Below are 72,089 nucleotides of genomic sequence, written 5' to 3'. Positions count from 1 at the left end.
CCCCATTCCCCTGTTCCTCCAGCTCCTGACCACTACTGTTCTGCTCTCTCTGAGTCTGACTACTTTAGACATCCTGTATAAGTGGAATCATGCAACACAGGTCATTTTGTGTCTCATTTCATTTATCATGATGTACTCAAGTTTCATCTATGTTGTAGCATGTTTTATAATTTCTTTCCTTTTTAAGGTTGAATAATATTCTAGTGTAAGTATAGACCACATTTCATCTATCCATTCATTTGTTGATATTTGGGTTGCTTCCACCTTTTGATGGAAACATAGATATATAAATATTTCAGTATTTTGGGTATATACCAAAATATCAATTTTTTTACATAATTAGAAGTGGAATTCCTGAATCATATGACACAACTGTTTTTAAATTTTTGAGAAATATTTATCCTAGTTAATTTGAACAGCTATCCTCTAGACTACTTTGTCACAAGCCAGTTTCAAGGACTAGAGAAAGCAAGTGATCAGGAGCTGTGAGTGAAGTTTTGGGACTCTGGTGGTTCACCTAAACCCAGAAAAATCTGTCATCTTTGCTATAGTGCATTGCTCCTCAGGTTCCTAGCAATTGATCTGAAAGGAATGGCCAAGGCATTACCTGGTGGTTAGCTCCTGAACTGCAGCTTGGATATTCTTCCTGATGTGTTGCAGTCCTCTTTTTGTGAAAGGGTCAAATCTGTGATTATTTACTCACTTTTTATTAGTTCAATGTGCAGAAATAAAGAAGAAAGTTGTTAACAGACTGTATTGTGTGCGTGTGTGCTTTGTTGCTTCAGTCATGTCCAGCTCTTTGTGATCCCATAGACTGTAGCCTGCCAGGCTCCTCTGTCCATGGGATTATCCTGGCAAAACTCCTGGAGTGGGTTGCCATTTCCTCCTCCGGGGGATCTTCCCAGCTCAGAGACCAACCTGTAGCTTCTTCATTGCAGGTGATTTCTTTACCACTGAGGCACCAGGGAAGCCCCTGAAAATTATCTGTAGTATAAAAAACAGGGAATCAGATTTTGTTATCCGAGAGATTTCTATCCAAAATTGTTAGCTCTGCCATGAACTTTCTAGACACTTGTGAGCCTTGTTTTATTATATAAAATGGAGAGTGATATATTCTTTGACATTTTATTGTGGCAAGTTATCAACAGTGTAGTCACAGGGGCTGACAAGTAGCAGTTGATTAATAAACAAGAATAACCTCAATAGATGCAGAAAAAGCATTTGAGAAAATTCAGCATCCATTCCTGTTTAAGAACTTCTAGCAAATTAGGACCTAAAGAATTTCCTCAACTTAATAAAAAACCTCTACAACAACTACATCAAACATCATACTTGATGGTGAAAGAATGAATGCTTCCTCCCTAATTTCAGCACTAGGGGAAGAATTTCAGCTCTCACTGTTTGTATTTAGTGTTTTACTAGGGATACTAGCCAGTGTGAAAAGGCAAGAGAAAGAAACAAAAAAACACAATTTGAAAAGGAAGACACGAACCTATCTTTAGTCACAGACAGCATAATTATCTGAGTATAAAATCCAAAGGAATCTACAAAAAAAAAAAAAAAAAAACACTAGAAAAAGTAAGAAAGATAAAGTCAAATAAACACCTACCATATGCTCCAGGAATTCCACTTCCAGATATTCATCCAAGAGAAAAATGAAAGCACATGTCTATTAAAAATGTGACACACAAAAGCTGAAAGCAACTTTGTTTGTAGAGCCTCCAGCTAGAACTAATAGAAATGTTTGTTAACAGGTGAATAGATTAACAAATTGTTTTATATCTATGTAATGGAACTTTTCATCAATACAAAGGAATGAACCATTGGTACTTACAACCATGAAAGAATCTTGATTATGCTGAGAGAAAGAAGCTAGACAAAACAGTACACATGATTATATTTATTTAATATAAAATATGTAAACTAATTCATGATGGAAGTGCTGCATGAAAATTGGAGTAGGAGGTGGGGCGAGGATTGAGGGGAGATTACAAAGAGATGTGAGGAAACTTTTTTGGGTGATGCATTGTTCATTATCTTAATTGGAATAATAGCTTCACAAACGTGTATACATGTCAAATTTTATTAATGTGTTTATTTAAAATAAGTGCAATATAGTTTTGTGAATGTTGTGTATTTATAAAACAATTAAAAATCCAAGTTTGGCAAATGTCTTTCCTTAGTGTTGCATGAGTCTTCTAATGTGACCCCGGTTCCAAATATTTCTCCTGTATGTTCTCATTGGCCTATGTTTTTTTTTTAAATGTGTGGATAGCAACTTTCTGTGTCCTTTTGTTATACATTTATTTTCAACCCAGCATCATCCAAACTTATTTTTTGCTTTCTGTTTAATGTGTCTAATTTTTTCAGAATTCCTTCCTAGCATAGCTTTGAGGACATTTTTGACAACAGAGTTGGAAAATAAAGGAGAAAGGAAGGAATATGTGAACCCAAAAGAGAATCTGAGCCTGATTTATTACTTAAATCTGGATCAGGGAAATTATTTGTATGTTAACTTTGGACTGATGAAGATGCTTGATACAAATCTGTGGAGAGTGAACTCCAGGAATCAGGCTGAGCTAAGCTTCCATCTTTGTGTCTAGTGTGGGGCTTCCCCTGTGGCTTAGCAGTAAAGAATCTTCCTGCAATGCATGAGATGCAGGAGTTGTGGGTTCGATTGCTGGGTCAGGAAGATCCCTTGGAAGAAGGCATAACAACCCATTCCAGTATACTTGCCTGGAGAATCCCATGGACAGAGGAGCCTGGCAGGCTACAGTCCATAGGATTGCGAAGAATTGGACATGACTGAAGTGACTGAGCACCCATGCACGTGTGTCTAGGGATGCGTGGTTACAGGGTTTTACAGAAGATGTGTTCCACTCCAGAACTTCATTCTGATAGCCTCGAGGATTTTTTGTTTATTTTTGCAAAAATGAATATTCATAAAAAGCTAAAGAAGTGCTTGTTTTTGCTGCTGCTACTTCACAACAAAAGACCAGTTTAAAAAATTGTATTTCTCCCTGATCATTGATGACCATCTTGCTCTAGGACACTGATTACAAAAGAAATCTTATAAATCAGTATTGAACTGGCTGCAACAAAACCATCTGGGAGCTTTAAAATTTATGAACTTCTGGGAATTCGCTGGTGGTCCAGTGGTTAGGAGTTTGTTCTTTCACTGCTGAGGGCCATGGTTCCATCCCTGGGTGGGGAACTAGATCCTACAAGCTGTGCAGTGGGGTCAAGGAAAAAAATTACACATTTTTGGTCTCAATCCTGAAAAGTACAATTCATGAAGTCATAGTTGGGATTCCTGAGTCTGTTATTTTAAATCAGTCACACATTGATTCTATTATCAGCTGTTGTATGAATATCAGCTATGTCTTTAATAATTTGAAAAGCTGGGAAAGAAGAGAGTCTTAACTCGTGCTCCAGGCTTTTGACAGAAATCCGCATTTTTTGGGTTCCCAACCTGGTGGAGGAAAATTATTTGATTAAAGTTTGGCAACAAAATGTGGCAGATGGGTGCTAAGAGAATCAATCCTGAAGCTAGATTTTCGTTAAGAGTATGGGGTTAGTCTTGGCTGATTCAGATAGATTAGCCATCTTATCTTGAAATCAGGGAAATAGTAGAATAATATATTGATGTCAGATCATTCTATTAAGGATTTGATAAATTCAGTTATGATAGTTCTTTTGTTTTCATATTTTAATGGTTTTGAAATTCAAGGTTATTTGACTATTGATAGGATAGTGTGAATTTTTCCCCCTGAAATATTTTATTTAAAAGCTAGTATTTCTTACAAATAATATTATTTTAGGAATGATAAAATACTATATTTCAAGTAGTAGTGATTCCTCAATCAAAGACCCTTTATTCATTATTTTTGTTGGGTATAGCAAATACTTAGTGAGCAGGTAATAAATGTAAGTCACTGTTCTATAAATTGGGGTACAATGCTGAGAAATAGAGATGTATTCAATACTGACTTGACTTCTTATTACTTCCTCTGTAATCAGCCACAAAACCCTTTTCTGACAGTCAGTGGATTATAGGTTGGCCCACATGGATGCATGAGACTATAAAGCATTATCTTAAAGTGATTGAGAAAACTGATATCTTCTTAGCTACAGAAATACCTGGGATGCTTTGTTAAAGAATTTTCAAGTCAGGTAGTATCCCCAAAAAAAAACAGACCTGAGAGCTGTTGACAGCTGTTGATCAGATTTCCAAGCCCCACCTGAAGACTGACATGTGCCTCATGGATAAAGTCAAGGATAACATTTTTTTTTTTTCTGATTTGCAGAGGAGACCAGGATACATGCATCACTTTTCTGTCCTGTAACACCACAGGGTGCAGATTCGTAACACAGACACATTTTCTGTGTGAAACTAAATTTCACTGTGACTTCAACATTTCTTCATGTTAAGAGTCAAGAACGTTATTCAGGAGATACTCAACAGATGAGCTCTTCTTCAGGCTTAGTGACCGTAATACTCTTTCTGCTGGGTAAGCAAAATGCCTCTAAAAATTTGGATTCTTTCTTCTGTTCTATCAATAAAACCTTTAATCATAATTTTATCCCAGAGCTTTATGCCTAAGATCACACAGAACTCTTTTATTTTTCCCCAGGACAAACCCGTGGAGACTCAGTGACCCAGTTAGGTGGCCAAGCGACTCTTCCAGAAAAGGCTGCTGTGACCATCAATTGCACTTTTTCAGCCACCGGGTACCTCACTGTTTTTTGGTATGTTCAGCGTTCAAGAGAAGGTCCACAGCTTCTCCTGAAAGCCACGAAGGTCAAGGAGAAGGGAATCAACAGACAGTTTGAAGCCACATAACACAGAAAATCAAAATCCTTCCACTTGAAGAAAGCCTCAGTCCAAGAGTCAGACTCGGCTGTGTACTACTGTGCTCTGAGTGACACAGAAGGGAACTGCAGGGGGAGCTGAGCACACTCTGAGCAGCAACGGGGGCCTGGGTGCTGATCCACTCTGTGGCATAGTCTATGGTGTTTTGTCCCAGAGTCTCTGGTTGATACAAAACTCATACAAATGCCTAGGGCATGAGAACCAGAAGTGAATATTCCCCATACCCATCTCTCATTAGTGAGTTTAGCAAAAGATAGGAAAAGGAGTACAAGGCTGTATATTGTCACCCTGCTTATTTAACTTCTATGCAGAGTACATCATGAGAAACGCTGGACTGGAAGAAACACAAGCTGGAAACGAGATTGCCGGGAGAAATATCAATAACCTCAGATATGCAGATGACACCACCCTTATAGCATAAAGTGAAGAAGAACTAAAAAAACTCTTGATGAAAGTGAAAGTGGAGAGTGAAAAATTTGGCTTAAAGCTCAACATTCAGAAAACGAAGATCATGGCATCCGGTCTCATCACTTCATGGGAAATAGATGGGGAAACAGTGTCAGACTTTATTTTTTTGAGCTCCAAAATGACTGCAGATGGTGACTGCAGCCATGAAATTAAAAGACGCTTACTCCTTGGAAGGAAAGTTATGTCCAACCTAGATAACATATTCAAAAGCAGAGACATTACTTTGCCAAAAAAGGTCTGTCTAGTCAAGGCTATGGTTTTTCCTGTGGTCATGTATGGATGTGAGAGTTGGACTGTGAAGAAGGCTGAGCGCCGAAGAATTGATGCTTTTAAACTGTAGTGTTGGAGAAGAATCTTGAGAGTCCCTTGGACTGCAAGGAGGTCCAACCAGTCCATTCTGAAGGAGATCAGCCCTGGGATTTCTTTGGAAGGAATGATGCTAAAGCTGAAACTTCAGTACTTTGGCCACCTCATGAGAAGAGTTGACTCATTGGAAAAGCCTCTGATGCTGGGAGGGATTGGGGGCAGGAAGAGAAGGGGATGACAGAGGATGAGATGGCTGGATGGCATCACTGACTCGATGGACATGAGTCTGAGTGAACTCTGGGAGTTGGTGATGGACAGGGAGGCCTGGCGTGCTGCAATTCATGGGGTCGCAGAGTCGGATATGACTGAGCGACTGAACTGAACTGATGACACTAATAGTTCCTTGTCCAGGATTAAAATAATTTCAGGGTAAAATCATGTAAATAGTGAGACTTGGGGCCATATAAAAAGAAACAAGAAGCATTGGGATGTTGCTGTACCTTTATGGAAAAATTTAGAGACCAGAATCATCAATTACATTTGAATAATTAGGGTGGATGACGTGTTGTGTGTGTTTGTGTGTTCCATGGTCATTCAGGGAGTGAAGGTTGAAAATAGGAGGACTAAAATATATAAGCAGAGACTACCTATGTTCTCTACCAGTGCCTGTATAATAAGCAGTGATCACTTACCAAACCCAGCAGAAAATTGGAAGTTAGCCATTGATGAATTGAGCAATGGCACATGTAAGTAAGAAAGACAAAATAATTAAAAATTTAAAATATAATAATTTAAGTATTCACTTCAGGGAAATAAAATATTATTTAAGAAAGTAACATAACTATAGTCTTTATGATTCAACTAAATTTTCTTCTAGATAAGTTTTACCACCAATTTTTCCTTAAACTTTGTGTATTACTGAGGTTTTGCACTTTTGCTTATCAGTTAAGCTTTAAATTTTAGAAAAATTATTAAAGTTTATGAATGAGATGGAACTTCATTTCATTTAAAAGTCATTTATATGTTTTGTGTAAAATTTCTATTCACGTATCTTACGTAACCCTACGCTGTTATGGGGCTTCCCAGATGGTTCATTGGGAAGGAAATGAGGGTTCAATCTCTGAGTCCAGAAGAGCCACTGCAGAAGGAAATGGCAACCCACTCCAATATTCTTGCCTGGGAAATCCCCTGGATAGAGGATCCTGGTGGGCTGTAGTCCAAGGGGTACATGAGAGTTGGATATGACTTAGCAATTAAAACAATACCTGTGTTCAGTTCAGTTCAGTTCAGTTCAGTTCAGTCACTCAGTCATGTCAGACCCTTTGCGACCCCATGAATCGCAGCACACCAGGCCTCTCTGTCCATCACCAACTCCCGGAGTTCACTCAGACCCACGTCCATCGAGTCAGTGATGCGATCCAGCCATCTCATCCTCTGTCGTCCCCTTCTCCTCCTGCCCCCAATCCCTCCCAGCATCAGAGGCTTTTCCAATGAGTCAACTCTTCGCATGAGGTGGCTAAAGTATCTTTAGTTTCAGCTTTAGCATCATTCCTTCCAAAGAAATCCCAGGGCTGATCTCCTTCAGAATGGACTGGTTGGACCTCCTTGCAGTCCAAGGGACTCTCAAGACTCTTCTCCAACACTGCAGCTCAAAAGCATCAATTCTTTGGTGCTCAGCTTTCTTCACAGTCCAACTCTCACATCCACACATGACTACTGGAAAACCATAGCCTTGACTAGATGGACCTTTGTTGGCAAAATAATGTCTCTGCTTTTGAATATGCTATCTAGGTTGGACATAACTTTCCTTCCAAGGAGTAAGTGTATTTTAATTTCATGGCTGCAGTCACCATCTGCAGTGATTTTGGACCTCAAAAAAATAAAGTCTGACACTGTTTCCACTGTTTCCTCATCTATTTCCCATGAAGTGATGAGACCGGATGCCATGATCTTCATTTTCTGAATGTTGAGCTTTAAGCCAACTTTTTCACTCTCCTCTTTCACTTTCATTAAGAGGCTTTTTAGTTCCTCTTCACTTTCTGCCATAAGGGTGGTGTCATCTGCATATCTGAGGTTATTGATATTTCTCCCAGCACTCTTGATTCCAGCTTGTGCTTCTTCCAGCCCAGAGCTTCTCATGATGTACTCTGCATAGAAGTTAAATAAGCAGGGAGACAATAGAGAGCCTTGACGTACTCCTTGTCCTATTTGGAACCAGTCTGTTGTTCCATGTCCAGTTCTAACTGTTGATTCCTGACCTCTTCCTCAAAAGGCAGGTCAAATGGTCTGGTATTCCCATCTCTTTCAGAATTTTCCACAGTTTATTGTGATCCACACAGTCAAAGGCTTTGGCATAGTCAATAAAGCAGAGATAGATGTTTTTCTGGAACTCTCTTTCTTTTTCCATGATCCAGCAGATGTTGGCAATTTGATCTCTGGTTCCTCTGCCTTTTCTAAAACCAGCTTGAACATCAGGAAGTTCACATTTCACGTATTGCTGAAGCCTGGGTTGGAGAATTTTGAGCATTACTTTACTAGTGTGTGAAATGAGTGCAATTGTGCGGTAGTTTGAGCATTCTTTGGCATTGCCTTTCTTTGGGATTGGAATGAAAACTGACCTTTTCCAGTCGTGTGGCCACTGCTGAGTTTTCCAAATTTGCTGGCATATTGAGTGCATCACTTTCACAGCATCATCTTTCAGGATTTGGAAATCTCAACTGTAATTCTATCACCTCCACTAGCTTTGTTTGTAGTGATGCTTTCTAAGGCCCACTTGACTTCACATTCCAGGATGTCTGGCTCTAGGTGAGTGATCATACCATTGTGATTATCTGGGTTTTGAAGATATTTTTTGTACAGTTCTTCTGTGTATTCTTGCCATCTCTTCTTAATATCTTCTGCTTTTGTTAGGTCCATACTATTTCTGTCCTTTATTGAGCCCATTTTTGCATGAAATGTTCCCTTGGTATCTCTAATTTTCTTGAAAAGACCTCTAGTCTTTCCCATTCTGTTGTTTTCCTCTATTTCTTTGCATTGATCGCTGAGGAAGGCTTTCTTAGCTCTTCTTGCTATTCTTTGGAACTCTGCATTCATACATTTATATCTTTCCCTTTCTCCTTTGCTTTTTGCTTCTCTTCTTTTCACAACTTCTGGGGTCCAGCCGCCGTGGATCCAGGGAAATTCAAAAGGGAGACGGCTTCGGCGATCAGGATACAATAGCTTTAATTAAATATTAATTAGAGATAAAACAAGTAATAGAATGAGGATAGCTCAGTAGGAAAATTCAGAGGAGAAAAGAGGCTGAATAACTTGGTTTACATGGAAAGCTAGTAAAATTCCAAGGCAAGGAATTTACGTCACCTACGTAGGCCGCAGGCGTCCTCCCGTTCTCCTGAAGGAGGGGAAACACTAAGGCCTCCCCAGTCAGATCTTAGGAGCCCAGGCATAATTAGTAGGCTTAATGAGCTTCCACGTTCCAGATAATTCAGCCAGAAGGTGAGAGAACAACATGGGGCGAACAGTCTTTCGAGGAACTGATCCCATTTTTTTATTTTTCCAGGGTCTGTTTTTATACACTGAGATGTTATACAAAAGTCACTCAGGGTCAGCAGTCCTGACTTTTATTAAAGTCAGGTGCTTCATAAAAATGTATACCAAGGTCTTAGGGGTGTTATATCATCTTCTGGCCAGGGGGCCTGCTGACAATTTATGACCCTCTCCTTGTGACAGCGGTCAGTCAACCAGAACACTTATTTCTCCAGGGGTGATTATTCTTAAAACAGATGCCACCTTTCAAAGGTACCAGGTAAGGTTACATTCCTATAGGGTGGGGGTGTAGTGGGTTTTAATTAAGGAAAGAATTTGCTTAGCCTAAGGTCCAACTTGATTAATATCAAAGGTTAATACTTATTTCTTCTATATATTCATTAATGTGTATAAGGGCAGGGGATGTGGAGACTTAGCAGTAAACATTGGCTCAACAAATGAAAAACCCTTCACCAATACAATTTCTAATCAGCCCACTATACTTATACTAATAGTTTTCTAACTTTTCTAAGGGACCTGTTTTTAGAAGGTTTAAAGCATCTCGTGCCTCTTACGATTGGGAGGCTGTGAGCAATCACATGTGGCCAGACAAGACTGTCAGGCAGGCTAGAGAAACTTCAGAGGAGTTTGTAGGTTAAAACAGTCCTGTCATGCCTAGGAATTATTATTAACTGGAGCTCTAAGTTAACTCCTTTTCAGAGAAAGGTGGTAGGGGACAGCCCCCCGTAAAGTCAGAGGTGTAGGTGAGAGCACAAAGTAGTAAAGTAGGCAGACTCTGGTTTTGGGGGTAGATGCTCGAGAATTTCCAGGGGGACTCCTGAGGCTCGATCCCGCCTTTGTGTATGTCGAGCCTCCTTCCTCATGACCTTTGCCACAGGCAGAGGTCCTCACGCTGGCTCCTGGCACACAACTATTCGTAAGGCCTCCCTAGACCGCCATTTTGCTTTTTTGCATTTCTTTTCCATGGGGATGGTCTTGATCTCTGTCTCCTGTACAATGTCACAAACCTCAGTCCATAGTTCATCAGGCACTCTATCTATCAGATCTAGACCCTTAAATCTATTTCTCTCTTCCACTGTATAATCATAAGGGATTTGATTTAGGTCATACCTGAATGGTCTAGTGATTTTCCCTACTTTCTTCAATTTAATTCTGAATTTGTCTCCAAATAAGGAGTTCATGATCTGAGCCACAGTCAGCTACTGGTCTTGTTTTTGTTGACTGTATAGAGCTTCTCTATCTTTGGCTGCAAAGAATATAATCAGTCTGATTTCAGTGTTGACTATCTGGTGATGTCCATGTGTAGAGTCTTCTCTTGTGTTGTTGGAAGAGGGTGTTTGCTATGATCAGTGTGTTCTATTGGCAAAACTCTATTAGTCTTTGCCCTGCTTCATTCCGTATTCCAAGGCCAAATTTGCCTGTTACTCCAGGTGTTTCTTGACTTCCTACTTTTGCATTCCAGTCCCCTGTAAAGAAAAGGACATCTTTTGGGGGATTTAGTTCTAAAAGGTCTTGTAGGTCTTCATAGAACTGTTCCACTTCAGCTTCTTCAGCATTACTGGTTGGGGCATAGACTTGGATTACTGTGATATTGAATGGTTTGCCTTGGAAATGAATAGAGATCATTCTGTTGTTTTAGAGATTGCATCCAAGTACTGCATTTTGGACTCTTTTGTTGATCATGATGGCTACTCCATTTCTTCTGAGGGATTCCTGCCCACAGTAGTAGACATAATGATCATCTGAGTTAAGTTCACCGATTCCAGTCCATTTTAGTTAGCTGGTTCCTAGAATGTCAACGTTTACTTTTGCCATCTTTTGTTTGACCACTTCCAGTTTGTCTTGATTGATAGACCTGACATTTCAGGTTCCTATGCAATCTTGCTCTTTACAGCATCAGACCTTGCTTCTATCACCAGTCACATCCACAACTGGGTATTGTTTTTGCTTTGGCTCCATCCCTTCATTCTTTCTGGAGTTATTTCTCCACTGATCTCCAGTAGCATATTGGGCACCTACTGACCTGGGGAGTTCCTCTTTAAGTATTCTATCATTTTGCCTTTTCATACTGTTCATGGGGTTCTCAAGGCAAGAATGCTGAAGTGGTTTGCCATTCCCTTCTCCAGTGGGCCACATTCTGTCAGACCTCTCCACCATGACCCACCTGTCTTGGGTGGCCCCACGGGCATGGCTTAGTTTCATTGAGTTAGACAAGGCTGTAGTCCTAGTGCGATTAGATTGACTAGTTTTCTGTGATTATGGTCTTAGTGTGTCTGCCCTCTGATGCCCTATTGCAACACCTACCATATTACTTGGGTTTCTCTTAGCTTGGACGTGGGGTATCTCTTCACGGCTGCTCCAGCAAAGTGCAGCCACTGCCCCTTACCTTGGACTGTATGGGTGCAGGAGGGCCTAGAGGAGCTATTCCATGTTCAAGGTCAGGGGTGGGGGCGGTTGAGAGGAGATACCACTCGCCCAAGGTAAGGAGAAGCTGCTGCGCTTTTCTGGAGCAGCCGTGAAGAGATATACCTGTGGTAGAGTCATTTAAATATAGATTTGAAAGAGCATTCTCTGTTAAGAAAGTTGCCATAAAACTGTCATATATATCTCTTCAAAAAAGTTTAATACAATCTTTTTTACTTTGTTCATGTTTCTATGCAGAATTTTAAAAATAGTATGTAGTAAATTCATGAAAATTTTCTTTTATGGATTGTGAGTTATACATTTCATTCTCCACAATCTGTAGCACCTTAAATGATAACATTTTATCTCATATTTTCTTTAATTTCTCTCAGATTACTTTTGTCTTTAAATTTGCATGTGTGTGTGTGTGTGTGTGTGTAAGAGTTGAGATTGAGGTTAAGGCTATCTTTTCTCAGTTTTTGTTTATTTTGAGGCAGCTATCCAGGCTCAACATCTTGAATGGCTCATTTTTCTTCTGATTTTTAAATGTTTTATTTGTCTTTTTTCCTATCTCTTTCATTTTTCCTTATTAAGATTTTCAACCTCGGCATTCTTTTCTGTTCAATATTTATATTTCAACATTAGCAGTGCTTTTTGCCAGTTTCTTACTGGATACATAAGGAATACATGTCCAGTCAACTTCAAGCCTGTGCTAGAAATATAGAGAAAACAATGTGGCTGGGAGAGATGCCATTGGAGAAGGAGGGAGAGATGAATCCACCCCATCGCATCACAAGATGTGTATGAAGCATCATCTCAAGCAATGGAAACTATCTGCCTGTGTTCCCAACTCTGTCAGCTGGGGACCCAGGCAAAGTCACTAAAAACATATTCACAATTAGTCCACACAAGGATAGGAGGTGGACAATCAACACTGGAGAACAAGAATGATTTTGTGTCATCTGTCTTCTTGAAGAAGAGGATTTAGATAACGAGGACTGGGATTTGGAGTTTGAAAGAATCACACCTACTTGAAATGCCTTGAAATCTGCAGCTGCCTCAGTGTTTTGAACTCTGTCACTGCTTTGTAGGACATTTTTGAATTTTTTTTCTGTTGCCACATTAATTTTTGATGAAGTTTATAAAAATCTACTTTAGTAACTATCCTTGCTTCTGTTGAGGGTGTTGTTGAGAATAGATTACTGTATTTCAAACTTCTTGCCCATAATTTAAGCAGAACAGGTATGGACAGCTCTGTGGTCTAAGGCTCTTCCCTTCTCTCTCCTCTTCCTCTCCTGCTCCCTTTGCCTCTTTCCTCTCTTGTCTTCTCTCAGCTCTTCTGCTCTTGATTTTCCTGGACTGATTCTGTTTTCATCCTTCTCCAAAGTAAGCATTTCTAATCAACCATTTCTTTGAGCCATTGATGTTTAAAAATAATTTTATTGTGAAATATAACAAATGTTCACAAAAGTATGTAAAACTCACAATATGTATTATTTAGGTACATACAAATTTGAGACTGTGGTTTTTTGCTTATGAACTTTCTTTATGAATTTTAAAAGTTCTCTGTATTAGGGTTCCCCAGAGAAACAGAACCAATAGCATTAATTTAATGTGCATGTGTCTTCACCTCTAATAATCCTATTCTGAAGGCCTAGTTTGTTATACGAGGGGATAATATGTTAGCTTTTTAAAGGTAAGTGTTTATGTGATATATCTCTTGCCATTCTTTTGCTTTCAAAATCTTTGCACATTATATTTCAAGTTTGGAATAAATCCTCAGATATCCACACTGTCAAGTGTTCGTTGGCCTCCTATTTCACTGGGAAAATAGAAGCAATAAGAAAAATTTCACAAGCTTCTACACTTAGAACTTTTTAAGGTAATTCACAGATTTCCATTTCTTTCAGTTGGTTACTGCAAATTTATTTCCTGCCTTTGATTGTATCATGTTTTCTCAATTCTTTATGCATCTTGTAGGTTTGCTTTGTTGTGTGAGCTTTTGAAGCACCAGGTACCTCTCCCAGTATTTATGGTCTGGTCTTGACTAGAGGAGACCTTCCTCAGTCAGCAGTGTTAAATATGAGGCAAGATAGAGACCAGTCCCTTTGAGAGTGTACTCCTGAGGAAATTTGGACAAGGACCCATTGGTTTCCTGTCTTTTCATTTGGAGGAAACACCTCAGTTCCATCCTTTCTCCACCTTGCAGATCAGTACTAGTGGTAATACCACACCATTCTTTTTTCCTTTGCTGCTAGCTGTTCCAGTGACCAAGCCTTTCCAGTCGTTCAGTGCTAAGTATGACCCGAAGCAAGTAGAAACTGGCTCCATGGAGGGTGCTTTGAATTATCTGGCATAAGGCCCCCTTCACTTTATTCCCATCTGTGTGGGGTTAAAACCAGTTCTGCGCTGATTCCCAGTCTTGCAGGGCAGTGCTAATTGTGGAACCACACTCTCCCTTTCCTTGTTCATCACTATGCCAAGGGACCAGGCTCTGCTCCGTCCTGAATAGAGAGAGATAGAGACCTTTCCTACTCTGAAATGCTAGCAGTAAGGCCAGCTCCTTCTTCTCCCCCATAAGCTCTTTTCCCCTGTGGAGGAAGAACCTCAGTTCTGCTCTTCCAAGTTCACAGAGCAGGACTGGCAGCAAAAGAGACGTCCTACATTTTCCTTTGTTTCTCACTGTCCTGAGGGATTGCTGTCTGCCTGTCATACTGGGCATGAGGTAAGATAGAAAACCACACCACAGAGGGCGCCCTGAGAGGACTGAAGGTCGGGTGCAAGCTCCAGAATCACTGGGGCACAGGCTATCTCCTTGGTACTAGGCTGAGGCCATCTGGCTGAGGGACTGATGTGGGTGAAGTGAAGTTGCTCTTCTCTTCCCTGTAAATGTGACTGCCCTCAGCTTGTTCTTCCACGAGTGCGTTTACTTTTAGCTGGGTTCGGCATTGTCCTTCAAGGTATGTTGTTGCTAATATCATTGTTAAGTCCATGTCTGTGGAGGAAAGAGAGATAGGGCTTCCTCCTTTGCCATTATGCTGATAGTCCACATCATGTCTTTTAAATCTTTCAAAAATGTCAGGAAAGTGTTACCATATATATTTTCAGGTGAGAAAACTGAGGCTTAACTCTCCTATTCAATAAGTCAGAATTCATACCGGGGTTTTTAAACATATGTTTTATATACTAACCTACTCTGTTTACAGAGACTTATAGGGGCTTATATACAGTGTTATGTAAAAAATAGTGAGAAGGAAACCTAGCAAGAAGCCTAACCCAAGGTTCTGAGCAACCATAGCTCTGACCCCAGATGGCAGTATTTGCATTGGCCTTGCCTGTGGGTATGATTGAGTATGAAGCAGCAAAATCTGGTCTTTGGCTCAATAGGGTTGTAGTCTCTGATTGGCTAAGCGTAATCCCTGAGAATCTTTTGTTAATGTAAAAAAATAAAAGGTGTTGAATAGACAAGTCAGTTTTGGGGGACAGCCCCGTGCAGAAAATGGAGATGCATGTGAGACCCTCTCTGGTGGTTTTGTGGCTTCATTTTTGTTGTAAGTTAATGAAGAGTTTTAGCCAGGTTGACACAGTAAGTCCAGGGAATATTTTTAAAGGTTTGCAAAAAGGTGTATTGCATGTATTGCTTTGGGGTAGAAGGAGAGAAGAATTTGGGGCCATGTTATGGTTCAGCTGGGATTCTGGAAAGGAGTAAGAGACGCAAATTAGAAAGCAATAAAAATGGGTGAGTTATCTCTCAGATCTCTCTTTGCTTTTTAAACAGGCGTGAGTGGCAAAAACCAAGTGGAACAGAGTCCTCCATCCCTGGTGGTCCTGGAGGGAGAGAATTGCACATTTCAGTGCAATTATATAGTGAGCCCCTTTAACAACCTAAGGTGGTACACACAGGACACTGGGAGAGGTCTTGTTTCCCTGATAACCATGACTTACAGTGACAACAGAAAGTCAAATGGACGGTACACAGCAACTGTGGACGCAACTGCCAAGCACAGCTCCCTGCACCTCACAGCTGCCCAGCTTTGTGATCCAGCCTTCTACATCTGTGTGGTGGGTGCACAATGCTCCCCAGGCACTCGCACTCTGTACCCAAACCTGCACCTGGAGGTTGTCAAGGAGCATTTTTTGAAATGTTGTATGCAATTTCAAAGTGAGCTAGTGCTTCTCTTTCAGATATGGCTGAATTTGTATCTACTAACATAGAGGTATCCTCGCTCAACACAGAAAGTTAACTGCTCACCTGGTTATTCCCAAGGGTAAGACCATCACATTGCATTACTACACTGAAGTAGATGATGATTTTGATTAAAAGGGAGAGGTCAGCTCTGTGTGGGGTCCAGCAACTAGTAGAATGTCGATTGAGTATAAAAGCGAAATGTTGACAAAGCTGATGACAATATTTGGTAAGACCGCTAATGTCTTTTGCATTTGCTTTCTTTATCTCACAGGCATTATGCGCAGAAAATTACAATACCTTCCTTCTTGTATAATTTAATGTAGATTGGAAGAAGAATCCATACAAGACTTATGAAGCAGGGTCTGGATATAAGATAATTATCCTGAGCTACAGTGTCAATAACTAAATTCATATATATCAGCTCATTGAGAAGGTTTTGCACTGATCGGAGAGAAAACAATCTTACAAGATTTTTCCTGGAGAGGGTTGATTTTAGTTATTCAATTTTTATAACTTGTACATGGTAGATGCTCAAAAATTTTATGTAAGTAGAAAGAGAAGAGAAAAATCTAGGAGATAAAAAGTAGGTGTATCTCTCCAACTACTCTGCAACTACTCTGCACTTGATCTTGATGTGGTCCTCTCTCCATGTTACCTCTTCAGAGATCAGAAGACGCTGGGTGAGTGTGTGCACAGAGGCATGGATCTGATTTCTGATTTGCTGAGGAGTCTCTCAGCTTCTTGTGACAGCAGATTTATGAATATGCACTCAGATAAACAAGTTGCTTGACCTGTTAGTGTCTGAGAGCTCACAGATTCCAACCTGAGTTCTCATGAGTCTGGTGAATGGAAAAAATGGAGAAGTCTTTGGGAGTTTCATTCCTGGTTCTTTTTAGGCAGCTGTGCTGTGAATTGGCTGGTTTTAAAGCTATGAATAAAAAGAGCAGATCCTAGTAATCTCTATAAATCTGAAAGTTATAGAAAGGGCTAGTGTTATTGGGGTCACCTGGAGGGGGATTGTGAAAATGAAATATATTCTTTCAAAAAATAATCAGCCATTAATATATCTCCTTTGTCTGTGGTTCTCTGTTCAAACAGGGGTGAGCAGTCAATATACATTGGACCAGAGTCCTTCATTCCTGAGTATCCAGGAGAGAACATATGCCGATCTTAATTGTACTTATCAAAAGAAAACATTTTACAACTTTGTTTGGTTCAAGCAGGAGCCTGGGAAAGAACTTGTATCTTTGTCTTTAATTCAATCAAGCCAGAAAGAGGAGGCAGACAAAAATTTTAAAGAACTCCTGGGAAAAGAGAAGGTTTACAGTGTTTTGTGATTCTCAGTCTCCCACCCTGGAGACTCAGCTACCTACTTTTGGGCTTTGCATCGCAGTGCTCTCCAAGCACCTGCAGCCTGTCCCACAACTGCCAGCTGGGCCTCTTGACAGGGGTCTAGCCTTGGGGTGGGAATAAAGGTGTTTCCTTTATCCACAGAGGGAGTTTTCTTAAAATCTCTGTCTCCAAACAGAAATCAAGGATAATCTATCCCTCCCTTATGTGATGAATCTGAATTTATGTTGAATTACATTTCCTTTTGTTACTATTGAAAGTTCATTCCTCAGTGCAAATTGTACTCCTCCTGGGCCTGTTTGCCAAGATTTCTTTTCACTGTCTACCCTTCAGGTGAGAGGGCAGGCCCTTTTGTGCTCAGGCTCCAGTTCAGAAAACAAGTTTTCACCATGCTGTACCCTCACCAGTAGCCTCATACTCATTGGTTCATGGTCTTCATGATATTTTTTTATATCTGTGTACCATTTATACAATTATTTACTAATTTAATATTAAATTTACTTAATGACTGTGTAAAAAGTTATCCTTGTTTTAATAGATGTTATATATAAAACCATATATTTAATGTGCAGGTTATATTTTTTCTATTACAAATTAAAATAACACCTTATATGTAACATATTACAAATTAAAATAATACCTTATCTACAACAATTACAATTTTCTTTTATGTACTGCCTACCATGACCTCTTGCATCAATCATACATTAAGAAATACTGATTCAGTCCATGCCGTTCATTTCATAGGTGAAAGAATTAGGATTTACAGGATTTGAATGGCCACTTAAAGCATGACTTATAACAAAATGGAAGCTGGAAACAGAACTCAGACACTAACCTTTTGTCAGTTGCTTCTTCCACTAAAGATAAAAAATGGATCCAGAGTTTGAAGGAAGGAGTCTAGTATTTTAAATTTAAATTAAGCTAAAATTTTATTACTTAATTATGTATATTAATTTTAAATAAATTAGAAGATATAAACACATTTAAAAAGAGAACACTCCCATAATTTCATGGCATGAAGGTTATGACTATCACCAGTTTTCAGAATTTTGGGTGCATGTATTATACAGCTATATTTTTCTGTTAGAGGGACTATAATATACCCAGAATTTATAAACATATTTGTTTTTCTCAACATTGTAGATATTTCCATGTCAGAAAACATATATTAAAGGCATAATTTTAAATGATTGGCTAATTTCCATTATTTAGATGTATTTAAAAAACTAATCACTCTTTGGTATTTTTCCAATTATACAGTATTATAGACAAAATTTTTATGAACAAACATCATTTAAGTTGTAGTTTCAATGGAAGTGAAATTGCTTGGATAAGGGAAAAAACATGACATTAAATGTTTGGTTTCCATGAAGAAATTTTTCACCAAGCTATGGCTTCAACAGCAACCCATGAGGCTGCTGACTTTCCAATACTATACCAAGTCAGGATATTACTACCTTAAATTAGTTTTCATTTTACTAAGTGAAAAATTTCAGTTTTAATATCCTTTTATTTTAATCAGTAAGGTTTTTGTCATTACATATTTTGTAATAAAAAATAAGATTAGAAAACATCAGAGTACCTCACAAAGAATAAGAACTAATATATTTTCATAAAAGTGAAAAAGCTGGCTTAAAACCCAACATTCAAAAAATTAAGATCATGGCATCTGGTCTTCATGGCAGATGGAAAATAGATGGGGAAACAGTGATAGATTTTATGTTCTTGGGCTCCAAAAGCACTGCAGATGGTGACTGCAGCCATGAAATTAAAAGATGTTTCAAAGCTATCACAAACCTAGACAGCGTATTTAAAAGCAGAGACATTACTGACAAAGTTCCATCTAGTCAAAATTATGGTTCTTCCAGTAGTCATGGATGGATGTGAGAGTTGAACTATGAAGAAAGCTAAGTGCCAAAGAATTGATGCTTTTGAAGTGTGGTGTTGGAGAAGACTCTTGAGAGTCCCTTGGACAACAAGGAGATCAAACCAGTCAATCCTGAAGGAAATCAGTCCTGAATATTAATTGGAAGGTTGATGTTGAAATTGAAGCTCCAATACTTTGGCCACCTGATGTGAAGAACTGACTCATTGGAAAAGATCCTGATGCTGAAAAAAATTGAAGACAGGAGGAGAAGGGGGATGATGACAGAGGATGAGATGATTGGATGGCATCACTGACTCTATAGACATGAGTTTGAGCAAGTTTTGGAAGTTGGTGATGGACAGAGAAGACTGGCATGCTGCAGTCCACGGGGTTGCAAAGAGTTGGACACAACCGAGTGACTGAATTGAACTGATCTTTTCATAAAATAAGGAGAAGGTGATGTCACCCCACTCCTGTACTCTTGCCTGGAAAATCCCATAGATGGAGGAGCCTGGTGGGCTGCAGTCCATGGGGTCGCGAAGAGTCGGACACGACTGAGTGACCTCATTTTCACTTTACCTTTCACTTTCATAAAATAAGATGTATTAAACAAAATTTGGAAAACACTGTTCTGATCCAGGTTACCTTCTAACTTGTCTCTTTTCTCTCAAAGTGTATTACCCAGAGTTTTGATATTCAAAATATAGACCAGCAATATTAGAACTTGCGCAGAATCCCAGGATCAACTCCAAACCTACTGAATTTGAATCTTCATTTTAACAAATCCCCAGGTGATTCTACCACTTTGAAATTTGAGAAACTAAGCTAACTGGTCACAAAAGTGTTTTTTTAATTATAAATCAAAGTTGTTGCCACCTGCCTAAATGCTTCAATGGATTTCTATTGTCTCTAGAATAAAATACAAACTCTTGGCTATGCTATACATGATTCTGCACAACGTGAATCCCACCTGACCCTTCAATCTTAGTTCATAACTCTCTTGCCTGACTCTCTGTGCAGTCACGATGCTGATCTTTCAGTTTTCTAAACTTACCAAGTCTTGTCCCATGTTGGGTCTTATTCTTTCATTTATCTGCAATTTTCCTCCCCCAGATCTTGATGAGACTGACTTATTTTCATCCTTCAGGTCTCTGGTCAAATATCACTTGTTTATGTTTGGTCATTAAATTGTGTCCAGCTCTTTTGTTACCCCAGGGACTGTAGTTCACCAGGCTTCTCTGTCCATGGGATTTTCCAGGCAAGAATACTAGAGTGGGTTTCTATTTTCTTTTTTTCTTTTTTCTTTTTTTTTGGTTTTCTGTTTTCTCTGCATGATTATTCTTTTTTTAAAATTTTATTTTATTTTTAAACTTTACAATATTGTATTGGTTTTGCCAAATATCGAAATGAATCCGCCACAGGTATACATGTGTTCCCCATCCTGAACCCTCCTCCATCCTCCCTCCCCATACCATCCCTCTGGGTCGTCCCACTGCACCAGCCCCAAGCATCCAGTATCGTGCATCGAACCTGGACTGGCGACTCGTTCCATATATGATATTATATGTATTTCAATGCCATTCTCCCAAATCATCCCACCCTCTCCCCCTCCCAAAGAGTCCAAAAGACTGTTCTATACATCAGTGTCTTTTTTGCTGTCTCATATACAGGGTTATTGTTACCATCTTTCTAAATTCCATATATATGCATTAGTATACTGTATTGGTGTATTTCTTTCTGGCTTACTTCACTCTGTATAATAGGCTCCAGTTTCATCCACCTCATTAGAAATGATTCAAATGTATTCTTTTTAATGGCTGTGTATATGTACCACAGCTTTCTTATCCATTCATCTGCTGATGGACATCTAGGTTGCTTCCATGTCCTGGCTATTATAAACAGTGCTGCGATGAACATTGGGGTACACGTGTCTCTTTCCCTTCTGGTTTCCTCAGTGTGTATGCCCAGCAGTGGGATTGCTGGATCATAAGGCAGTTCTGTTTCCAGTTTTTTAAGGAATATCCACACTGTTCTCCATAGTGGCTGTCATAGTGGCTGTACTAGTTTGAATTCTCACCAACAGTGTAAGAGGATTCCCTTTTCTCCACACCCTCTCCAGCATTTATTGCTTGTAGACTTTTGGATGGCAGCCATTCTGACTGGCATGTAATGGTACCTCATAGTGGTTTTGATTTGCATTTCTCTGATAATGAGTGATGTTGAGCATCTTTTCATGTGTTTGTTAGCCATCTGTATGTCTTCTTTGGAGAAATGTCTATTTAGTTCTTTGGCCCATTTTTTGATTGGGTCATTTATTTTTCTGGAGTTGAGCTGTAGGAGTTGCTTGTATATTCTCGAGATTAGTCGTTTGTCAGTTGCTTCATTTACTATTATCTTCTCCCATTCTGAAGGCTGTCTTTTCACCTTGCTTATAGTTTCCTTTGTTGTGCAGAAGCTTTTAAGTTTAATTAGGTCCCATCTGTTTATTTTTGCTTTTATTTCCAATATTCTTGGAGGTGGGTCATAGAGGATCCTGCTGTGATGTATGTCGGAGAGTGTTTTGCCTATGTTCTCCTCTAGGAGTTTTATAGTTTCTGGTCTTACATTTAGATCTTCAATCCATTTTGAGTTTATTTTTGTGTATGATGTTAGAAAGTGCTCTAGTTTCATTCTTTTACAAGTGGTTGACCAGATTTCCCAGCACCACTTGTTAAAGAGATTGTCTTTAATCCATTGTATATTCTTGCCTCCTTTGTCAAAGATAAGGTGTCCATATGTGCGTGGATTTATCTCTGGGCTTTCTATTTTGTTCCATTGATCTATATTTCTGTCTTTGTGCCAGTACCATACTGTCTTGATAACTGTGGCTTTGTAGTAGAGCCTGAAGTCAGGTAGGTTGATTCCTCCAGTTCCATTCTTCTTTCTCAAGATAGCTTTGGCTATTCGAGGTTTTTTGTATTTCCATACAAATTGTGAAATTATTTGTTCTAGCTCTGTGAAGAATACCGTTGGTAGCTTGATAGGGATTGCATTGAATCTATAAATTGCTTTGGGTAGTATACTCATTTTCACTATATTGATTCTTCCAATCCATGAACATGGTATATTTCTCCATCTATTAGTGTCCTTGGGTTTCTATTTTCTTCTCCAAATATCATTACTGTAGAGAAAACCTTCTGACTTTTGCTGAACTTCCTGACTAGTGTAGCCATCCACAAACCTTTTCTTAACTCTGTATCAAACACCCTGGTCATTTCCCAATGGTAATAACCATAATGATCAGACATATTTTTGATTGACATGTCAATATATTCATTGCTAGTAACTCCAGTTAGACTATAAGTTCTGTGAGGTCAGTACTGTTGTGTGTTCTGCTCATGGGCTCTACTCTTAGTGTCTAGAACAGTGACTGGCCCATAGTAGTCAGGTGATAAATATCTACTAAATAAATGTTGCATGGGCCTTCTCCCTCTTTGCTTTCCTTTTCTCTTCTTGTCTTTTCCACCCTTGAAACTCTTAACTACACATATGTTCTCATTGCTTTTTATGTGGTATAGTTCAGTTATCTCTGGCCTTTACTTGAAGACTCAGGTTCCAGCCTTCCTTTGCTCAGTAGGCTCTGTTAAATAATTAGATCCACGCAGGGTCTCAGTCTGTCCTCAGTCAACTGACTTCACTTTATCAGGTGTAATCTCAATGAATCTGGTCGACTTGAAAGCTAGAAACCCTGCAGTGCAATATGTAAAAGAGAAAAAAAAAAGACATGTCCCAAAGACTTTGGAAAATATAAAAGGAATTTCAAGTCAAATAATTATGAGCACGTGTCAAAATTTGATTTCAAATTACTGCAAGAGAAAGTCTCAGGAAACATATTCAAATAATTAGCCTTGGTAGAAACATTTTATAGGAGATAAGTTTTTTTTTTTTTTTTAAAGCTTTGATTAGAGATCATAATTATGGTCAGAGGGCTGGTTCATTTTTATTCTACTTTTGATTGTGTACTGGTATTAAGTTCCTCACATGATTAATAGTCATTTGAGGGCGTAACACTAATTTCCCGGGAGTCTTTATTCCATTACAGTATGTAAGAGAATTGCTAAAGCATTTCATTAGAAATAATAGTTAAGTCCCATGTGAGACTATAAAGAATATCCTTCAGAAAAGATCCATTTTAGACCAGTTTGGGGAAACATTTTTCTCAAAAGTAATTCAAGTATTTATTATAGTATCTCTAAAGGTGGCAGAGAGGGTTTTGTCAGGTCTTGGTCTTACTTCAAAAAAGGCAATGGCACCTCAGTCCAGTACTCTTGCCTGGAAAATCCCATGGATGGAGGAGCCTGGTAGGCTGCAGTCCATGGGGTCGCTAAGAGTTGGACACGACTGAGCTATTTCACTTTCACTTTTCACTTTCATGCATTGAAGAAGGAAATGGCAACCCACTCCAGTGTTCTTGCCTGGAGAATTCCAGGGACGGCAGAGCTTGGTGGGCTGCTGTCTATGGGGTCGCACAGAGACGGGCAAGACTGAAGCGACTTAGCAGCAGCAGCAGCAGCAGCAGATCTTACTCTCTTACAGGCGAATAGCTTGTTTTTTCTTTGGTGTTACCAGTAAAGTCAGAAATCCTGTGTCAGAGATGAAGGATGCTTTTACTTAGGACACAGCAAGCAGCATGGATACTAGCATATTTCCTTCAGTTGCCTTTGTCCATAAGTCTCTCATGGTGATTTCAGTTCAGTTCAGTTCAGTCGCTCAGTCATGTCCGACTCTTTGCGACCCCATGAATCACAGCACACCAGGCCTCCCTGTCCATAACAAACTCCCGGAGTTCACTCAGACCCACGTCCATCGAGTCAGTGATGCCATCCAGCCATCTCACCCTCTGTCGTCCCCTTCTCCTCCTGCCCCCAATCCCTCCCAACATCAGAGTCTTTTCCAAGGAGTCAACTCTTCACATGAGGTGGCCAAAGTGCTGGAGTTTCAGCTTCAGCATCATTCCCTCCAAAGAAATCCTAGGGCTGATCTCCTTCAGAATGGACTGGTTGGATCTCCTTGCAGTCCAAGGGACTCTCAAGAGTCTTCTCCAACACCACAGTTCAGGGGTGTAAAATGGATGCATGTGATGGGATTGTGTCACAGCTGAAGAATAGTGAGCTTGAGGAATTCATTGCTATTTGGTATTGCTATTGCCAAGCAGTAAGCAAGCTCACTCTTTGTCTCAGAGAAGATATTACCCCATCCATCAAGGTTACATGCTGCAAGCACAACTCTGAGAAATGGTTCAGGTTGAGTGGTAATGACCTTACGTTGTTGGTAAACCCAGAACATCATGTAGAAGTATAAGAGACTCACAGCGAACTGCCTTTCAACAACATTCACTTCATGGTTCTAAATTGTATTCATTTCTAGAAATTTTTCTTGAGAGTTTGCCACTCCATCCACTGTTCTTATTTCTCTGAATGACAAAGACTGAGATTAAATCTATTTGATTTTTCTCTAACAACAGTTAATTCAATCCACTATTAGCAGGGCTTCCCTTGTGGCTCAGTGGTAAAGAATCTGCCTGCAATCCAGAAGACACAGGAAACACTGGTTTGATCCTTGGGTTGGGAAGATACCCTGGAGCAGAAAATGGTGACCCATTCCAGTATTTTCACCTGGAAAATCTCATGGACAGAGGAGCCTGGCAGGCTACAGTCCATGGGGTCATAAAAGAGCTGAACACAGCTTAGCGAATAAACAGAAACTGTGAGCAGAAATTTATATAGCAGGATGAGACCAATCTGCATGATTAAGCTCAGTCATGTCTTCTAGGATCCCAGATTCAGTCAACTGTGAGTAAGTTCCAGGATATAAACAGCTTGGATGTCGTATGATATTCATTATGACCCATGCAAGGGAATTGGACACACTGGTCTTTGGTTTAATTTCTAAAAAGGGACCAAAAATCAACCATCCTTCCCAATGGAGAGATGTTCTTTCTTCCCAAACACAAACTCCAAGGGAGACAGATTGGTCCAGTTTTAAATTTATTGTTAAACTTGATTAGAATCATCATTACATCACTTATTAAGTTATATAAGCAGTGTCATTCATGAGGCATAATTCAAGATGGGCAGACACCAAAAGCATATGCATTTGAACCCACCATACTCAAACAAACTTGTGCTGATTTATAGGTTTGTACACATAGGGGGTTGGGAATCCATGTTGAACAGCTTCCGTTGATGACTTCAGGCACAGAATAACAGTCCAGGACAAGCCGTATTCATACCAGTTTTTCTGTTTTCACAGACCATATGGTTGTTCTGCTTAGGCTGCAGTGCTTTGTCTAGCATACAAAGAGAGCATGAACAACCTTCCCTTCCAACAAATACAAACTTACCAGGGTCTAAGGTGTTCCCTTCTCTAGTACCAGGGTTGTTGCTCCTTTTCCACTACCACAAAATTGGTGTGATCATTCTAGTAGCTATAACTTTTCCATTTTTCCTAGTCATTTCCTAATCACACTCAAAACTTTTGTATAGAATGATAAGGAGCAAGAGGAATAAGAGCATTTTCATGCCATTTACAGAGATCATTTATATTCACCACCTTGGGCCTAGTGGGCCATTTAAGGGAATTCTTAGAGCAGTGTATTCAAGTAAACCATAGTTATCTTCATAATCTAGGGCCGTATTTATTCAACAGGAGAATCTAGGCGGCTGAACAAGAATTAAATAATTTTAGTACCATTTTGACTGGCCTACTGCCAAGGAGGTGGACTAGCCAAGCTGGTCAGAGGTTCACTCTTCAGGCAAAGAAGGAAGCATCATGCTTTCTTTCCACTTCTGACAAGCTGTAGTAGGTGTATTTTTTTTTTTTTTTTCTACTCAACCTGTTAAGGAAAGTTAGAAACCCTGGCCCACATGTAAAAGAAAAACATAAGAATTTGGAGAGAAGAAGCCAGACTAGCTTAGGAACTTGGGGCTTGAGGAATGATAGAGCAGTGAGCTCCCTGAGCTTCCTTTTGCCTCATGTAACCCAAGTGAGTCCTGGAGAAGCCAGGAACCTGGAAGTGCCAACAGACGTGGACAAAAAAGGCCATGAAAAGTCTTCTCTCTGCAGCCAAAGGTCCAGGAAGAGGACAGCTTAGAAAGACAGGAAACTTTAGGACATTTACCTGTACATAGAGGCAAACACCACAGAGAGCTGTGCAGCAGCCGAGCAAACACAAAGTAGAAGGAAACGGATGCCTGGCAGGAAAGCCCTGGGTGTTTTCACTCACCCTTGTTCCGTCTTTCCATCACTGAATCCATGACAGCTTTTAGATAGCTGCCTGCATCCCCAGGGTGGGTTCCTGTGGTGGAGGGGGAAGAGCTCTTTGTCATGAAAGAGCAGAGCTTCACTGCTTTAACCTGTCTCGTGGCTCCCTCAAGGACTAACGCAAAGGGCTTGTCTATGTGTCACATAACTCAGCACTCTCTCAGGGCAGAGAAATTGTTACACAGAGAACATTTTATAAGAAAAATTCAACAGTTTATTTGAATAGGCAGGAGAAAGAACTTGAAGATAGGTTAATTGAAGTTGTCCAGTCAGAGAGCAGAAAGAAAATAGAAGGAAGAAAAATGAACTTAGACTAAAGGACCTGTGGGATATTGTCAAATTTTCTGACATAAGTTTAATAGGATTCCCAGAAGAGCAGGAGAGTGAGAAATAGCTGTGTGAGTTTTGTCAGAAGCAGTATTCTCTTAAAGAAAAGGATCCCACTGTTAGCATCTCCCTCATCCTACTTCCTACATAGTTGTCGGTGGGAATAGGGAGGACCTGACCAGTCCATCTTTGATGGATACTGTTTACCTAGTTCTTGAGCAGAAATGGACCTGCTGGTCTCTAGCCACTAGCTTCTTCAAGGGCATGAGGCAGGAGGCAAAGTGAGAAGGAACAGTACTTGTCTGTGCTTCTTTTTCCATTAGACTCAGTTAAACTTCTTGCATAGGTAACACTCTGATAAACCTGGTTTGCTGGTTAGGGTACAATAGAAAGGCAGAGAGTGATTGTTGCTGTCCTTGTCTAGTTGCTAAGTCATGTCTGACTCTTTTGCAACCCCATGGACTATAGCCTTGCCAGGCTCCTCTGTCCATGGGGTTTTCCAGGCAAGAATACTGGAGTGGCTTGCCATTTCCTTCTCCTGGGGAATCTTCTCGACCCAGGGATTGAACCCACATCTTTTGCATTGCCAGGCGGATACTTTACCACTGAGCCACCAGGGAAGCTTGTTAGAGAGACTGATACCAGATCCATAACTTTGGAGATTAATCCTGAGATGCCAGGGCTGTGTATAAGAAGAGGGGTTAGACTCATGAACACATCCTTTGGGTTTTATTTACACTCTAGGTACTGAAGGCTGGTCCATCTACTACTACCATCAGCCCAAGTAAGCGATGATTCCTCACAGATATGCCACTGGCACAAAATGGAATTAAGAATTAAGTCCTTGACTTTGTTAAAAATCTGCCCAAGTTGTGAGCTGGAAACATGTTTGTTCAGTTAGATTTTAGGTCATTGTGTCTTAAGAGGATTCTTTTGAGTTAGATTCAGTTCAGTTCAGTTCAGTCATTCAGTCGTGTCCGACTCTTTGTGACCCCATGAATCGCAGCACGCCAGGCCTCCCTGTCCATCACCAACTCCCGGAGTTCACTCAGACTCATGTCCATTGAGTGAGTGATGCCATCCAGCCATCTCATCCTCTGTTGTCCCCTTCTCCTCCTGCCCCCATCCCTCCCAATATCAGTCTTTTCCAATGAGTCAACTTGAGTTAGATTAGATTTCTTTAAAAATAGGAGTGGGAAAATAAGATAGGAAGTGTTGGCCTGATATGAAGAAAAGCTACACAGATCCCCTGAATCATGAGAGCCTCGCCCAGATTTCTATCACTAGAATATCTTAGGACTGGTTTTTCAGTGCGAGAGAGTGGCCATTTGATAAAACTGCTTCTAAGCAGACAAGTATTGCCATTTGATGTAAAACACACATGTAGACATCACTCTATCCCCACACACATTGACTTGGACCATATGCTTCTCAAATTTTTAATTTAACTAAAGTGGCAAATTTTTATTTTCATCAGTTTCCATAGTAAGGATCTATGCTTCAAATATTTCTTTGATCAGGGTCTTGAGTCCACAAGATGGCAGTGTCTTCTTAGGAACTCTGCTCATGTATTTCTTCGTGTGTGTGTGTGTGTGTGAGAGAGAGAGAGAGAGAGAGAGGGTGGGGGAAAGTGGGAGGAGAGAGGAGGAGCTCGGTGGTGTGTGTTGCATGGGTAATGAAAAAAGTCTCTTTTGTCTTTGATAGAACAGGCTCTTTTTATGATTTCTAAAGGAGAAGAATTGAAATATCTGAGCTCAACTCTTTTTTTTTTTTTTTTATTTTAGGGCTTAAAATTTGAATCTTCAGTGAACCAGAGGAGGAAAGAATGATGAAATCCTCAGGAGTTTTATTAGTGATCCTGTGGCTTCAGTTGATCTGTAAGTTTGGGGGCATTTCTATGGGACCATAAAATACACTATTTGGAGTCATTGTCCCTCCTAGGCTCATGGAGAAACATGAACATTATTTCCCTTAAATAAGGGATGGTAGAGGTGGGAGGCTTGTGAAAAGATAAATTGATTTCTGGAGAGGAAGCATCACCACCTAATTCACCTTCTCTGAGTGAGTGTTCATGCCTCTTTGCACAGCGGTGCGCAGCCAGCAGAACACAGTGGAGCAGAGTCCTGCATCTCTACCCATCCCAGAGGGAGACACCGCCTCTCTTGGCTGCACTTATTCTGACAGCGCTTCTCAGTACTTCACATGGTACAGACAGTACCCTGGGAAAGGCCCTGAGTTTCTGCTGTACGTGTATGCCAACAACAACAAAGAGGAAGGAAAATTTACAGCACAGTCCAATAAAACCAACAAGCATGTCTTCCTGCGTATCAGAGACTCCGAACCCAGCGACTCAGCCACCTACCTCTGTGCAGTTGAGCACACAGTGCTCCCCAGGCACCTGCAGCCTGTGCCCAAACCTGCTGGGGCCCTGGCAGTGCCTCTTGGAGAGCTTAGGCTTCAGGGCACAGACATTCTGTTACCTCTCTAGCTGTAGATGAGGATTAAGAGTAACAGTGTAGAAGGTTTGATTGATTAGGGAAGTATTTTCATAATTCTGAAAACAGTTGATTCTGAAGGGAAATTAAAGACACAGTTTGATTTGAGTGACTGAAATATTTTTCTATCTTCTTATTGTACTCTAGTCTTATACCATAACTTTACTCACTGGAATTGGTATTATGATGCTTTTATATATGACAATATTTTAATATGATAACTGAGATACTCCCTCATAGTTCCTGGTACATTTTTCTCTTTCCCCATGTAGTTATTCAAGGTGTTTGATATTCATTGCTTTAGAAAATAATGGAAAAACATAAATGCAGAAGTTTTTTATTAAGGTTTTTTTTTTTTTTTTTTTTTTTTTTTATGTGGACCATTTTTAAAGCCTTTACTGAATTTGTTACAATATTATTTCTATTTTATGTTTTTTGCTTTTTGGCTGTGAAGCATGTGGGATCTTAGTCCCCAACCAGGGAATGAAAGGCACACAAGTGGAAAGAGAATTGGGAAGTCCCCCTGCATTGGAAGGCCAAGTGTTAACCACTGGACCTCCAGGGAAGTCCCAGAAAGGAGTCTCAAACAACTATTTTGAAAAAGTTGTAAGTCATGAATTATTTTAGTTATAGATCTGCCACCTCATCTTCACCCATCTTCAACTGCAACTCCATTGGTGGATTAAATAAGAAAGCATGCGATGGGTGGATGGAAGGACTACCATCAGAAGGTGAGAACTTGTTGAAACAAAAAGCCTAGACAGTTGCAGGAATTTAGATCAGAGGTCTATGTTAACATTTTGAGTAAAGGCTGAGTAGAACTCAAAGTTCCAGGTGCGAGCCTTGTGGGAGAGTGCATTGATTCCTGTGTACTTGAATGTGGCTGGGGATGGTAGAGAGAATTAGCTACAGCCATAGAATATCCCACACCCACAGCAGGGTGTAGGGGTACAGATTTCCTGAGAAGGATCTCTGAGTACCCAATGTTATGGTGATGAAAGACCTACATGGATCAGTTATCAAAGACCATATGGTATTGAGGATGTTTTAGAAAATGTTGGTGAGAGAGCTGGGAATACCAACAAGGTTATGAATATCCGCCCTCTCCTGACACTGGCACTGTGGAATTGTCCTATAACTTATGCCAAAGTCCAGGGAAAATGTTTGTGATCTGATGGAAATCAATTTATGCTTTTGAACTGTGGTGTTGAAGACTCTTGAGAGTCCCTTGGACTGCAAGGAGATTAAACCAGTCAATCCTAAAGGAAATTAACCCTGAATATTCACTGGAAGGACTGACGCTGAAGCTTCAACACTTTGGTCACCTGATGCAAAGAGTTGACTCATTGGAAGACCCTGATGCTGGGAAAGATTGAAGGCAGGGGAGAAAGGGATGACAGAAGACGAGACGGTTGGGTGGCATCAAGACTCAATAGACATGAGTTTGTGCAGGAGATGGTGAAGCACAGGGAAGCCTGGTATGCTACAGTCCATGGGGTTGCAAAGGGTCAGATATGAATGAGTGACTGAACAACAATAAATAGATCCAGGGAAAAAAATTAGAAGTCACAGTCATCATAAAGCTGAAGTAGTGGTCTGTTAGACATGACATTGCTTATTTAGTCCAAAGAGCGGGAAAAGCTGGAAATGACTAATTAAGATTTTTACTCAGTTTTGTGCACATAGTCACTGACTCAGATCAGATCAGTCGCTCAATCGTGTCCGACTCTTTGCGACCCCATGAATCACAGCACGCCAGGCGTCCCTGTCCATCACCAACTCCCGGAGTTCACTCAGACTCATGTCCATCAAGTCAGTGATGCCATCCAGCCATCTCATCCTCTGTCGTCCCCTTCTCCTCCTGCCCCCAATCCCTCCCAGCATCAGGGTCTTTTCCAATAAGTCAACTCTTTGCATGAGGTGGCCAAAGTACTGGAGTTTCAGCTTTAGCATCATTCCTTCCAAAGAAATCCCAGGGCTGATCTCCTTCAGAATGGACTGGTTGGATCTCCTTGCAGTCCAAGGGACTCTCAAGAGTCTTCTCCAACACCACAGTTCAAAAGCATCAATTCTTCGGCACTCAGACGTCTTCACAGTCCAACTCTCACATCCATACATCACCACAGGAAAAATCATAGCCTTGACTAGACGTACCTTTTTTGGCAAAGTAATGTCTCTGCTTTTCAATATGCTATATAGGCTGGTCATAACTTTCCTTCCAAGGAGTAAGTGTCTTTTAATTTCATGGCTGCAGTCACCATCTGTAGTGATTTTGGAGCCGCAAAAAATAAAGTCTGACACTGTTTCCACTGTTTCCCCATCTATTGCCCATGAAGTGATGGGACCGGATGCCATGATCTTCATTTTCTGAATGTTGAGCTTTAAGCCAACTTTTTCACTCTCCTCTTTCACTTTCATCAAGAGGATTTTTAGTTCCTCTTCACTTTCTGCCATAAGGGTGGTGTCATCTGCATATCTGAGGTTACTGATATTTCTCTCAGCAATCTTGATTCCAGCTTGTGTTTCTTCCAGTCCAGCGTTTCTCATGATGTACTCTGCATATAAGTTAAATAAACAGAGTGACAATATACAGCCTTGATGAACTCTTTTTCCTATTTGGAACCAGTCTGTTGTTCCATGTCCAGTTCTAACTGGTACTTCCTGACCTGCATACAAATTTCTCAAGAGGATCTAAAAGTATAAAAGGCCACAGCCCATGGGGTCGCACAGAATCAGACACAACTGAAACAACTTAGTATGCAAAGAAGGATGTAATCTAATCGGAATTTGCTTCAAGTTCTCAGTCTGGAAACTTATGACTCAGAAATATTTCCAAATCATGGGAAAAGCACTTGAAAGGCAATAAGAAAGAGCATGAAATGTATTGAGCTCAAGATACTCGAATTCTCTTTGCACTTGTGTGTCTTCTGGTGCCACTGGAAAGAACCTGGTTTGTGGTGCTGGTCTGATTATCTTTTGTTGCTAATGAGTAACTTGATTTCAGGCTATATTCATATATATTTCAGGATAGGTTTAGGATTAAGTGAGGTAGCACATTGTCTTAGGTTGACTTCCTTAACAAAGCCAAAGTTGGGATTTCTGACACCCATCTTATTTTGAGAAAAGCAAGTTAAGTGGGGAGGGGAAGAGGGTAAAAATGAATGTGGCTGAGCTGAACTCTTGATCCAGCCTGACTTCATGGGGGTTTCTGGAGCATGAAATGCCCCCACAGAATTGGTCCCTCCCACCTTAAGTCAAGGGGGCCATACAGCTGACCTTAGAATAAGGCATTCATTGGAGCATGGGTATACATTACTGGAGAATGGTGATGTTTATCAGTTTTCTGGGAAAGAGGGCAGCTATGAGCCAAGCATAGCCAACATTTGCAGCAGCTGGGAATTGGGTCCACTGGCCTGGAAAAGGGGGTCTAGGTTGAGCACCAGCAGTGTCTACTACTAGCATGGAACTCAATTGTCATGTTAGTGCATTCAACAAATGGTAGACTTGAAAATTATTGTTTTTAAAAAGTTAATTTCTTTCTCTATTTCTTGAAAGTGAAAGTGAGTCACTCAGTCATGTCCAACTCTTTGCGATGTGAGCTTCTCCAGGCGAGAATCTTATGGGAAAAGTGAAAAGTCAAAGTGTTAGCTGCTCAGTTGTGCCCGACTCTTTGCTACTCCATGAACTATAGCCTGCCAGGCTCCTCTGTCCATGGAATTCTCTAGGTCAGAGTACTGGAGTGGGTAACCATTCCCATTCTCCAGGGGATCTTCCCAAGGTCTCTTAGATTGAAGGGATTGAACACAAGTCTCCCAAATTGCAGGTGGATTCTTTACCATCTGAGCCACCAGGAAGCCCTTTCTATTTCTTACCAATCTGGAAAAATTAAAATAATGTATGGTAAAGAACTTAAGAGAGAAAAATTTTTAAAATATGAATAATTATTATTCAAAGCTAAGACTCCAGATTTTTTGAGAGTAGTGACCAAGGAACCATTATATTATTTTCTTAGATCCTTTGGTCATTCTCCAAATATGCATTTCCATACGAGACCATAAAGCATGACATTCTGCCACAACTTTGGTTCCAGTTATAATGACTCTCATATTCACAGTTGATGACTTGATGCTTCAAGGTATGGAAAGAGATACCATCTGTACTTATTAATGTCTAGTGTTACTTTGTTCTTGGTTTATACTTAAGAATGAAGAACTGGGTAGTGGGATGGACTTCTTACATCATTGTGTCCCTGTTCTCCACAAAGTTTCTTCCTGAATGGGATTCTTGGCCAGTAGTCTGGCCATGTGGACTTACCATGTTACTTGGCAGGCTTCTTTTTAGGATGAAAGAGCAGGAACTGATTATTAGCTTGTTTCTTCCTCTCCTTTCCACCTAATATCAGTTTGAAGGTGGCTCAGCTCTGTTACTTCCCTGGTAGCTCAGACGGTAAAGCGTCTGTCTACAATGCGTGAGACCTGGGTTCGACCCCTGGGTCAGGAAGATCCCCTGGAGAAGGAAATAACAATCCACTCCAGCACTATTGCCTGGAAAATCCCATGGACAGAGGAGCCTGGTAGGCTACAGTCCATGGGGTCGCAAAGAGTTGGACACGACCGAGCGACTGCACTTCACTTAGTACTGTTAAGTATTCACAGGAAAAATCAGCACTCCAGGTATTTTATTTCAACCTTAGTGAACATCAGGTGCCCACATACAGGCCAGCCTGCTATGTGTCTCACATGTAAGTCCAGCAGCAGGGGGACTAGTATAAATATTCCACACAGTGACCTTCAGTTTGTCCCCATGTGCTGTCCCTCCTGCCCTCCATCACACTTTTTCTTTCTCAGTCAGAATCTCTAAAGGTTCCTAAGGAGTAAGTTTCCTTCACTTGCATGTCCAGTAAAATCTTCTCATAGTTCATTCTGGGCTGTGCTTTCTCCCTCTCTGTCTCACCCATCAGAATGCTCGCATCTACTTTTTGTCTTATGGGAACTGTTGATATCTTTCAACTTTTTATTTTTTCCACATTATGGATTTAGTATCATCCTGCTTATACTTGTAAATTTTATCCCAGTAGGAAGTTTGGTTGGAAAGGAGGAGAGTACATATGTTTGATCAGATATCTTGAATCCTATAAAATTTCTTTTTTAATATAAATTTATTTATTTTAATTGGAGGCTAATTACAATATTGTATTGCTTTTGTCATACATTGACATGAATCTGCCACAGGTGTACACGTATTCCCCATCCTGATGCCCCCTCCCACCTCCCTCCCCATCCCATCCCTCTGGGTCATCCCAGTGCACCAGCCCCAAGCACCCTGTATCTTGCATCGAACCTGGACTGGAGATTCATTTCACATATGATAATATACATGTTTCAGTGCCATTCTCCCAAATCATCCCACCCTCGCCCTCTCCCACAGAGCCCAAAAAACTGTTCATCTGTGTCTCTTTTGCTGTCTCACATACAGGGTTACTGTTATCATCTTTCTAAATTCCATATATATGCATTAGTATACTGTATTGGTGTTTGTCTTTCTGGCTTACTTCACTCTGTATAATAGGCTCCAGTTTCATCCAACTCATTAGCACTGATTCAGATGTATTTTATTTAATGGCTGAGTAATATTCCATTGTGTATATGTACCACAGATAAAAGGAAAGACATAAGCATCTGAATGCAGAGTTCCAAAGAATAGCAAGAAGAGATAAGAAAGCCTTCCTCAGCGATCAATGCAAAGAAATAGAGGAAAACAACAGAATGGGAAAGACTAGAGAACTCTTCAAGAAATTAGAGATACCAAGGGAATATTTCATGCAAAGACGGGCTCGATAAAGGACAGAAATGGTATGGACCTAACAGAAGCAGAAGATATCAAAAAGAGGTGGCAAGAATACACGGAAGAATTGAACAAAAAAGATCTTCAAGACCAAGATAATCACGATGGTGTGATCACTGACCTAGAGCCAGACATCCTGGAATGTGAAGTCAAGTGGGCCTTAGAAAACATCACTATGAACAAAGCTAGTGGAGGTGATGGAGTTCCAGTTGAGCTATTTCAAATCCTGAAAGATGATGCTGTGGAAGTGTTGCACTCAATATGCCAGCAAATTTGGAAAACTCAGCAGTGGCCACACGACTGGAAAACGTCAGTTTTCATTCTGATTCCAAAGAAAGGCAATGCCAAAGAATGCTCAAACTATCACACAATTGCACTCATCTCACATGCTAGTAAAGTAATGCTCAAAATTCTCCAAGCCGGGCTTCAGCAATATGTGAACCGTGAATTTCCTGATGTTCAAGCTGGTTTTAGAAAAATCAGAGGACCCATAGATCAAATTGCCAGCATCCGCTGGATCATGGAAACAGCAAGAGAGTTCCAGAAAAACATCTATTTGTACTTTATTGACTATGCCAAAGCCTTTAACTGTGTGGATCACAATAAACTGTGGAAAATTCTGAAAGAGATGGCCTGGCTATTATACACCAGACCACCTGACCTGCCTCTTCAGAAATCTGTATGCAGGTCAGGAAGCAACAGTTAGAACTGAACATGGAAAAACAGACTGGTTCCAAATAGGAAAAGGAGTACGTCAAGGCTGTATATTGTCACCCTGTTTATTTAACTTCTATGCAGAGTACATCATGAGAAATTCTGGACTGGAAGAAGCAAAAGCTGGAGTCAAGATTGCCAAGAGAAATCACAATAACCTCAGATATGCAGATAACACCACCCTTATGGCAGAAAGTGAAGAGGAACTAAAGAGCCTCTTGATGAAGGTGAAAGAGGAGAGTGAAAAAGTTGGCTTAAAACTCAACCTTCAGAAAACAAAGATCATGGCATCCGGTCCCATCACTTCATGGGAAATAGATGGGGAAACAGTGGAAACAGTGTCAGACTTTATTTTTTGCGGCTCCAAAATCACTGCAGATGGTGATTGCAGCCATGAAATTAAAAGACGCTTACTCCTTGGAAGCAAAGTTATGACCAACCTAGATAGCATATTGAAAAGCAGAGACATTACTTTGCCAACAAAGGTTCGTCTAGTCAAGGCTATGGTTTTTCCTGTGGTCATGTATGGATGTGAGAGTTGGACTGTGAAGAAGGCTGAGCACCGAAGAATTGATGCTTTTGAACTGTGGTGTTGGAGAAGACTCTTGAGAGTCCCTTGGACTGCAAGGAGATCCAACCAGTCCATTCTGAAGGAGATCAGCCCTGGGATTTCTTTGGAAGGAATGATGCTAAAGCTGAAACTCCAGTACTTTGGCCACCTCATGCGAAGAGTTGACTCATTGGAAAAGACCCTGATGCTCGGAGGGATTGAGGGCAGGAGGAAAAGGGGACGACTGAGGATGAGATGGCTGGATGGCATCACTGACTCGATGGACATAAGTCTGAGTGAACTCCAGGAGTTGGTGATGGACAGCGAGGCCTGGCGTGCTGTGATTCATGGGGTCACAAAGACTCGGACACAACTGAGTGACTGAACTGAACTTTCTTACCCATTCGTCTGCTGATGGACATCTAGGTTGCTTCCATGTCCTGGCTATTATACACAGTGCTGCAGTGAACACTGGGGTACATGTGTCTTTTTCAATTCTGGTTTCCTCGGTGTGTATGCCCAGCAGTGGGATTGCTGGGTCATATGGCAGTTCTATTTCCAGTTTTTTAAGGAATCTCTGCAGTGTTCTCCATAGTGGCTGTACTACTTTGCATTCCCACCAACAGTGTAAGAGGGTTCCCCTTTCTCCACACCTCCAGAATTTATTTCTTGTAGACTTTTGAATAGCAGCCATTCTGACTGGCGTGAAATCATACCTCATGGTGGTTTTCATTTGCATTTCTCTGATAATCAGTGGTGTTGAGCATCTTTTCATGTGTTTTTTTGCCATCTGTATGTCTTCTTTCGAGAAATGTCTATTTAGTTCTTTGGCCCATATTTTGATTGGGTCGTTTATTTTTCTGGAATTGAGCTGCAGGAGTTGCTTGTATATTTTTGAGATTAGTTGTTTGTCAGTTGCTTCATTTGCTATTATTTTCTCCCATTCTGAAGGCTGTCTTTCCACCTTGCTTATAGTTTCCTTTGTTGTGCAAAAGCTTTTAATTTTAATTAGGTCCCTTTTTTTTATTTTTTAGTTTCATATCAACTTTCAAACTGACCATATGATTTGGTCTTACATGTGAAAGAAAATCTATCAACAGGATCAAGAAGTAAATAGAAGCACAATGGAGAACTGATTTCAAACTGGTACAAGTCAACGGCGTGCTCAGAAAGAAGGAAGTTGTTTTGACCTTGTCAAAAGGACCCCAGCTGACCAGACTTTCATTTCAGTGGAGAATTTCTCTGCTTAATTTTTTCAGCATTAGGTTTCAGTGTTCTCTATGCTAAAATAAGTTGGGTAGGGAAGTCTTTCCCCTTTACAGTTGTATCTTATTATTAGACCACAGAAGGAGTGCTCCTTGAATGACCGACGCTCTCTCCTACCTGCATGGGATGCTTATTGCTTTGCTGTGTTGAGTGTCTGTGTCAATTTACCACTGTGTCCTCTGTACCTACAGAAGTTATTCTCATTCCTGCTCTCCTGGCTTCACTCCTTCCCTCTTTATTGAGTTTATGTAAGTGTGCTCTTCTTTTTCTCACAATTCTTTCCAGAATCATTTGTACGTGTGCTATATTTTCTTACTGTTAGAATGTAGCTCAGGTTTCTCTGCAGATACTCCTCTGTTGACATTCTCCTTAGTGTGAGGTCCCCTTAATTTGGCACCATATACCTGTCTGTTCTGACCATTGACAACTGGAATGGGATTTTCCCTTTGTGCATATAAACATGTGGTGCCCAAGTCATTTTTTTTTTATGGCTTTAACAAATATCAAAGTTGTTCACCTGGATGGAGTCATATTTAGACTTTCTGACTGACAAAGAAAATTGTTGTTTTTTATTAATTTGCATTGATTAAATAATTAACATTACATGTTCCATTCTGATGTTAAGTAAAAGTCCCTGATCTAATTTACTCTTTCCCATTTAGCACCAAACAAAGGAATAATCTCTCCCCATCCCATATCTGTGATGACACTCATATCCATCCTTCCTTTTTTGAATGTGATGCTCACTGAATCACCTGAGTCCAGCAGGGAGCCCAATCACAGACTTTTGACATTTCTGTCACTTCATTGCATTATTTTTATGTCTCCTACAGAAGATTTGAATATTATTCAGATTGTCTCTGTATCTTAATAGGAAAATTTGCCTATTTATATTTGTGTTTACATGCACTTATTGTTCCAGCTAGTATTTTTAACTACTTGAAGCAGTGTCTTTGTTTGGACCAAAGTACAATAGACCAGGTGGATTATAAACAACATGGATTTATTTGCTTCTCACCATTCTGGAGGCTGGAAGTCTGAGGTCAGGGTGCCAGCATGGTGAGTTTCTGGTGAGATCCCTTCTCTGGTTTACAGACTGCTCACTTCTCTTTGTAGCTTCACATGGAGAGTAGAGAGAGAATCAGCCTGTCTTGCATCTCTTATAAAGGCACAAATCCCACAGCGAGGGCTCCACCCTAATTGCCTCTCAAAGACCGCACCTTCAAATGCAATGACATTGGGGGATTAGAGTTTCAACATATGAATTTCATAGCAAATAACGATGACATTTGAGATTATAGAATGCTCCCTTCTTGAAATTCTTTATTTAGATTTGGAGTCTGAGCACTTTCTTGGTTCTCTTCCTGTTATCAGTTGCTCCTTCTTAGTCTCCTTTGAGGGGTTTTCCTTCATCCCCTTGATCTCTAAACATTGGAATGCCTCAAGAATTTATTCTTAGAACTCTTTACTTTCTACCAACAATTTATTTCCAGCCAATTGTATCCTGTCTCTTGGCTTTAAAAACTATTTAAATATCAGCATTTATATCTGAAACCCACCTGACTCCTCTGATTTCTGAACTTGTATATTAAATGATCTATCTGACATCCCCATTGGGGTATCTTCTTGGTATATCTCTAGGTGATCTCCTGATTTCCACCACTCCAGCTACTTCACCCTCCATACCTTCCAGCTGCTTTTTGTGAATTCTTCCTTGTTTAGGAAAAAGGCAGCTCTGTCTATGAAAGTCTCTAATCACCTTGGTCAGAAACCTTGAAGTTGCCCTTATCTCCTCAATTTTTCTCATATCGTCATTTAATCTGATAGGAAAGTCAATTAGCTCTTTCTTCAAAGCAGGCCCAGAATTGACCACTTTTCACTTCCAACTCTGCTCTTACCTGATCAAAGCCACTCTCATGTCTTGCCTGGGGTGGCAATAATAATCCTACCTGATCTCTCTTCTTTCCTTCTTGCCCCTCTTCAGTCTGGTCTCCACCCAGTGGAGTGAGTTTTTGAGAACATAATTCAGATCATGTGGCTTCTGTGCTCACAACTCTCCAGTGGTTTTTCATCTCACTGAGATGAAAAGCAGATTCTTACTACAACCTGTAAGACTACTCCATCTGGTTCCCTGCCCCCTCTCTGACATCAGTCACTGTCTCCTCCTTACTCTCTCCACCTTCACCATATTTGATGGTGCTCTGACATGGCGATTGCTTTCCTGCCCGGGGGTCTCTGCAGCTCTTCTTTCTGTACCTTGAGTGCTTTTCCTCCAGGTAGCCACCTAGCTTATTCTTTCACTTCATTCTGGCCTCTGCTCAGGAGACAAGCTTGAAATATTATTGCGGCACTTGAGGGTGGTAATAGTTGGAAAAAAGAAATACAAAGTGTTACTCAGAAAATGAATTCAAAAGCTGTATTGAAAATCTATTCTACATTAAGCTCCCTACATACAAATGAGTTCCATTCTAAGAGCGTGTACACAACTCCAATTTGTTTTTAAGTCCAACAAAGCTAGCTTTGTCCAACTAAGCAATCGATTATATAGTACTGTACTGTAATAGGTTTTTACACAAATACTTTTCACACAAATATTTATATAATAATTATATTATATTTTATTAAATGCTGTTTAATATTTATTTATTAATATTTATTTATTATATTTAATATATTAATTTAATTACTATATTTACTTAATGTTTATTTGTTATATTTATATTTATTTATTATATTTATTTAATATTAATTAATTAATTAATAATGTTTATTTAATAAAAATACTTTTCACACAAATAATACATAAAGGACAAGTACAAAAATTAAGAAAACAAAATAAAGTTACAGTACTTTGAAAATTATACCAGATATGTGAACTGACTTAAGTGACTGGACATGAGAATGTATATTGCATCTTTGAAAGTTTGAAACTTGAAGGTTCGTATACAGGGGACTTAATTATTATGAAGCATGGTGTTAGCATCAATAGGTCATCAGGATGTACAACTGGGTTCCATAACTCAAGTTGCAAACTGTATACTATTACATATAGAGAGGAGAGATAGGTTAATAATATATTCATATGTCCTTTAAAATTTTGAAATGCATAGTATAATAGAACACTTTACCTCATATCTCCCAAATTACTTCCACCTGTCTGTCATCTCCTACTCTTATTTTCGTCTAGAAAGTGTCTCTAGTCTTTAGTCTGCTCCCAACCCAATATCTCTACATTACCTCTGATAACATTCCTTTCTATCATTTCTAGGAAAAAGACAAAGCGATTTTGTTCTCATTAATTTTTTGTCTGACTGTTCTCTGTTATAAGAAATGTCTCCTTATTTCTGGATTCATGTTGTACTATTTCATGTGCCACTTTGCATATGAACACACACACATACACACATGTCCTTGTCTTTCCTATTATACTGCAACGTCTTGTAAGTATACAGAGCTGAATTCAGTTTTTAAGGTTTAAAGACTTAGAAAAAGATCTCACTCATAGAAAACCTTTGATAATTTGTTGTGGACTTATTTTGAAATAGATTGGAAAAATTACGTTCAACTTTGAAGATGCAATTTGACAAAATAGTTTAAGATAGGTGTTTCCATTAAATGACATTTTGAAGAAGGAATAAGTATACTTAAAAATCCCCATCCAAGCCGACAGGTCTTTTGTTCCTAATAATTTGTAGATGGTCCTCAGGAGAGAATGGAGGGCTAGTGGCTGCCAATGAGCTAGTTGACCCAACAAATTTGGACCACTAGGGGGCACTCTCAGTTCAGTTCAGTTGCTCAGTAGTGTCCGACTCTTTGCGACCCCATGAATCACAGCACGCCAGGCCTCCCTGTTCATTACCAACTCCCGGAGTTCACTCAGACTCAAGTTCATCGAGTCAGTGATGCCCTCCAGCCATCTCATGCTCTGTTGCCCCCTTCTCCTCCTGCCCCCAATCCCTCCCAGCATCAGAGTCTTTTCCAATGAGTCAACACTTCGCATGAGGTGGCCAAAGTACTGGAGTTTCAGCCTTAGCATCATTCCTTCCAAAGAACACCCAAGACCAATCTCCTTTAGAATGGAATGGTTGGATCTCCTTGCAGTCCAAAGGACTCTCAAGAGTCTTCTCCAACACCACAGTTCAAAAGCATCGATTCTTCAGCACTCAGCTTTCTTCATGGTTCAACTCTCACATCCATACATGGCTACTGGAAATATCATAGGTTTGACTATACAGACCTTGTTGGCAAAGTAATGTCTCTTTTTTTCAATATGCTTTCTAGTTTGGGATATCAGGATCTTTTCAATCCAGCATGTTGTCACTCACAACAAAAATGTGGTTCTATCATAATTGAAAAAGACACATGTACCCCAGTTTATTGAAGCACTATTTACAATAGCTAGGACAAGGAAGCAACCTAGACATCCATTGACAGATGAATGGATAAAGAAATTTTGGTACATATGCACAATGGAGTATTCAGTCATTTCAGTTGCTCAGTCATGTCCGACTCTTTGTGACCCATGAACTGCAGCGCGTCAGGCCTCCCTGTCCATCACCAACTCCTGGAGTTCACACAAAGTCACGTCCATTGAGTGGGCGATGTCATCCAGCCATCTCATTCTCTGTCGTCCCCTTCTACTCCTGCTCCAAATCCCTCCTTCCCAGCATCAGAGTCTTTTCCAATGAGTCAACACTTCGCATGAGGTGGCCAAGGTACTGGAGTTTCAGCCTTAGCATCATTACTTCCAAAGAACACCCAAGACCGATCTCCTTTAGAATGGACTGGTTGGATCTCCTTGCAGTCCAAGGGACTCTCAAGAGTCTTCTCCAACACCACAGTTCAAAAGCATCGATTCTTCAGCACTCAGCTTTCTTCACAGTCCAACTCTCACATCCATACATCACCTCAGGAAAAACCATAGCCTTGACTAGACAGACCTTTGTTGGCAAACTAATGTCTCTGCTTTTGAATATGCTATCTAGGTTGGTCATAACTTTGCTTCCAAGGAGTAAGCGTCTTTTAATTTCATGGCTGCAATCACCATCTGCAGTGATTTTGGAGCCCCCAAAAATAAAGTCTGACACTGTATCCACTGTTTCCCCATCTGTTATTTCCCATGAAGTGATAGGACCAGATGCTATGATCTTAGTTTTCTGAATATTGAGCTTTAAGCCAACTTTTTCACTCTCCACTTTCACTTTCATCAAGAGGCTTTTTAGTTCCTCTTCACTTTCTGCCATAAGGGTAGTGTCATCTGCATATATGAGGTTATTGATATTTCTCCCGGCAATCTTGATTCCAGCTTGTGTTTCTTCCAGTCCAGCGTTTCTCATGATGTACTCTGCATAGAAGTTAAATAAGCAGGGTGACAATATACAGCCTTGACGAACTCCTTTTCCTATTTGGAACCAGTCTGTTTTCCATGTCCACTTCTAACTGTTGCTTCCTGGTCTGCATATAGGTTTCTCAAGAGGCAGGTCAGGTGGTCTGGTATTCCCATATCTGTCAGAATTTTCAATGGTTTATTGTGATCCGCACAGTTAAAGGCTTTGGCATAGTCAATAAAGCAGAAATAGATGTTTTTCTGGAACTCTCTTGCTTTTTCGATGATCCAGAGGATGTTGGCAATTTGATCTCTGGTTCCTCTGCCTTTTCTAAAACCAGCTTGAACATCTGGATGTTCATGGTTCATGTATTGTTGAAGTCTGGCTTGGAGAATTTTGAGCATTACTTTATAAGCATGTGAGATGAGTGCAATTGTGTGATAGTTTGAGCATTCTTTGGCATTGCCTTTCTTTGGGATTGGAAAGAAAACTGACCTTTTCCAGTCCTGTGGCCACTGCTGAGTTTTCCAAGTTTGCTGGCATATTGAGTGCAGCACTTTCACAGCATCATCTTTCAGGATTTTGAATAGCTCAACTGGAATTCTATCACCTCCACTAGCTTTGTTCGTAGTGATGTTTTCTAAGGCCCACTTGACTTCACATTCCAGGATGTCTGGCTCTAGGTCAGTGATCACACCATCATGATTATCTGGGTCATGAAGATATTTTTTGTACAGTTCTTCTGTGTATTCTTGCCACCTCTTCTTAAGATCTTCTGCTTCTATTAGGTCCATACCATTTCTATCCTTTATCGAGCCCATCTTTGCATGAAATATTCCCTTGGTATCTCTAATTTTCTTGAAGAGTTCTCTAGTCTTTCCCATTCTGTTGTTTTCCTCTATTTCTTTGAATTGATCGCTGAGGAAGGCTTTCTTATCTCTTCTTGCTATTCTTTGGAACTCTGCATTCAGATGTTTATATCTTTCCTTTTCTCCTTTGCTTTTTGCTTCTCTTCTTTTCACAGCGATTTGTAAGGCCTCCTCAGACAACCATTTTGCTTTTTTGTTTTCCATGGGGATGGTCTTGATTTCTGTCTCCTGTACAATGTCACAAACCCCCGTCCATAGTTCATCAGGCACTCTATCTATCAGATCTAGACCCTTAAATCTATTTCTCATTTCACTTTATATTCATAAGGGATTTGATTTAGGTCATACCTGAATGGTCTAGTGGTTTTCCCTACTTTCTTCAATTTAAGTCTGAATTTGGCAATAAGGAGTTCATGATCTGAGCCACAGTCAGCACCTGGTCTTGTTTTTGCTGACTGTATAGAGCTTCTCCATCTTTGGCTGCAAAGAATATAATCAATCTGATTTTGGTGTTGACCATCTGGTGATGTCCATGTATAGAGTCTTCTCTTGTGTTGTTGGAAGAGATTGTTTGCTATGACCAGTGCATTTTCTTGGCAAAACTTTATTAGCCTTTGCCCTGCTTCATTCCATATTCCAAGGCCAAGTTTGCCTGTTACTCCAGGTGTTTCTTGACTTCCTACTTTTGCATTCCAGTCCCCTATAATGAAAAGAACATCTTTTTTGGCTGCTAGTTCTAAAAGGTCTTGTAGGTCTTCATAGAACCATTTAACTTCAGCTTCTTCAACATTACTGGTTGGGGCATAGACTTGGATTACTGTGATATTGAATGGTTTGCCTTGGAAACAAACAGAGGTCATTCTGTAGTTTTTTAGATTGCATCCAAGTATTGCATTTCAGACTCTTGTTGACCATGATGGCTACTCCATTTCTTCTAAGGTATTCCTGCCCACAGTAGTAGATATAATGGTCATCTGAGTTAAATTCACCCATTACAGTCCATTTTAGTTCGCTGATTCCTAGAATGTTGACGTTCACCTTTGCCATCTCCCGTTTGACCACTTCCAATGTGCCTTGATTCGTGGACTTAACATTCCAGGGTCCTATGCAATATTGCTCTTTACAGCATCAGACCTTGCTTCTATCACCAGTCACATCCACGACTGGGTATTGTTTTTGTTTTGGCTCCATCCCTTCATTCTTTCTGGAGTTATTTCTCCACTGATCCAGTACCATATTGGGCACCTACCGACCTGGGGAGTTCCTCTTTCAGTATCCTACCATTTTGCCTTTTCATACTGTTCATGGGGTTCCCAAGGAAAGAATACTGAAGTTGTTTGCCATTCCCTTCTCCAGTGGACCACATTCTGTCAAACCTCTCCACCATGACCCACCTGTCTTGGGTGGCCCTACACGGCATGGCTTAGTTTCATTGAGTTAGACAAGGATGTGGTCTGTGTGATTAGATTGACTAGTTTTCTGTGATTATGGTTTCAGTGTGTCTGCCCTCTGATGCCTTCTCACAACACCTACCATCTTACTTGGGTTTCTCTTACCTTGGATGTGGGGAATTTCTTCATGGCTGCTGCAGCTAAGCTCATCCACTGCTCCTTACCTTGGATGAGTGGTATTTCCTCACTGCCATCCCTCCTGATGTTGAATTTGGAGTAGCTCCTCTCGGCTTTCCTGCACCTGCACAGCCACCGCTCCTTGGTTGTGGGGTAGCTTCTCTCAGCCGTTCCTGTGCCATCGCAGCCTGGCACTCTTGACCGTCACGCCCCTGACCTCGGACGTGGGGTAGCTCCTCTTGGCCGTTCCTGCACCATCGCAGCCTGGCACTCTGGGCCGACGTGCCTGACCTCAGACGTGGGGTAGCTCCTTTATAAAAAGGAGCACATTTGAGTCAGTTCTAATGAGGTGGATGAACTTAAAACCTATTGCACAGGGTGAAGAAAGCCAGAATGAAAAAGACAAATATCATGTATTAATGCATCCATATGGAATCTAGAAAGATGGTGATGATGAACCTATTTGCAGGGCAGCAAACAAGACACATACATAAAGAAGAGACTTTTGGTCACAGTGAGGAAGGGAGAGGGTGGGAAGACTTGAGAGAGTAGTACTGAAATATATACATTACTATATGTAAAATAGATAGCCAGTGGGAATTTGCTGTATGATACAGGGAACTCAAAGCCGGTGCTCTGTAACACCCTAGAGGGGTGGAATGGGGAAGGGGGTGGAATGGGGAAGGGGGTGGAAGTGAGGTTTAAGAAGGAGGGGACATGTATATGCCTGTGGCTGATTCATGTTGATGTATGGCAGAAACCATCGCTAGAGTATAAAGTAATTATCCTCCAATTAAAAATAAAAAAATAAAGTATATATTCAACAAGGACCCACTGTAGCGCACAGGGAAATCTGCTCAGTATTCTGTAATAACCTAAGTGGGAAAAGATTTGAAAAAGAATAGATACATGTTTATGTATAACTGAATCACTTTGCTGTACACTTCAAACTAACATAACATTGGCAAGCAACTACACTCCAATAAAATAAAAATTAAAAAAATTGTAGTTCTATTAGAAGTAGTAGAAAATGAGCATTCTATAGGCAAATAGCAGTTTCTTCTGTACTCTCAATTTAGGCTATATTGGAGAAGGCAATGGCACCCAACTCCAGTACTCTCGCCTGGAAAATCCCATGGACGCAGGAGCCTGGTAGGCTGCAGTCCATGGGGTTGCTAAGAGTCGGACACGATTGAGTAACTTCACTTTCACTCTTCACTTTCATGCATTGGAGAAGGAAATGGCAACCCACTCCAGTGTTCTTGCCTTGAGAATCCCAGGGACTGGGGAGGTTGGTGGGCTGCTGTGTATGAGGTTGCACAGAGTCGGACACGACTGAAGTGACTTAGCAGCAGCAGCAGCAACAGCAGCAAGACTCATGTAGTTTTTTTGTTTGTTTGTTTGTTTAGTGATATTCATTTTTGAGATACTGTATTCGGTCTACTTCCCAGTTTTGTTGACTTTGCTTCCTAAAAGTCCTCTAGAAGATGTTGCAATTCCCACAACCCAATTCACCTCCACAATCCTCATTAAAAATCCATCTCAGTCTCTTGCTCAACACTTGACACACCCCGCCACTCTTCCATGTAGTCCTTTTTCCATAGTGAGAGCGATTTTGCCAGAGTGTAGATGTTAGCATGTCAGTCGCCTGGATCCCCATTTGCTCTTAGGACAAAGAAGAGCTGCCTCTCCAACTTCATTTCATTATGTGTTCCTAATCTCTCTGTCTCTATCTCTCCCTCTCTCTTCAACAATACTAATTTTGTCAAAGGCACTATTTTCCTCTTATACAACCCATTCATAGAAATTTTAGGTGATTTTCTTATTTTTTTCTTTTCCTAAAATTCTTTTCCTCGCTTCAAAAGAGTTAAAAAAAATAGTAAATGCCTACTCATTCTTGTATACTTGTCCAAGAGTCAGTAGCTAAGGAAAGCTTAGTGGGTATTTTTAGAATTATAGACCTCTGCATTTTCAGGTTTATAATTTATTTTTATTTCTTTCATTATTTGTTTAAGGTCTATTTTTAATCCTACTCTGTGATCTCCTTGATGATAGTGTACATACCTGTGGTTTTTCATTCTTGAAAACTCAGCATCAATGTGTCTTAGGCATTTGCTGTTGTTGTTTAGTTGCTAAGTCGTGTCCAGCTCTTCGTGACCTCGTGGACTGTAGCCTGCAAGCCTCCTCTCCCCATTGGATTTCCAGGTGAGAATACTGGAGTGGGTTGTCGTTTCCTCCTCCAGGGGATCTTCCTGACCCAGGGATCGGATCCACATCTCCTACATTGGCAGGTGGATTCTTTACCACTGAGCCACCCAGGAAGTATCTTTGGCATTAGCATCATTCAATTTCCTTCTTCTTTTCTATCCATTAATGTGTTCTTTATTTTAAGCCTCCTCAAAAAGCTATGCTAATATTTAGTGAAAGAAGTAATCTTCAGAAGTTTATGGATAAATTCTTGGAGTATAGTGGGGATTGGCAAAGGATAGCCACAGGGCAAAGTAGCTTGATACTTATGTTTATAAATAAAGTTTTATTGGAAGACAGCCATGCTCATTTATTTATGCATTGACCATGGATGCTTTGTGCTATACCAGCATAGTTGTAGCAGAGACTGTATGACTTCAAAACCTAAACTATTTACTATTTGACCCTTTATAGACAAAAAAGTCTGCCAACCTACAGGGCGTAGGAATTACATTAGAATTTTTCGATTTGGATTTTTTGTTTGATGACAACAAATTAAATAAATTCTATCATATTTCTAATATTTCTAATCATATGTTGGGCCAATTTAGGATACTCCCCATCTTCTAATTAAAGACAAATGGAATAATGACACTTTACAAATAAAAGCATCATAGGTCTTTAAATGGATAAAAGTTTTAAGAATATTTTTTAAACATTTAAAAAGTTTGAATGTATCAACATGCAATTCAATAGAAAAAAGAGTAGCAGTAAATCCACAATATTTTTTTCAGTGCTGAATTTTTGATGCTGTGTTCAATAATAGAGTTATATAATGCTGACTTAAATAGATATTTTTGAATAGAAGTAAAAATACTGGAAATCACTAATTACAGTAATTCAGACAATAGTGCGGAGAAGGCAATGACAACCCACTCCAGTACTCTTGCCTGGCTAATCCCATGGATGGAGGAGACTGGTAGGCTGCGGCCCATGGAGTTGCTAAGAGTCGGACACAACTGAGCGTCTTCACTTTCACTTTTCACTTTCATGCATTGGAGAAGGAAATGGCAAATCACTCCAGTGTTCTTGCCTGGAGAATCCCAGGGATCGAGGTGGGGGGGAAGGGGGGGAGCCTGGTAGGCTGCCGTCTATGGGGTCTCACAGAGTCAGACACGACTGAAGCGACTTAAGCAGAAGCAGCAGCAGCAGACAATAGTGCATTAAGCTCCAAATCATCTTAATCAGGTGAATTATTGAATGACACACTCTATAGCTTTCTTCTAATGAGATTTCACCACCTCTTTAGTTTCAGTAAAATATCACTTCTCACATTAATGTTTTAATATGAATTTTATTAATTTTGTATTTTATATGCATGAGCTTCCTTGATAGCTCAGTTGGTAAAGAATCCACCTGCAATGCAGGAGACTCTGGTTCTATTTCTAGATCGGGAAGATCTTCTGGAGAAGGGATAGGTTACCACTCCATATTCTAGAGCTTTGCTTGTGGCTCAACTGATAAAGAATCCGTCTGTAATGCGGGAGATCTGGGTTTGACCCCTGGGTTGGGAAAATCCGTGGAGAAGGGAAAAGCTACCCACTCCAGTATTCTGGCCTGGAGAGCCCGACATAGTTCATGGAGTCGCAAAGAGTCAGACACGACTAAGCGACTTTCACTTTGGTGATTAAGAACTGTGAACCGAAGACGTTTACACTTAACCTAAGTTTTGTATGAATAAAGGTGCTATAATATTTTTAAAACAGTCAGTATGAGAGTGGTCTCTTATATGAAGAACTGTGCCTTAGTTTTGAGAAATACCTAATGCTTCTGTGTTCAGACCCTAGGCTTGCCTCTGGAAGAAGCTCATCATACCGTGGGCCTGAGAACTATTTCTCGTAGAGATCATACTTCATAAACAGATCATTGTACATCCAGACATGTCCACTCATTCACTTATTCATTCATTTTTCAAATATTTTTAAACCATTTGCTCTGAACTAGTGTTCTGTGTATTTTGAGAAGTTGGCCACTGAGATTAATAAGATGAAGTTCCTGATCTCAGGTGCATCAAACCTAGTTTGAAAAACAACACACAAATGATTCCAAAATGGTGTAGAAATGACAGTGATATATGTGCATACAAGGTACGGTGAGAAGAGAGGTGGGTCCTAACTCAGCCTGAAGGACTGGATCAGCACTTTCATAAGGAGTTGGCATGTAAATTGTTTCTTAAAGAAGGAATAAAAAGTTGCCTAGGCATGGCACCCTACTCCAGTACTCTTGCCTGGAAAAACCATGAATGGAGGAGCCTGGAAGGCTGCAGTCCATGGGGTCGCTGAGGGTTGGACCTCAGTGACTTCACTTTCGCTTTTCACTTTCATGCATTGGAGAAGGAAATGGCAACCCACTCCAGTGTTCTTGCCTGGAGAATCCCAGGGATGGGGCAGCCTGGTGGGCTGCTGTCTATGGGGTTGCACAGAGTCGGATACGACTGAAGTGACTCAGCAGCAGGCAAAGATTCTGGGCAGAAAGGAAGAACATTCTAAGCAGAGACAGCTCATCCCCTGGTTCTAGGGGACCAGTTAAGGAGATGACAAGAAGAGATCTCAGTTCAATCTTTTTTCACACTCACACTATAACTTAAGTTGCCTAAATGAGCTTATTGCTCAATGTGATCAGACAATAGATGCTGGGCCTGGAAAGCCTTAAGGGAACTGTATTTCTCTGCATCTTAAAGACAGAGGAATCACCGACTGTCTCAGCTTCGGGCACCATTTCGAAGTCTGCAGAAATTATTTGATGCTTCCTTCCTTGAGCCCTGCGCTCACCCGAGGTACCTATTTCCCTTCTATGCCTACAGCTTGAGCTCATTTTCAGGGTAAATACCAAAAGATGTACAGCAGACTGCAGGAACAGAAGGAGAACGACAGAGGGCGCTGCTCCCTTTCGTTGGTGGTTTGATATAAATTCATCTTTCATTTCTGAGAACCTTTCTCTTGCTCAGCCTACAGCATGATCTTGTAGGGGAGTTCGTCTTGCATAACACATGAACCAAGATTTTCTTGAAGATTTCAACAAAAGATCAATAAACTAGAGGAATAGTTTTTTCAACTTTCATGTATCCCCAAACTCATCCTCCCACTGCTTCTGAGCCAGCTATGCTGTCTGCTTTGTGCTTAGGACTTGTGATCTTGTTGATAATGCGTGAGTAACATTTATTTAAAATTTCTAAGATGTTCTATTCCTTGGTTTTAGGATGCCATGTAACCTCTATCAAGCGGGAGATGGTCCCTCTTCCTTAGCCAACTTAACAAAGTCTTACTCTGTGTGTATGTGTGTGTGTGTGTATGTGTGTGTGTTTAAGGAGGCACCAGTGGAGACTCGGTGACCCAGACAGAAGGTGTTGTTACCCTCCCCGAGAAGGCATCTCTGACTCTGAAGTGTACTTACCAGTCCAGCTATTCAGATTTTCTTCTCTGGTATGTCCAGTACCAAAACAGAGAGCTTGAGCTGCTCCTGAAAAGCTCATTAAACCAGAAGGTGGCCAGCAGAGGTTTTGAAGCCACTCATATCTCGAGTGACAGCTCCTTCCACCTGCAGAAATCCTCCATGCAAACATCAGACTCAGCTGTGTACTACTGTGCTCTGAGCGACACAGTGAGAGAGGCCGCAGGGGGAGCTGAACACAAACCCGAGGGCACAGATGGGGTCAGGCTGTGGGCAGCTCTCCAGAGTTCTGTGCTAGAGGCATTGTCAAAGTACTTTCAGCTCTGAAGCTCAGAGCTAAGAACTTTGGAATTCTTAGATTGCCCTACAGGGAGGAATCTGGGGCGGGACAGTGTAAAGAGGAACCTAAGCGCTTTTCTCCACAAATGCCTGTTTTCAGCCCATTCACATTCCCCCTAAAGACATAGAATCCCTTGAAGTGTCATTAACTTTTCGGTGACAATTCAGTTGATATATGCTGAAATATTTCACAACCTGTTAATGAAAACTCCCAGGAACATTGTTAATGGATGACTGTGTGATCTGGAAGGTAGTCTCTGGTTTTAATAATTCAGACTAGTATTGTATGTCTTGCTGAGATACACCTGCAGACACTCCATCTTCAGTGACTAGGAGCTTTATTCTCTCTTCCTTGACTTTTCCATCCCTATGGCTGCTGCAGCAATGCTGCTACCTAGGTAAGTTCCAGGAGGAGGGTTTTCTGACAAGATAATCCTTCTGTCAATGGCCCTGTGGGTCAGAGCAGTCCAGTTGGTAAATATTGCAGGCATGATGTGTATTGTTTGTATTCAAACAGGGCACAGGCTATTCTCTTTGCCAATAATAATGTCACCTCAGGGGAAATTTATTAATCAGTCAGTCATATTTCTGATACATGGAAAAAGTGTTTATGTACTCTTACAATAAGCTATCTTTGGAGTGGAGTGAGCTTTTCACTTGCTCCAAGAAACTAGGAGAAATTATCACCCACTCCCAAGGCAGGAACATCTCCCCACTCCTCTGCTCATGAGCAGGGGATGTGGAACCACTTGGGCTCTGCATCTCTGCAACAATCATGCCCATTGCACAGAGCATCCCCTCTGCATCTCTGCAGGTTGAACTCCTGTCCGCACCTTTGGGGACCAGACTTTCTGGACAGACAGTGGGGGACACAGAAGGTGTGAAAAGAGATATGTTTTACTGCCAGACAGTCAGGGAGATGTGGCCTAGACACTGATTATTTGTCATCTCATAATTTATAAACACAGCAATCAAAATACAGAGTTTAATAGTAGAATAGTTTTCTTTTTTTTCTTTTTTTTAAATTTTATTTTATTTTTAAACTTTACATAATTGTATTAGTTTTGCCAAATACCAAAATGAATCCACCACAGGTATACATGTGTAATGGTCCTGGAGGATGTAGTCCCATCCTCATTTAACAGGGTGGATGTCAGGACACCTACCTGAAGGTCAGTGCAGACTTCCTCCCTAACATCCTAGAGTCCTGCACCCTGGGTGTTGACCATCTGAACACTGGGGGTTCAAAATCTTGATAAACACACCAGAGAAAGGGAGAGGGAGATGAAAAAAAACAAAAATTAATCTTACAGTGGAAAAAAAGTATTCAAGCAGGGTTTATTTCCCTGGTGGTAACTGTATCAGCCCTCTACTTCTGGTCTGATCTCTCATTCCACATCTCTGGGTCCAGGCTAGTGGGACCTACAGTCAGGGCAGAGGATTTTTTTTTTTTTTTTTTTTTTTTGCTTATCTGCTACTCAGTCAACTGAAAGCAATTTCAGATAGGAAGTATGTCTGGTTTTCAGTTTATATGTTGTAGGAGAAGGAAATGGCAAGCCACTCCAGTGTTCTTGCCTGGAGAATCCCAGGGATGGCGGAGCCTGGTGGGCTGCTGTCTATGGGGTCGCACAGAGTCAGACACGACTGAAGTGACTTAGCAGTAGCAGCAGCAGAGAACTCTTTAAATCTCCAGCATGAATGCTGGAGCCTAGGGATTCCTGAACATGCACAAAAGTTTAAGAGTACCTAGGTGATCTGCTGAGCCAGAGAGTCCTACCAGCACAATAACTTGACTCAAGACCCTAATTTTAGGGGGAATTTTGGTCCAGGGGATAGGACTCTGCACTCCCAGTGCAGGGGTCCCAAGTTCAGTCCCTGGTTAGAGAACTAAATCTCACAAGCTGAAGCTAAGACCCAGGGCAGCCATAAACAAAACAAATGACAACTCAGCAAACAGCTGTGCATTAAAAAAATAGCTCTAATTTTAGTAGGAGTTCATTTTAACTGGTGAGAAAATCTCTGTAGGTGGAAAGGTACATCTGAAGATTGTTCTTGAAATTGTTCTTAGTCAACTCAACTGACTAAGTCATAGCCATTGTTACTGGATTGATAGCACTGCCCTGAAAAACCGTGTAAGGTAACCTCACACCTGACTGCAGCCACAGAGTCTTCATGCCTTAAAATGGTTTATGTCAGTAAAGAACAATGTTTTGACTTCTTACCATAATACAACCATACTTTCCATAAAGTAAATCCTAGAAAAAGAAGCAGCTATGAAATGACTTTGTTATATCTTCTGCTGGGTTCACTTCACTTGCAAAAATAATTGCACAGGAACCTAGACAAACAGGCTGATAGACGCTGAGCAGACAGCTGTTTCCAATGCGATTCCTGAATCTCTAATAAAATAAATAAACAGGAGCCTGATAAACACCACACACATGCCTTTGAAATGAAGCAAGCCTGGTTAATATATTAAGCATCTGAACCTGACTTTCTAAAAAAAATACTTAGTTGAATTACAACAAGAATGTCACAAGTGCTATCATCCAAGTATGGTCCAGGGGCCCCAGAGGAGATCTTTCCAGGGAGGTTTACCAAACTCACTGAGGTTTCTCTCTTTTATTGCAGATTATCACTCAGCCCAGGATTCACCGTGGATCTCCTCCCTCCTCATGGTATCGCCTTGCCCTTGTCTCTCCCTTTCTCTCTTTTTGTCCACATCCCTCCTTTCTTGTACAGTGGTCCACAGATTTCTAGGTTCCATCTCAATCCCACACTGGGACAGTTTTGGTAAATCCCTCATGCACTGGTGCCTGGAAGCTGCCCCCATGAAGTAAGCTGGGCAATGTCAGTGCTCATCTCATCTGTTTTCCTTATCTCTGTGCTACCTGATGTACAAAGTCCAAAATTTGTTTTATATATTTTGTCCAGTTTTCTAGTTGTAAGATGAACTCTACCTTTAACTGTGAAAAATAAGTAGCAGTAATTTATTTTTTTATTTTTTGAGGGTATTTTCACAAATATGTCATTTTATGATGGTAGGGTATGTAATAATAACCTTATCATTCAACCACACATTATTTGAGACCTGCCGTAGATAAGGTTTCCTCCATGGCATGTTGACTGTGTCTTGGGGATGAACAGAGCTAGTTCAGGTAAAGAACTTGAGGAGAGGAGGGAGCACTTTCCATTCAGGGGGATCCTTCTCTGACTCATGGGAATCTTGGAGACACATGGAAGGAAGAAATCTGACTATTCCATCTAGAAATTGTAACTGGGGTTTCTTGCGAAGCTAGAGAAACCTGTACCATGCAAAAAATTATGGAAGCAATAATAGAATATTTCCCTAAGCACGCTTTTGTTTAGGACTCTGTTCTTGGGGTCCTGTCCCATTCTCCTGTATGTACCCCACAAGCTATTATCAGGAGGAATCGGTCAGACCGCACTGTGGTGCAATTTTCACGATCACCACCAGAGGGAGGGGCTTCCTTCAGATGCGGTTCCTCACTGTATTCAGGAGCTGGTTTCACTTGCCTACTTTGTAGCCACAAGACAGAATATTGCTGCAGTACAGAAAGGGGCTCTCAGTTTCTGAGCGAGGAGCTTCTGTAACATTCAGATGGAGACTAGATTTATTAGATTTGTGTATTCCAGAGAACAAGGATTGTTTTCTTTTGTGAACATGCATTCTGCCACTTACTCAGTTCTTTTGATCATCTTAACATTCAGTAAGTATCATTTTATCCTAAATGTTAATGATTTTTCATTTTCCTATGATTATAGGTAAGTTTTATTTTTCTTCTCTGGCTGAAAACTCTCCTCCTGTACATTTCTACTATAACAAAGTGATTCTCTTCCAGGAGGCACCAATGGTGACTCAGTGAACCAGAAAGAGGGCCCAGTGACTGTCTCAGAGGGGGCTCTCCTGACCCTGAACTGCACATACCAGACTGCTGATTTTGATCTCTATCTTTTCTGGTATATCCAGCATCTCAACAAAGCTCCTCAACTCCTACTGAAGGGCTCGATATCAGACCAGAACCCAAAGAGTAAAGGTTTTCAGGCCACTCTTGATAGGAGCGACAGCTCCTTCCACCTGCAGAAACAGGCAGTGCAAGCATCAGACTCGGCTGTGTACTACTGTGCTCTGAGTGACACAGTGACACAGGGCTGCGGGGGAGCTGAGCACAAACCCCGATTGCAGATGGGGCTCTGGCTGTGGGCAGCCCTGCAGGGGGGTTGCTGTTTCTGTCTTAGGTGTTTTATGCTAGCTGTGTTGTTGTTTATGTACTAAGTCATCTCCGACTCTTTTGCGACCCTATGACTGTAGTGGGCTCTTCTGTCCATGGGATTTCCCAGGCAAGAAGACTGGAGTGGGTTGCCATTTCCTTCTCCTGGGAATTATCCCCACCCAGGAATGGTACCAATGTCTCCTGTTTGGCAGGCAGATTCTTTACCACTGAGCCACCTGGGAAGCCGCTGTGTTATGCCAGAGGCATTTTCAAAGTATTTCCAGCTCTGAAGTTCAGTGCCAAGAACCCTGCAATTCTTGGATTGGTCTACAGAGAGGAATCTGTGAAGGACAGTGAAAAGAGGAATCTAAAAGGTCTTCTCCAGAAATGCCTGTTTTTAGCTCAGTCACATTTCTCCAGATGGCACAGAATTCCTGGAAGTGACATTAACTCTGTTCAATGACAGTCCAGTTGATATATGCTGAAATATGTCACAACCTGTTGATGAAAACTCCCAGGGCACCTCATTCATGAATGAATGTATGACCCTGAAGCTATTGTCTGATTTTTATAATTCAGACCACAATTTTGTGTCTTGCTGAGTTTCACCTGCAGACACTCCATCTTTAGTGACTGGGACCTTTACACTCTCTTCCCTTGACTTTTCCAACTCTTATGGTTGCTCAAGAAATGCTGCTGCTGTGAGTTCCATGAAGATGGATTCCTGAGAAGATATTCCTTCTGTCAAGGGTCCTGTGGGCCAGAGCAGTCTAGTCAGTGAACCTTTTGCGCATGAGGTGTCTTGATTCTATGTTGGTGACAGAGCTCCACCCTCATCTTGTCATCATGGCAGCTCTTTACAGAATGCTAGGTCATGATTCCGATTCTGGTCTTGAGGATCCGTGCTGTGAGAAATTCTGGACATAAACATGATCATGTAACCTGACATATTATCTTTATCGCTATATTGAGGCCTCTGATCCTTTTGAAATGTGTCAAATTCAGTGACCAAGCAAACAGTCCTTTATTGAAAGAGGGCACATGGACTTTTGTTGACTGGGATTCTAAATTCCTGACATATTCACAATGTTCTCACAGCAGAGGAGCAAAAAACAAAGAAATGTGTGGCTATCACTGTAACTTGCAATGAATGAAACTCACTGAGAGAAATTCGTCCTGCATTCTGGAGGTCTCTGAACCTCACCATGCTTTATCTCTCTTGTATGATTCTGTGGGACTGACAGGTACGGATGAAGGTTTTGCAGAGCCTGAGCCTTCTGAGCCTTTCAGAGGCTCTTCTTTAGAAAAAGAAAATGAAATTGCAGAATCAAGTTTCTTGGGCCCAGGACACTAAGGGATCCTGAAATACAGGCTGAATTTGCTTAATGGTAAAACCCTCTGAAAGAGATGGGAATACCAGACTACCTGAACAACCTCTTGAGAAATTTGTATGCACATCAGGAAACAACAGTTAGAACTGGACATGGAAAACAGACTGGTTCCAAATAGGAAAAGGAGTTCGTCAAGGCTGTACATTGTCACCCTGCTTATTTAACTTATATGCAGAGTACATCACGAGAAATGCTGGGCTGGAAGAAGCACAAGCTGGAATCAAGATTGCCATGAGAAATATCAATAACGTCAGATATGCAGATGACACCACCCTTATGGCAGAAAGTGAAGAGGAACTAAAGAGCCTCTTGATGAAGGTGAAAGAGGAGAGTGAAAAAGTTGGCTTAAAACTCAACATTCAGAAAACAAAGATCATGGCATCCGGTCCCATCACTTCATGGGAAATAGATGGGGAAACAGTGGAAACAGTGTCAGACTTTATTTTTGGGGGCTCCAAAATCACTACAGATGGTGACTGCAGCCATAAAATTAAAAGACGCTTACTCCTTGGAAGAAAAGTTATGACCAACCTAGATAGCATATTAAAAAGCAGAGACATTACTTTGCCAACAAAGGTTCGTCTAGTCAGGGCTATGGTTTTTCCTGTGGTCATGCATGGATGTGAGAGTTGGACTGTGAAGAAGGCTGAGCACTGAGGAATTGATGCTTTTGAACTGTGGTGTTGGAGAAGACTCTTGAGAGTCCCTTGGACTGCAAGGAGATCCAACCAGTCCATTCTGAAGGAGATCATCCCTGGGATTTCTTTGGAAGGAATGATGCTGAAGCTGAAACTCCAGTACTTTGGCCACCTCATGCGAAGAGTTGACTCATTGGAAAAGATTCTGAAGCTGGGAGGGATTGGGAGCAGGAAGAGAAGGGGACGACTGAGGATAAGATGGCTGGATGGCATCACTGACTCGAATCACGTGAGTCTGAGTGAACTCCGGGAGTTGGTGATGGACAGGGAGGCCTGGTGTGCTGCAGTTCATGGGGTCACAGGGAATCGGACACGACTGAGTTACTGAACTGAACTGAACTGAAACCCTCTTCATAAATTTTACCCTCCTCTTTAAGATCAAAGCATTATAACCATCTTATTTTGTCCTCATATTGGCAGATTAGCAGCCCCCAGGACTCTTTCTGTCCCAGCACTTGATCTGTTATTAATATGTGCCTAGGTCCAGCCCCGGCTGATCCAGGGTATTTGAAGGGGAGACGGAGTAGGCGACCTATTTATTTATTTATTTATTTATTCAGAGATATAAAGAATAATAGAATGAGGATAGCTCAGTAGGAAAATTCAGTGGAGAAAAGAAGCTGAGTAGCTTGGTTTATGCGGAAAATCAGTATAACCCGTGACACCAGGTTAGCTCTGACCACGGAGGCCGCAGGCACCCTCTCGAATATCGGAAGGTGCCCCACCTTAGACACCTTCTCGAGTGGGTCTTAGAAGCCCAGGCAAATAAATGGTCGCAGAGGATATCCGCGCTCCAGATGGATACTAAGCTGGAGGTTGAGGGGAAGAATGACATGGGGAGACCAAGCCTTGGTGAGCAAGGCCCATAGCTTTATTTTCAACAGGGGCTTTTATACCCTAAGTTACACATAGAGGATAATAGGGGATGCAAAGTCAGCAGTCTTTGATGCTTATCAAAAACCAGGGTTTCTTTCCTGCAAATTTATCATATACAAATGGTTTAGGTGATTTACATCATCTTCTGGCCAGAAGGCCTATTAGCATTTTATGACTCTTGACAAGGACTTATCAACAAAGACTTATTTTCTCTAAGAGTAATTATTTTAAGGTTTGGCGCCATCTTCTGAAGATAAGATTACATTCCTATAGGGCAGATGTGTAATGGGTTTACAAAGGAAAGAATTTATTACCTTAAGGGTCTAAAGTTACTAACACCAAGGCCACTACTTATTTTTTCTACATACCAACTATATTAATTAATACACATTCAAGGATACAATTCAGGGAATGTGAAAACTTGGCAACAAACATTGGCTCATCAATGAAATCTTTTACTAGTTTTATTCTGACAGTTTCTAGCTCTCTGAGAGGCTCTAAGCTATTTGAATATCTTAAGCTTCCCATGCCTCTCGAGGCTGGGAGACTGTAAACAATCGTATGCATAGCTGTAGGTGTCCAGGTAAACTTGTCAGGGGAGTTAGAGAGCCATCTGAGGGGTTTGGATTTAAACACTCCTAATTGCCCAGGAACTTTATTAGTTGGAGCTGTAAGTTAACTCTTTGACAGAGAGAGCGAGATGGTGGTGGGGGACAGTCCCCAGTAAAGTCAGAGGTGAGAGCACAAGGCAATAAAGTAGGCAGACTCTGGTTTTTTGGGGGTAGATGCTCGAGAATATCCGGGGGCACTCCCGAGGCTTGATCCCGCCTTTGCGTATGCCGAGCCTCCTTCCTCATGACCTTTGTCACGAGTGGAATGTCTCTCGCTGGCTCCCGGCAAATATGAGTATTTTCAGCTCTATCACTTTTTAAATGACAGCTTTATAAAGATAATTCATGTATCATCAACTTCACACTTTTAACTATACAATTGAGTGGTTTTTAGCATATTCACAGAGTTGTGCAGTCAACAGCACTATCTGATTCCAGAACACCACCCCAGGAAGAAACTTTGTACGCATTAGCAGTCACTCTCATTCCCCGTTTCCCCCAAACACTGGCATCCATTCCTTTGTTCTCTGTCTCTATGGATTTGACTGTTCTGGACGTTTCCTAGAGATAGAATCAGATCACATATGACTGTTTGTACCTGTCTTCTTTCACCTAGCGGACTCTCTCTATGGCGTGTCTCCATATCAGCTCTTCACTACTCCTTATGGTCACTTAATTCTCCTTATCCATTATTCACTTGAAGAATGATTGTTTTGGAAACATTTTGGTTATTTCTACTTTTTAGCTCTTATAAATAATGCTGGTATGAGCACTCATGTGCAGGAGCTCTTGCTCTAAATGAATGCACTTTCAGCTAGAGGTTTAATTTTTGTGTTTTCATATTTGTTTCATTTCATTTTGCTTTATTTGGTACCAACATTTCCTTATGGATGTAAAATGAGTAAGTACAAGAGAAAATGCTCTTTAAAATTATGATTTAATGCTTACATGGGATGTAATCATTCCAAGCTATACCTGCATTCATTCAGGAACACTTTTTGAGCACCTACTCATATATTTCAGCCACATGAATAAGTTTTGAGAATATAGTATACCTGACCAAGTCACCTGCTTTAGGATTGTATTGCTTTAAGACACCATATGTGTCTTAAAATAATGTTTCTTTCACAAATCATTTTATTCACTCACTGAGCTCTGTTTGTCCCTAATATGTAACATTGACAGGTTTATGGGCAATGGGCTAAGCTTTTAAATCCCTCTCCACCTCTTCAGGTAGATACTAGGAAACTTTCAATTTACAAATGACAAAATTGAAGTGTAGAGCTGTTTAGTAACTTAACCAAGGTTACATAACCAGTTAGGAGCAGAGCTTGGGTAGGACGTCAATCATTCTGATGCATAACTAATATTCATAAAAGCTAATTGATAGAACCACCATGAAATCTGTTTCTTTCTTGTTAAATACCATTGCTTTCTTAGAATTTTATACTTTTTGAAATTTTCATTTGATGAAAAATAAGTTAATGCAGTAATAAAAACTGTACCTTGTTCAGTGGGCAATCACAGGAGTCTGTATATGTTCCTGAACACTGAAGCCAAAAAATTGCAGTCATCATCTTTTATGTCTTTGAACATAACGTTGCTCAGATTCTCTGTGATTGAATAACCTGCTTATTCAGGGCTTATAGCTGAGCCTCAGCAGCCATATTAAAGAGGATATACATTACAGGTCTTTGCCATGGCAATGAGGATTATATTTTTCAAATTAAAAAAACCCATTGTGTGGCAAATATGTCTCCTCATTGGGACTGTAAGACAGAATTTTCTGTTCTTCTACACTGTATATCTTATTAAAGCAAATCCTTTTTTTAGACAATTAGTAAATATGGGTCTGGGCTTCCCCAGGGGCTCAGTGGTAAAGAATCTGCTTGCCAATGCAGAAGATCTTCAGGATGAGTTCAATCCCTGGGTCGAGCAGATCCCCTGGAGAAGGATATAGCAACCCACCCCAGTATTCTTACCTTGGAAATCCCATGGACAGAGGATCCTGGTGGTTTACAGTTCATGGGGTTGCAAAGAGTCGGGCTCAACTTAATGACTAAACAGCAACAAATATGGGTATGATGAGTAAGTTTCATTGATTTTTCTAAGCACATTAGTAATTCATATCAAAGCAGAAACTTTCAAAGGCAATTTTCTCCCAATAAAAAAGCCTAAAATCTAGTGTTTGCTTTAGTGGCTTCAAGAATTTCTAGGGTTTTCAAGTGAAAGCTACCTGATGAAGCTGAGAGGGAGGGTAAAGTGAATGCTGGTCCATCTTCCTCTCTAGCATTAAGCAGATTGATTTATCAAGAATTCTCTAGGTCAGAATACTGGAGTGGGTAGTCATTCCCTTCTCCAGGGGACCTTCTCAACCCAGGGATCAAACCCAGGTCTTCCACATTGCAGGTGGATTCTTCACGAGCTGAGCCACCAGGGAAAGCCCTTATGTAGAACAATATTTAAAATCTTGATGATCTTGGTCTTACATGTTCTCATGGACCTATGTCTACAGCAGTGAGACACAACTCCCAATATTTAAGATGGCAAAGAGTTTTAAGACTATGATGCAGGGAACAGATGTCAATGGAGATTGAACTGAGCTGGCATTTCTAACAGGATTTCTATTGCTTTTGATAATGCTTTGGCTCTGGATTTGTGTATTTTTAGGGTTTTCCCTATCCCAATTTCCACCACAATTAATGGGTGTGGTTTGGAAGAGCTGGGGGTGATTCAGAAATACATGTATTGAGTTTCAATAGGAGTTCTTATATTTAGGCACTGACTAAAATTTTCTGAATTTACTTTTGTTTATACAGATACACACATGTAAATTGTGATCACATATACATGTATTTTCCCCCTACTGCTATTTCACATGGCACACACTAGACAGATTTTGTGACGCAGAGACAAGATATGAAATCGTTCATAGACAACAAAATATTTCGCAGGTAACTTTTACCAGATTCCATAGGAGGCAGGAACAAAGATGAAGCGAAAATTTCTGCCTTTCTGTTAGAGTCGAAACCCCATTGTTACTTTTGATTCTCTGATGCAAAGGAGAATGAACCGAACATGATTCAGTTTTACCACTGTTTATTTCTAGTCTGATAGTGTTCTAATTTGACTGATGTGCAGAAGTCTAGCAGTTCCCTCCTGTAAAGGAAGCATGTGACATGACACAGACAAACGGCCCTCCAGCTGCTGACTTGGTTTCCTGCGTGGGGCAGAAGCATCACACAGCCCAGGAGCTCTGCCTGGACCTCTTGAGCACAGGTTGCAGAATTCAGATATGGATCTGAAATGGAGCAGAGGCTGCGTCACTGTAGGGAGGAGCTGCCCATTTGCTGGTTGACAGTGCGCTGAGGGCAGGCAGAGCCTCTGTCTGTCTAGTGAGTGTGGCCACACATGGGACTCATGCCCCTCTCTCAGTACCAAGGCTGTGGGGAGGGCAAAGCATTGTTACCTGATGCATCTTGAAAGGGTGGGGTAATGGGCAATGGAATCGGGGCATTAGGTCCTAAGCCACTTCATCCCCTATACCACCATGGTTGTAAGCAAAGGCTCTTTCCTGCAGGATCCAGCATGACCCAGAATGTAACTCAAGACCAGTCTTCCATTTCTGTGATGGAAAAGGAGGCTGCATCCTTGGACTATGTATATGAAGCTAGTAGTTATGGTTATTAATTAAAAATCAGACATCACATTGAAAACTGTATTTCTAGCTTCTCTATAAAAGTATCTAAGAGCACAACATCCTCTGGGGTAGAGATCAAAAGTCATGTTTGATTTCAAAATGCCTTTGACATAGACTCATTTTATGTCTCAAATCTATGCAGATTTACCATTCACAACATGAATAGGCCAAAAATAAAATTTTAAATTATTATTCATAATATAGAAGCTGATCCACAAAGCAAACAAATTTGAATTAACATCTCATGGAAATATATCTGTTTTTTTTCCCTGTGATTTTTATCATCACAGCATGGATCCCAGTGTGAGAAATTTCAGTATAGTTTATTCATTAATTCTTAGTTTTCTGGTAAGCATTGTGGAAACAGTAGCTGGCAAGACAGATGTGATGTCTGCTTTGATGGATCTCATGTTCCAGGGGGCTGTAGTGGTGTCCAGTACAGGAACGTAGGCATAAAGGACATTTGATATCATCCTTAATAAAATGATGAATTGATATTAGCTGGATTCAAACCCTGTCATCTGCATCACAGCATGACTTTTGAGGTACTCCTTAGCCTTTCTGTGCATCAGTTTCTTCATATGTAAAATGGCAATAATAGAACCTACTTCATGGACTTAAGAATCAAAACCACCTATATATCTCTATCTGTTTAAAATCATTATAAAATTAAATTCTATAGAAACACATCTGCCTGTGTGTTTTATAGAATAAAATTTTAAGCACAGGCACATATTATGGCATCTTGATACAGCAGGGATCACTCACTGATGACCATTATTAATATAAAAGGCAGGGTTTGTACCAGTACCTACATCAGATTTTCATTCATGTAATTTTTTTTATAACACAATTTCTCCTTATTTTTATTTCATTTTAATTTTTTAAGTTTACAATATTGTATTGGTGTTGCCATATATCAACATGAATCCACCACAGGTATACACGTGTTCCCCATTCTGAACCCTCCTCCCTCCTCCCTACCCATACCATCCCTCTGGGTCATCCCACTGCACCAGCCCCAAGCATCTGGTATCAGTGCATCGAACCTGGACTGGCGACTCATTTCATATATGATATTATACATGTTTCAATGTCATTCTCCCAAATCATCCCACCCTCTCCCTCTCCCACAAAGTCCAAAAGACTGTTCTATACATCAGTATCTCTTTTGCTGTCTCGTATACAGGGTTATTGTCACCATCTTTCTAAATTCCACATATATGCGTTAGTATACTGTATTGGTGTTATTCTTTCTGGCTTACTTCACTCTGTATAATAGGCTCCAGCTTCATCCACCTCATTAGAACTGATTCAGATGTATTCTTTTAATGGCTGAGTAATATTCCATTGTGTATATGTACCACTGCTTTCTTATCCATTCATCTGCTGATGGACATCTAGGTTGATTCCATGTCCTGGCTATTATAAACAGTGCTGCAATGAACATTGGGGTACACATGTATCTTTCGATTCTGGATTCCTCAGTGTGTATGCCCAGCAGTGGGATTGCTGGGTCATAAGCTGACCTAGAGCCAGACAGCCTGGAATGTGAAGTCAAGTGGGCCTTAGAAAATATCACTAAAACAAAGCTAGTGGAGGTGATGGAATTCCAGTTGAACTATTCCAAATCCTGAAATATGATGTTGTGAAAGTGCTGCACTCAATATGCCAGCACATTTGGAAAACTCAGCAGTGGCCACAGGACTGGAAAAGGTCAGTTTTCATTCCAATCCCAAAGAAAGGCAATGCCAAAGAATGCTCAAACTACCACACAATTGCACTCATCTCACAAGCTAGTAAAGTAATGCTCAAAATTCTCCAAGCCAGGCTTCAGCAACATGTGAACCATGAACTTCCTGATGTTCAAGCTGGTTTTAGAAAAGGCAGAGGAACCAGAGATCAAATTGCCAACATCCTCTGGATCATCGAAAAAGCAAGAGAGTTCCAGAAAAACATCTATTTCTGCTTTATTGACTATGCCAAAGCCTTTAACTGTGTGGATCACAATAAAATGTGGAAAATTCTGAAAGAGATGGGACTACCAGACCACCTGACCTGCCTCTTGAGAAATTTGTATGCAGGTCAGGAAGCAACAGTTAGAAGTGGACATGGAAAACAGACTGGTTCCAAATAGGAAAAGGAGTTCGTCAAGACTGTATATTGTCACCCTGCTTATTTAACTTATATGAAGAGTACATCATGAGAAATGCTGGACTGGAAGAAACACAAACTGGAATCAAGATTGCCGGGAGAAATATCAATAACCTCAGATATGCAGATGACACCACCTTTATGGCAGAAAGTGAAGAGGAACTAAAAAGCCTCTTGATGAAAGTGAAAGTGAAAAAGTTGGCTTAAAGCTCAACATTCAGAAAATGAAGTTCATGGCATCCAGTCCCACCACTTCATGGGAAATAGATGGGGAAACAGTGGAAACAGTGTCAGAGTTTATTTTTCTGGGCTTCAAAATCACTACAGATGGTAACTGCAGCCATAAAATTAAAAGACACTTACTCCTTGGAAGGAAAGTTATGACCAACCTAGATAGCAAAAGCAGAGACATTACTTTGCCAACAAAGGTTGGTCTAGTCAAAGCTATGGTTTTCCCTGTGGTCATGAATGGATGTGAGAGTTGGACTGTGAAGAAGGCTGAACCCCAAAGAATTGATGCTTTTGAACTGTGGTGTTGGAGAAGACTCTTGAGAGTCCCTTGGACTTCAAGGAGATCTAGCCAATCATTCTGAATGAGATCAGCCCTGGGATTTCTTTGGAAGGAATGATGCTAAAGCTGAAACTCCAGTACTTTGGCCACCTCATGCGAAGAGTTGACTTATTGGAAACGACTCTGCTGCTGGGAGGGATTGGGGGCAGGAGGAGAAGGGGACGACAGAGGATGAGATGGCTGGAGGCATCACTCACTGGATGGACGTGAGTCTGCGTGAACTCCAGGAGTTAGTCATGGACAGGGAGGCCTGGCATGCTGTGATTCATGTGGTCACAAAGAGTCGGACACGACTGAACCACTGATCTGATCTGATAATGATTGATGTTGAGCATCTTTTCATATGTTTGTTAGCCATCTGTATGTCTTCTTTAGAGAAATGTCTATTTACTTCTTTGGCCCATTTTTTGATTGGGTCATTTATTTTTCTGGAATTGAGATGCATGAGTTGCTTGTATATTTTGGAAATGAATTCTTAGTCAGTTGCTTCATTTGTTATTATTTTCTCCAATTCTGAAGTCTGTCTTTTCACCTTGCTTATAGTTTCCTTTCTTGTGCAGAAGCTTTTAATTTTAATTAGATCCCATTTGTTTATTTTTGCTTTTATTTCCAGTATTTTGGGAGGTGGGTCATAGAGGATCCAGCTGTGATGTATGTCAGAGAGTGTTTTGCCTATGTTCTCCTCTAGGAGTTTTATAATTTCTGGTCTTACATTTAGATCTTTAATCCATTTTGAGTTTATTTTTGTGTATGGTGTTAGAAATTGTTCTAGTTTCATTCTTTTACAAGTGGTTGACCAGTTTTCCCAGCACCACTTGTTAAAGAAATTGTCTTTTCTCCATTGCATATTCTTGCCTCCTTTGTCAAAGATAAGGTTTCCATATGTGCCTGGATTTATCTCTGGGCTTTCTATTTTGTTCCATTGATCTATATTTCTGTCTTTGTGCCAGTACCACACTGTCTTGATGACTGTGGCTTTGTAGTAGAGCCTGAAGTCAGGCAGATTGATTCCTCCAGTTCCATTCTTCTTTCTCAAGATTGCTTTGGCTATTTGAGGGTTTTTTTTGTATTTCCATACAAATTGTGAAATTATTTGTTCTAGCTCTGTGAAGAATATCGTTGGTAGCTTGATAGGGATTGCATTGAATCTATAGATTGCTTTGGGTAGTATACTCATTTTCACTATATTGATTCTTTCGATCCATGAACATGGTATATTTCTCCATCTTTTAGTGTCCTCTTTGATTTCTTTCATCAGTGTTTTATAGTTTTCTATATATAGGTCTTCTGTTTCTTTAGGTAGATATATTCCTAAGTATTTCATTCTTTTCATTGTAATGGTGAATGGAATTGTTTCCTTAATTTCTCTTTCTGTTTTCTCATTACTAGTGTATAGGAATGCAAGTGATTTCTGTGTGTTGATTTTTATATCCTGCAACTTTACTATAGTCATTGATTAGTTCTAGTAGTTTTCTGGTGGAGTCTCTAGGGTTTTCTATGTAGAGGACCATGTTATCTGCAAACAGTGAGAGTTTTACTTCTTCTTTTCCAATTTGGATTCCTTTTATTTCTTTTTCTGCTCTGATTGCTGTGGCCAAAACTTTCAAATCTATGTTGAATAGTAATGGTGAAAGTGAGCACCCTTGTCTTGTTCCTGACTTTAGAGGAAATGCTTTCAATTTTTCACCATTGAGGATAATGTTTGCTGTGGGTTTGTCATATATAGCTTTTATTATGTTGAGGTATGTTCCTTCTATTCCTGTTTTCTGGAAAGTTTTTTATCATAAATGGATGTTGAATTTTGTCAAAGGCTTTCTCTGCATCTATTGAGATAATCATATGGCTTTTATTTTTCAATTTGTTAATGTGGTGTATTACATTGATTGATTTGCGGATATTGAAGAATCCTTGCATCCCTGGGATAAAGCCCACTTGGTCATGGTGTATGATCTTTTTAATGTGTTTTTGGATTCTGATTGCTAGAATTTTGTTAAGGATTTTTGCATCTATGTTCATCAGTGATATTGTCCTGTAGTTTTCTTTTTTTGTGGGATCTTTGTCAAGTTTTGGTATTAGGGTGATGGTGGCCTCATAGAATGAGTTTGGAAGTTTACCTTCCTCTGCAATTTTCTGGAAGAGTTTGAGCAGGATAGGTGTTAGCTCTTCTCTAAATTTTTGGCAGAATTCAGCTGTGAAGCTGTCTGGACCTGGGCTTTTGTTTGCTGGAAGATTTCTGATTATAATTTCAGAATCTGAATCACAGATTCAGTTTCTGTGCTTGTGATGGATCTGTTAAGATTTTCTACTTCTTCCTGGTCCAGTTTTGGAAAGTTCTACTTTTCTAAGAATTTGTCCATTTCTTCCATGTTGTCCATTTTATTAGCATATAATTGCTGGTAGTAGTCTCTTATGATCTTTTGTATTTCTGTGTTGTCTGTTGTGATCTCTCCATTTTCATTTCTAATTTTATTGATTTGATTTTCCTCCCTTTGTTTCTTGATGAGTCTGGCTAATGGTTTGTCAATTTTATTTATCCTTTCAAAGAACCAGCTTTTGGCTTTGTTGATTTTTGCTATGGTCTCTTTTGTTTCTTTTGCATTTATTTCTGCCCCAATTTTTAAGATTTCTTTCCTTCTACTAATCCTGGGGTTCTTCATTTCTTCCTCTTCTAGTTGCTTTAGGTGTAGAGTTAGGTTATTTATTTGACTTTTTTTATTGTTGCTTGAGATATGCCTGTATTGCTATGAACTTTCCCCTTAGGACTGCTTTTACAGTATCCCACAGGTTTTGGGTTGTTGTGTTTTCATTTTCATTCGTTTCTATGCAAATTTTGATTTCTTTTTTGATTTCTTCTGTGATTTGTTGGTTATTCAGCAGCGTGTTGTTCAGCCTCCATATATTGGAATTTTTGATAGTTTTTCTCCTGTAATTGGATTTAATCTTACTGCATTGTGGTCCAAGATAAAGATGCTTGGAATGATTTCATTTTTTTTTTTTTAATTTACCAAGGCTAGCTTTATGGCCCAGGATGTGATCTATCCTGGAGAAGGTTCCATGTGTGCTTGAGAAAAAGGTGAAATTCATTGTTTTGGGGTGAAATGTCCTATAGATATCAATTAGGTCTAACCGGTCTATTGTATCATTTAAAGTTTGTGTTTCCTTGTTAATTTTCTGTTTAGTTGATCTATGCATAGGTGTGAGTGGGGTATTAAAGTCTCCCACTATTATTGTGTTATTGTTAATTTCCCCTTTCATACTTGTTGGCATTTGTCTTACATATTGCAGTGCTCCTATGATGGGAGCATATATATTTCTAATTGTTATATCTTCTTCTTGGATTGATCCTTTGATCATTATGTAGTGACCTTCTCTGTCTCTTTTAACAACCTTTGTTTTAAAGTCTATTTTATCTGATATGAATATTGCTACTCCTGCTTTCTTTTGGTCTCTATTTGCATGGAAAATCTTTTTCCAGCCCTTCACTTTCAGTCTGTATGTGTCCCCTGTTTTGAGGTGGGTCTCTTGTAGACAACATATATAGGGGTCTTGTTTTTGTGTCAATTCAGGCAGTCTTTGTCTTTTGGTTGGGACATTCAACCCATTTACGTTTAAGGTAATTATTGATATGTATGATCCCGTTGCCATTTACTTTATTGTTTGGGGTTCGAGTTTATACACCCTTTTTGTGTTTCCTGTCTAGAGAATATCCTTTAGTATTTGTTGGAGAGCTGGTTTGGTGGTGCTGAATTCTCTCAGCTTTTGCTTGTCTGTAAAGCTTTTGATTTCTCCTTCATATTTGAATGAGATCCTTGCTGGGTACAGTAATCTGGGCTGTAGGTTATTTTCCTTCATCATTTTAAGTATGTCTTGTCATTCCCTCCTGGCTTGAAGAGTTTCTATTGAAAGATCAGCTGTTATCCTTATGGGTATTCCCTTGTGTGACACTTGTTGTTTTTCCCTTGCTGCTTTTAATATTTGTTCTTTGTGTTTGATCTTTGTTAATTTGATTAATATATGTCTTGGGGTGTTTCGCCTTGGATTTATCCTGTTTGGGACTCTCTGGGTTTCTTGGACTTGGGTGATTATTTCCTTCCCCATTTTAGGGAAGTTTTCAACTATTATCTCCTCAAATATTTTCTCATGATCTTTCTTTTTGTCTTTTTCTGGGACTCCTATGATTCGAATGTTGGAGCATTTAATATTGTCCTAGAGGTCTCTGAGATTGTCCTCATTTCTTCTAATTTATTTTTCTTTTTTCCTCTCTGATTCATTTATTTCTACCATTCTATCTTCTAATTCACTAATCCTATCTTCTGCCTCTGTTATTCTACTATTTGTTGCCTCCAGAGTGTTTTTGATCTCATTTATTGCATTATTCATTATATATTGACTCTCTTTTATTTCTTCTAGGTCCTTGTTAAACCTTTCTTGCATATTCTCAATCCTTGTCTCCAGGCTATTTATCTGTGATTCCATTTTGATTTCAAGATTTTGGATCATTTTCACTATCATTATTCAGAATTCTTTATCAGGTAGATTCCCTATCTCTTCCTCTTTTGTTTGGTTTGGTGGGCATTTATCCTGTTCCTTTACCTGCTGGGTATTCCTCTGTCTCTTCATCTTTTTTATATTGCTGAGTTTGGGGTGTCCTTTCTGTATTCTGGCAGTTTGTGGAGTTCTCTTTATTGTGGAGTTTCCTCACTGTGTGTGGGTTTGTACAGGTGGCTTGTCAAGGTTTCTTGGTTAGGGAAGCTTATGTCAGTGTTCTGGTGGGTGGAGCTGGATTTCTTCTCTCTGGAGTGCAATGAAGTGTCCAGTTATGAGCTATGAGATGTCTATGGTTTTGTAGTAACTTTGGGCAGCCTGTATATTGGAGCTCAAGGCTGTGTTCCTTTGTTGCTGGAGAATTTGCTTGGTATGTATTGCTCTGGAACTTGTTGGCCCATGTGTGGTGCTTAGTTTCAGTGTAGGTATGGAGGCGTTTGATGAGCTCCTGTCAATTAACATTCCCTGGAGTCAGGAGTTCCCTGAAGTCAGGGTTTGGACTTAAGCCTCCTTCTTCCAGTTTTCAGTCTTATTTTTACTGTAGTCTCAAAACTTCTCCTTCTATACAGCACCATTTATAAAACATCTAGGTTAAAGATGAAAAGTTTCTCCACAGTGAGGGACACCCAGAGAGGTTCACAGAGTTACATGGAAAAGAGAAGAGGGAGGAGGGAGTTAGAGGTGACCCGAATGAGGTGAGGTGGAGTCAATAGAGGAGAGAGCAGGCTAGCCAGTAATCACTTCCTTATGTTTACTCCACAACTGGACCGCTCAGATATGTTCACGGAGTTATACAGAGAAGAGAAGAGGGAGGAAGGAGACAGAGGTGGCCAGGAGGGTAAAAGGGGGGAATGAAAAGGAGAGAGACAGATCCAGCCAGTAATCAGTTCCCTAAGTGTTCTCCAGTGTCTGGCACACACAGAAATTCACAGAGTTGGGTAGAGCAGAGAGGTGTTAGGGAGGAGACACAGGCGACCTGGTGGAGAAAAAAGAGAGTCCAAAGGGGGAGAGAGCAATCAAGCCAGTAATCTCGCTCCCAAGTAAAAATGGGTACTGAAGATTGGGTTCTTAAAGGTACAAAATTGATAACAAATACCAAAAAGCAAAAATTAAAAATCTAGAGTAGAGTTTGGGATTTCAAAAATACAATGTTAAAGAAAAGAAGAAGAAAAATAAAGAGGAAAAAAAATGTCAGAAAAATTATATAAAAAAATGTAGGTACAAAATTGATAACAAATACCAAAAAGCAAAAATTAAAAATCTAGAGTAGAGTTGAATTTCAGAAATATAATGTTAAAGAAAAGAAGAAGAAAGAGAAAAAAAGTCACAAAAATTATTTTTAAAATGTAGGTAAAAAATTGATAACATACACCGAAAAGCAAAAATTAAAAATCTAGAGTAGAGTTTGGAATTTCAAAAATACAATGTTAAAGAAAAGAAAAAATAATAAAATAAAAGAAAGAGGAAAAAAAACAAAGTAACAAAAATTATAAAATATATATATGGTTTGCTTTTAAAAAAAGTTAGGGTCTTTTTTTTTGCAAAGTAATAGTAGGTTATAAAAGTGAAAATTAAAGGAGTAATAGAGGACTTAAAAATTAAAAGAAAGAAAGAAAGAAAGAATGATCGTAAAAATAGTAAAAATATATCTAGGACTTTCTCCGGTGTTGTTGTGGGTATTGTGGGGTCAGTTCATTTTCGGCTAGTTCCTTGGTCCGGCTTATATTTCTCAAGATCTATAGGCCCCTTCCTATGCAGTCGGTATTAATGACAGGGTTTTAATCTATTGCACCTGTTGCTTCCAAGGCGGTTCCCTCTGTTTTAGCTTCCTCTGTTTGCTGGTCTCTTCAGTGTCTGATTTCCGCCCTGACACAAAGCGGGCGGTGGTGGACACTTTTTTTTTTAGGCTCACTTGTTCAGTCGCACTGTGGGGAGGGAGGGACGCTGCAAACAAATAACACTGGTGTGTGCTTGCAGTGCCTCAGCCACCCTTGGCCTGCCCCTGCTCACAGCGCGTGTACCCTCCCCACCCACACTGCTCAGGTTCTAGGTTGCTCCACCAGGA

The 72,089-nt window shown here is 40.3% G+C and overlaps 3 gene segments (V, D, J or C); all 3 read left to right on the top strand.

The window, feature by feature from the left end:
* Positions 1-15,095: 15,095 nt before the first annotated feature.
* Positions 15,096-17,122, top strand: LOC129622003 (T cell receptor alpha variable 10-like). The segment is given in 3 exon segments: positions 15,096-15,147; positions 15,375-15,758; positions 16,884-17,122. Coding segments are annotated over 3 exon segments (675 nt in total).
* Positions 17,123-28,438: 11,316 nt separating this feature from the next.
* Positions 28,439-29,122, top strand: LOC129622002 (T cell receptor alpha variable 12-3-like). The segment is given in 2 exon segments: positions 28,439-28,511; positions 28,722-29,122. Coding segments are annotated over 2 exon segments (453 nt in total).
* Positions 29,123-54,928: 25,806 nt separating this feature from the next.
* LOC129620461 (T cell receptor alpha variable 18-like) lies at positions 54,929-55,540 on the top strand. The segment is given in 2 exon segments: positions 54,929-54,974; positions 55,107-55,540. Coding segments are annotated over 2 exon segments (480 nt in total).
* The last annotated feature ends 16,549 nt before the right edge of the window (positions 55,541-72,089 follow it).

The sequence above is a fragment of the Bubalus kerabau genome, chromosome 10, assembly GCF_029407905.1.
Source record: "Bubalus kerabau isolate K-KA32 ecotype Philippines breed swamp buffalo chromosome 10, PCC_UOA_SB_1v2, whole genome shotgun sequence".
Taxonomy (NCBI): domain Eukaryota; kingdom Metazoa; phylum Chordata; class Mammalia; order Artiodactyla; family Bovidae; genus Bubalus; species Bubalus kerabau.
This window is presented reverse-complemented; position numbering and strand designations above follow the sequence as displayed.